This window comes from Salvelinus alpinus, chromosome 14 (genome assembly GCF_045679555.1).
Source record: "Salvelinus alpinus chromosome 14, SLU_Salpinus.1, whole genome shotgun sequence".
NCBI classification, from domain to species: Eukaryota; Metazoa; Chordata; class Actinopteri; order Salmoniformes; family Salmonidae; genus Salvelinus; species Salvelinus alpinus.
The window spans coordinates 53,241,490-53,294,961 of record NC_092099.1 but is presented as its reverse complement, the minus strand read 5'-3'; the positions used below and the strand labels follow the sequence as shown (position 1 = coordinate 53,294,961).

General features: G+C 40.0%; 7 protein-coding genes and 1 pseudogene across 8 annotated transcripts; 5 read left to right on the top strand and 3 right to left on the bottom strand.

The window, feature by feature from the left end:
- Positions 1 to 5,150: 5,150 nt before the first annotated feature.
- Positions 5,151 to 42,221, bottom strand: LOC139539075 (gamma-crystallin M3-like). 2 transcript variants are annotated; one of them, XM_071341796.1, is made up of 6 exons: positions 42,177 to 42,221; positions 41,701 to 41,952; positions 41,307 to 41,581; positions 19,394 to 19,421; positions 5,649 to 5,876; positions 5,151 to 5,517 (listed from the first exon to the last, which is right to left on the bottom strand). In XM_071341796.1, exons 1-6 carry the CDS (start codon positions 42,183 to 42,185, stop codon positions 5,212 to 5,214), a joined length of 1,098 nt encoding a protein of 365 aa, XP_071197897.1. In that variant the 5' UTR covers positions 42,186 to 42,221; the 3' UTR covers positions 5,151 to 5,211. The 2 variants fall into 2 exon arrangements, with proteins under 2 accessions (XP_071197897.1, XP_071197896.1); XM_071341795.1 differs by lacking the exons at positions 19,394 to 19,421; positions 41,307 to 41,581; positions 41,701 to 41,952; positions 42,177 to 42,221 and adding an exon at positions 6,112 to 6,215 and having other exon boundaries at positions 5,649 to 5,891.
- LOC139539071 (gamma-crystallin M3-like) lies at positions 9,380 to 10,360 on the top strand. Its single transcript, XM_071341793.1, has 3 exons — positions 9,380 to 9,455; positions 9,672 to 9,914; positions 10,043 to 10,360. Exons 1-3 carry the CDS (start codon positions 9,426 to 9,428, stop codon positions 10,316 to 10,318), a joined length of 549 nt encoding a protein of 182 aa, XP_071197894.1. The 5' UTR covers positions 9,380 to 9,425; the 3' UTR covers positions 10,319 to 10,360.
- Positions 16,739 to 17,666, top strand: LOC139539074 (gamma-crystallin M3-like). The gene is made up of 3 exons (XM_071341794.1): positions 16,739 to 16,826; positions 16,975 to 17,217; positions 17,346 to 17,666. Exons 1-3 carry the CDS (start codon positions 16,797 to 16,799, stop codon positions 17,619 to 17,621), a joined length of 549 nt encoding a protein of 182 aa, XP_071197895.1. The 5' UTR covers positions 16,739 to 16,796; the 3' UTR covers positions 17,622 to 17,666.
- LOC139538215 (gamma-crystallin M3-like) lies at positions 22,497 to 23,563 on the top strand. The gene is made up of 3 exons (XM_071340078.1): positions 22,497 to 22,536; positions 22,889 to 23,131; positions 23,219 to 23,563. Exons 1-3 carry the CDS (start codon positions 22,519 to 22,521, stop codon positions 23,495 to 23,497), a joined length of 540 nt encoding a protein of 179 aa, XP_071196179.1. The 5' UTR covers positions 22,497 to 22,518; the 3' UTR covers positions 23,498 to 23,563.
- On the top strand, positions 28,065 to 28,866 carry LOC139539204 (gamma-crystallin M3-like). Its single transcript, XM_071342105.1, has 3 exons — positions 28,065 to 28,079; positions 28,215 to 28,454; positions 28,576 to 28,866. Exons 1-3 carry the CDS (start codon positions 28,065 to 28,067, stop codon positions 28,864 to 28,866), a joined length of 546 nt encoding a protein of 181 aa, XP_071198206.1.
- LOC139538214 (gamma-crystallin S-1-like) lies at positions 31,158 to 33,049 on the top strand. The gene is made up of 3 exons (XM_071340076.1): positions 31,158 to 31,869; positions 32,329 to 32,571; positions 32,718 to 33,049. Exons 1-3 carry the CDS (start codon positions 31,861 to 31,863, stop codon positions 32,994 to 32,996), a joined length of 531 nt encoding a protein of 176 aa, XP_071196177.1. The 5' UTR covers positions 31,158 to 31,860; the 3' UTR covers positions 32,997 to 33,049.
- A 2,741-nt stretch (positions 42,222 to 44,962) lies between the features above and the next one.
- On the bottom strand, positions 44,963 to 45,936 carry LOC139538277 (gamma-crystallin M2-like). Its single transcript, XM_071340124.1, has 3 exons — positions 45,928 to 45,936; positions 45,530 to 45,850; positions 44,963 to 45,256 (listed from the first exon to the last, which is right to left on the bottom strand). Exons 1-3 carry the CDS (start codon positions 45,934 to 45,936, stop codon positions 44,984 to 44,986), a joined length of 603 nt encoding a protein of 200 aa, XP_071196225.1. The 3' UTR covers positions 44,963 to 44,983.
- Positions 45,937 to 49,906: 3,970 nt separating this feature from the next.
- Positions 49,907 to 52,233, bottom strand: LOC139539070 (gamma-crystallin M2-like; annotated as a pseudogene).
- Positions 52,234 to 53,472: the final 1,239 nt, after the last annotated feature.

The following is a 53,472-nucleotide window of genomic DNA, read 5'->3' as shown; positions in this document are numbered from 1 at the left end:
GCCTCCCTCGTGAAGAGCTGGAGGCAGCGAAAGCCGAGAGGAGGCGATATGAGGAGGCAGCACGGAGGCAAGGCTGGAAGCCCGCAAGTACAACCCAAAAATTTCTTGGGGGGGGCTTAGAGGTAGTGGGCCGAGGGCAGGTAGGAGACCTGCGCCCACTTCCCAGGCTAACCGTGGAGAGCGGGAGTACGGGCGGACACCGTGTTACGCAGTAGAGCGCACGGTGTCTCCTGTACGTGTTCATAGCCCGGTGCGGGTTATTCCACCTCCCCGCACTGGTAGGGCTAGATTGGGCATTGAGCCAGGTGCCATGAAGCCGGCTCAACGCGTCTGGTCTCCAGTGCGTCTCCTCGGGCCGGCTTACATGGCACCAGCCTTACGCATGGTGTCCCCGGTTCGCCTACATAGCCCGGTGCGGGTTATTCCACCTCCCCGCACTGGGCGGGCGACGGGGACCATTCAACCAGGTAAGGTTGGGCAGTCTCGGTGCTCAAGGGAGTCAGTACGCCTGCACGGTCCGGTATTTCCGGCGCCACCTCCCCGCCCCAGTCCAGTTCCACCAGTGACTACACCACGCACCAGGCTTCCAGTGTGTCTCCAGAGCCCTGTTCCTCCTCCACGCACTCGTCCAATGGTGCGTGTCTCCCGCCCATTACCACCTGTGCCTACGCCACGCACCAAGTCTCCTGTGCGTCTCCAGAGTCCTGTGCATCCTGTTGCTGCTCCCCGCACTAGCCTTGAAGGGCGTGTCCCCAGCCCGGTACCACCAGTGCCGGCACCACGCACTAGGCCTAATGTGCGTATCCAGGGTCCAGTATGCACTGTTCCTTCTCCCCGCACTAGCTTTGAGATGCGTGTCTCCAGCCCGGTACCACCAATTCCGGCACCACGCACCAGGCCTACAGTGCGCCTCATCCGGCCAGAGCCATCCGTCGCCCCAGTGCCATCTGAGCCATCCGTCTCCCCAGCGCCATCTGAGCCATCCGTCTCCCCAGCGCCATCTGAGCCATCCGTCTCCCCAGCGCCATCTGAGCCATCCGTCTCCCCAGCGCCATCTGAGCCATCCGTCTGCCCAGCGCCGTCTGAGCCATCCGTCTGCCCAGTGCCGTCTGAGCCATCCGTCTGTCCCGAGCCATTAGAGCCGCCCGTCTGTCCCGAGCCGTCAGAGCCGTTCGTCAGTCAGGAGCTGCTAGAGCCATTCGTCAGACAGGATCTGCCAGAGCCGCCAACCAGACAGGATCTGCCAGAGCCGCCAACCAGACAGGATCTGCCAGAGCCGCCAACCAGACAGGATCTGCCAGAGCCGCCAACCAGACAGGATCTGCCAGAGCCGCCAACCAGACAGGATCTGCCAGAGCCGCCAACCAGACAGGATCTGCCAGAGCCGCCAACCAGACAGGATCTGCCAGAGCCGCCAGCGAGCCATGAGCGTCCAGAGCCGTCAGCCTGCCAGGAGCGTCCAGAGCCGTCAGCCTGCCATGAGCGTCCAGAGCCGTCAGCCTGCCATGAGCGTCCAGAGCCGTCAGCCTGCCATGAGCGTCCAGAGCCGTCAGCCTGCCATGAGCGTCCAGAGCCGTCAGCCAGCCATGAGCGTCCAGAGCCGTCCGCCAGCCATGAGCGTCCAGAGTCGCCCGCCAGCCATGGGCAGCCAGAGTCGCCCGCCAGCCATGGGCAGCCAGAGTCGCCCGCCAGCCATGGGCAGCCAGAGTCGCCCGCCAGCCATGGGCAGCCAGAGTCGCCCGCCAGCCATGGGCAGCCAGAGTCGCCCGCCAGCCATGGGCAGCCAGAGTCGCCCGCCAGCCATGGGCAGCCAGAGTCGCCCGCCAGCCATGGGCAGCCAGAGTCGCCCGCCAGCCATGGGCAGCCAGAGTCGCCCGCCAGCCATGGGCAGCCAGAGTCGCCCGCCAGCCATGTCAGCCGGGATCGGCTGAATCCGCCAGTCAGCCAGGATCTACCAGAGACACCGAAGCGGATATTGACAATGCTGGAGTGGGGGCCACGTCCCGCACCCGAGCCGCCGCCATATTAGGGCCCACCCCGGACCCTCCCTTTATATGTCAGGTTTCGCGGCCGGAGTCCGCACCTTTTGGGGGGGGTACTGTCACGCCCTGGCCTTAGTATTATTTGTTTTCTTTATTATTTTAGTTAGGTCAGGGTGTGACATGGGGTATGTGTGTGTTTTGGGTGATTATATGGTATAGGGGGTGTTGGTTAGAGTGTATGGGTTTGTGTTGTGTGAATGTTTCTAGGGAAGTCTATGGTTGAGTGAATGTGTCTAGTTATGTCTATGGTTGCCTGAGTGGTTCTCAATCAGAGACAGATGTTTTTCATTTGTCTCTGATTGGGAGCCATATTTAAGGTGGCCATAGGCATCATGTATTTGTGGGTAATTGTCTATGTCTATGTTGAACGTTTGTAGCCTGTGTGTGTGCACTACGTTTATAGCTTTACGGTCGTTTGTTTGTTTTGTTAGTTTTTGTAAGTGTTTATTTTTGTGTTACGTCTTCGTCTTCAAAATAAAAGGAAGATGTATTCATATCCCGCTGCGCCTTGGTCCGTCTCTCCTCCACACGATCGTGACATTTAGGTACACATTTAGGTGCAGTACACATTTAGGTACACATTAAGGTACAGTACACATTTAGGTACACATTAAGGTACAGTACACATTTAGGTACAATGCACATTTAGGTACACATTTAGGTGCACATTTAGGTATAGTACACATTTAGGTACACATGTAGGTACAATACACATGTAGGTACACATTTAGGTACAATACACATTTACAGTAGGTACAGTACACATTTAGGTGCACATTTAGGTACAATACACATTTAGGTCTGCATTTAGGTACAATACACATTTACAGTAGGTACAGTACACATTAGGTACACATGTAGGTACAATACACAGTTAGGTACACAAAACGGATGGCACTGTGATAGACTGCATCCAATTTGCTGAGTAGAGTGTTGGAGGCTATTTTGTAAATGACATTGCCGAAGTCGAGGATCAGTAGGATGGTCAGTTTTACGAGGGTATGTTTGGCAGCATGAGTGAAGGATGCTTTGTTGTGAAATAGGAAGCCGATTCTAGATTTAATTTTGGATTGGAGATGCTTAATGTGAGTCTGGAAGGAGTTTACAGTCTAACCAGACAACTAGGTATTTGTAGTTGTCCACATATTCTAAGTCAGAACCGTCCAGAGTAGTGATGCTGGGCAGGCGGGCCGTTGTGGGCAGCGATCGGTTGAAAAGCATGCATTTAGTTTTACTTGCATTTAAGAGCAGTTGGAGGCCACGGAAGGAGAGTTGTATGGCATTGAAGCTCGTCTGGAGGTTAGTTAACACAGTGTCCAAAGAAGGGCCAGAGGTATACAGAATGGTGTCGACTGCGTAGAGGTGGATCAGAGAGTCACCAGCAGCAAGAGCGACATCATTGATGTATACAGAGAAAAGAGTCGGCCCGAGGATTGAACCCTGTGGCACCCCCTTAGAGACTGCCAGAGGTCCGGACAACAGGCCCTCCGATTTAACACACTGACCTCTGTCTGAGAAGTAGTTGGTGAACCAGGCGAGGCAGTCATTTGAGAAACCAAGGCTGTTGAGTCTGCCGATAAGAATGTGGTGATTGACAGAGTCGAAAGCCTTGGCCAGGTTGATGAATACAGCTGCACAGTATTGTTTCTTATCGATGGTGGTTATGATATAATTTAGGACCTTGAGCGTGGCTGAGGTGCACCCATGACAAGCTCGGAAACCAGATTGCATAGCGGAGAAGGTATGGTGGGATTCAAAATGGTCGGTGATCTGTTTGTTAACTTGGCTTTCGAAGACCTTAGAAAGGCAGGGTAGGATAAATATAGGTCTGTAGCAGTTTGGGTCTAGAGTGTCTCCCCTTTGAAGAGGGGGATGACCGCTGCAGTTTTCCAATCTTTGGGGATCTCAGACGATACAAAAGAGAGGTTGAACAGGCTAGTAATAGGGGTTGCAACAATTTTGGCGGTTAATTTTAGAAAGAGAGGGTCCAGCCCGGCTGTCTAGCCTGGCTGATTTGTAGGGTCCAGATTTTGCAGCTCTTTCAGAACATCAGCTATCTGAATTTGGGTGAAGGAGATATGGGGGAGGCTTGGGCAAGTTGCTGTGGGGGTGCAGGGCTGTTGACCGGGGTAGGGGTAGCTAGGTGGAAAGCTTGGCCAGCCGTAAAAAAATGCTAATTGAAATTCTCAATTATCGCTTCTTGAAATTCTCAATTTTTAACACATTTAGGTACAGTACACATTTAGGTACACATTTAGGTACCGTACACATTTAGGTACACATTTAGGTACACATTTAGGTGCACATTTAGGTACAGTACACATTTACAGTAGGTACAGTACACATTTAGGTACACATTTAGGTACAATACACATTTAGGTACACATTTAGGTACAGTACACATTTAGGTAAACATTTAGGTAAAGCACAAATGTAGGTACAGTACACTACACATTTAGGTACAGTACACATTAAGGTACATATGTAGGTACACATTTAGGTACACATTGTTACATAGTACTTATTTTCTTCTACTTTTATACTTACTTTTGTAGATATTAGATAAGGAAACAAATGCTAATTAATTGTGGCTCACCTTCCCCTCACCCTATATTTATTGTTTTAGATAACTGTTACCTTGATTTTGAAAGTTTGTTTATTTGAAAATTCTTAAAATTGTGCACTGCAAAATAGCATGTCAGGAAATTAAAGATCTGAGATATCACTGGATATTAGTTTACATCTAGCCTACAGTACATTAGGCTCCCAAGTGGCGCAGCGGTCTAAGGCACTGCATCTCAGTGCTGGAGGCGTCACTACAGACACCCTGGTTTGATTCCAGGCTGTATCACATCCAGCCGTGATTGGGAGTCCCATAGGGCGGCGTACAATTGGCCCAGCGTTGTCCGGGTTTGGCCGGTGTAGGCCATCATTGTAAATAAGAATTTGTTCTTAACTGACTTGCCTAATTAAATAAAGTGTTTTTAAATCTACTGTACAGAATCATACCTACACAGAAACGTTGAAATGTTAAAGATGTGGGGAGTGAAATAGTCAAATGCTCAAACATGAAGTGCTCTGACTAAAAGCATCACAAACAGAAGACAATTTAGCAGTTTTAAAATTTGAACAAATTTAATCAACAATGTTCATACAACATTTGAAGAATTTACATAGACATGTTGTCCATGATACGCCTCATGCTCATGAACCTCATGCCACTCATGCTGCCCATGCCACCCATTCCCATGCCCATCTCTCTGAAGTTCCTGTACTCTCCAGGCCTCATGTACATCTGCCTGCCTCTGAAATGTGGCTGCTCATACATCAGCCAGTGGCCCTCCATCACGTTGCAGGACTGGCAGTCTGACATACGGTAACGCTCCTGGATGGAGTCACAGTCGTCCATCATCTCGTGCATCTGACCTCCGAAGTTCTCCCTCTCGTAGATCCTCATCCTGAAGTTTCCACGGTGCTGTTAGGAGGAAAGAACAGGTTTCATTGATCAGATAAATTATTTATAAACTTGTGTGATATGAGAGATTTCTATTCAATGACAAGATTATTCTAGCTTTAGATGAAATATCTCAACTTATCTCAACCTACCATGGGGATCATGCGGCTGGACCTGAAACCATCGGTCATTCCCATCATACTCTGGTAGTCAGAGTACTCTCCCCTCTTCATGAAGTACTGGTTTCCCATGTAATTGGGGCGCTCGTACATCATGAAGCATCCACTCTGGACCCTGCAGGATTGGCACCTGCTCATGTAGGAGGAAATGTCGGGGCAGTCGGAGCTGCACTCATAAGAGCGACCCTGGAAGTTTCTGTCCTCGTAGAAGGTGGCCTGAAAATAAAAAATAATCATTTCTTGAAATTAAACAATTGTACAAAACAAACATTTTAGATACATTTGCGATGCTATTCAGTCACAATGGTAACCAGGTTACCATCGGAATAAGTACAACTATCATGTTGTAGTTTAGGGTGCTAGAGCATTACAACCCTTTTGTTGAACAATCTATGAAAATTAAAGCATACGTTTTTTTAAACCTCCCCATGCTTACCCTGCCCATGTTCATGCTGGTGTTGGACATGTTTGCTCACTGTACTGCTGGTTTCTGCTCCTGAACTGACTTCCTAACGGGTTTAACCCTTTCTTTTATACCTGACCAAACCTAAAGAATCCCTAGCTCCATTGTTCAAACCCCTGACCCAGCACCATGCTATAGAGGCGCCCTGAGGCCACGTTTCCAGGGACTGGATCCCTCACTGTCTTTAGAAAGCCTGCTTCTCAATTGGCTGTTTCTCAAACAAAGTAACATAAAGACTTTTGAGAGTAGCTAGTAACAGCATTGAAATGGAAGGTTCTCCATACATTGAGCAATACTTTAAAAAAAGATTGCACACGATTTAAGACATTTAGAAGAAATCACACATATTGACTTAAAGGGGAAATCTACAGTTGAAACAATAACAAAGCACACCCCACCTCTGTTTTGGTAAAAAGCTGAAAGATGTGCCTGGAGAAATGTAATCACTCTCAAATGCATAGACAGAGCTCTGGATGTAAGGACTGACCATCCAATATATGATAATTACTGTTTTAAACATGTTTGGAGGCTATACAGCATTTGTTCACATGTACAATATTTACAAACATTGGATTCAAACAAGCTCATATTTTGGGATCTGATGGGGTACAACAGTTAAACTAAGGTCATGATGCATTTATAAGTTATATTCTTCAAGAATCAATAGGTATATATATTTTGTTCAAAGTGGCTTAACGTAGACCAACATTCCTACTCATTGAAATGATGTGGAAACAACATTGATTCAACCAGTGTGTGCCTAGTGGGTAACCAGTGTGTGCCTAGTGGGTAACCAGTGTGTGCCTAGTGGGTAACTAGTATGTGCCTAGTGGGTAACCAGTGTGTGCCTAGTGGGTAACCAGTGTGTGCCTAGTGGGTAACTAGTATGTGCCTAGTGGGTAACCAGTGTGTCCCTAGTGGGTAACCAGTGAATACATCATTAAAAGTGAGTTGTTACTTAACTAACCTTTATAGTTGATAACTGTGATACTAAATACATTTGTACAAAACTTCTAATTGTATTATGTATTTCTAAATCAAATACATCAGTAATGTATTAATTTGTTAATTAAATAGATTGAATGGGATCTTAAAATACCCAATGCAGCCGTTTTATCTCAATATCAAATTATTTCTGGGTAACAATTAAGTACTTTACTGTGAAGCATGATGGTGGCAGCATCATGCTGTTGGGATGTTTTCCTGCGGCAGGGACTGGGAGACTAGTCAGTGTCGAGGCAAAGATGAATGGACCAAAGTACAGAGAGATCCTGAAAACCTGCTCCAGAGTGCTCAGGACCTCAAACTGTGGCAAAGGTTTACCTTCCAACAGGACAACGATCCTGAGCACAAAAAAAAGACAGTGCAGGAGTGGCTTCGCGACAAGTCTCTGAATGTCCTTGAGTGATCCACCCAAAGCCCTGACTTGAACCCGATCGAACATTTCTGGAGAGACCTGAAAACAGCTCTGCTGCAATGCTCCCCATCCAACCTGACAGAGCTTGAGAGGATCTTCAGAGAAGAATGGGAGAAACTCCCCAAATACAGGTGTGCCAAGAAGACTCGAGGCTGTAATCGCTGCCAAAGGTGCTTCAACAAAGTATGGAGTAAAAGGTCTGAATACTTATGTAAATGTGATATTTCTGTTTTTATTTTTTTAAATATGCAAAAAAATCTAAAAAAACGTTTTTTTGCATCATCATTATGGGGTATTGTGTGTAGATTGATGAGGGTATGTTTTTTTATTAAGGCTGTGAGGTAACAAAATGAGGAAAAAGTCAAGGGCTCTGAATACCTTCCCAATGCACTATACAAATAACAGAAAATTTGCAACAAAAAAAAATGCAGGATGTAACATATCATACTAAATATATTATGAAATGTAATATGTGAAGAGATATCTGATATTACACAACTATATTCAAATGTATGTTTTTTTTATTTTAAGAAACATACAACATAGTGTGCTAAAAGCCTTATATTTTATATCTGGGAACTTTTATTTGAAAACTTTTTCGAGATACCTTCAGAATTACAGACAATGCATCATTGACGTTATTAAGGTGACTTTGTGTTTGCTTGTTTGCTAGCAAGCTACTTAATTATGCTATTTTAAAGAGGAAGGAAGGATAAGCAAGCGTACACAATCTGCCAAGTCACTGAACAAATGTAGCTGATTTACTATACTTCCGAGGGACTCACTGCACAACCCCATAGTTAACATCACAACCCCGAGAAATGAGAAGCTGTGGGAGGAGCCAGAACCAATTTTTTTGCTAAGTCACAAGGTGTACCCAGAGCCACTTTATAGCATTAGATGGATTTTACATTTATGTCATTTAGCAGACATTCTTATTCAGAGCAGTTTACAGGAGCAATTGGGGTTAAGTGCATCGCTCAAGAGCACATTGACAGATTTTTCACCTAGTCATTGCAGGAATTTGAATTTCTGACCTTTCTGTTGCTGGCCCGACACTCTTAGCCACTAGGCTACCTGCCTCCCCACAGTTTACCCAGTGTCCTGGGCAGCAGCAAACACAGGAAATAAAGAGGCAAACAGTTTGTCCAACTGTTCTAATTTAAAGATGACCAAAATACACACCTTGTAGTTACATTTCCAGTGTTCAATGGGCTTCATAACAAGCCAGACAAAGTTGTTTTCTAGCTAGCTAGTCTGGTAACATTTTCTATCAGATAGCTACAGTATCTAATGTTAGCTATCATAGCAACATTCTTTATAGTTCAGGATTAGATTCAATCTTCATCCAGGAACCCTGTCTACAGTGAAACAGAGAGCTCTGTTGGTGTAGAGAGCTCTGTTTATTTACTTAGATATACACTGAGTGTACAAAACAAGAACACCTTCCTTATATTGAATATATGTATATAGAGCAGAGGCCGAAAAAGTCTTCAAAGATTCTGACAGCAAGCAGGACTAAAATGTTAACACTGACATCAGCTTTAGGGAGCAGTAATTTGGTGGTCAATAATGGTGGCAATTGAAATCAGCTGTGCAGGTGATTTTAGTACGTATTTATGGTTTAAGGAGAGATCAACTGGTGATAATCTAGTGGCCATCGATGGTTACAATAGGACCTGGGGGATCCAGTCCCTGGAAATGTGGACGTCACCTCAGTGGCCTCAATAGGCCTCTATAGCATGGTGCTGGGTCAGGGGTTTGAACAATGGAGCTAGGGATTCTTTAGGTTTGGTCAGGTATAAAAGAAAGGGTTAAACCTGGTAGGAAGTCAGTTCAGGAGCAGCAACCAGCAGTACAGTGAGCAAACATGTCCAACACCAGCATGAACATGGGCAGGGTAAGGTAGTTTTTTATTTTATTTATTCTTTAATTTTCATAGTTTGTTCAACAAAAGGGTTGTAATGCTCTAGCACCCTAAACTACAACATGATAGTTGTACTTATTCCGATGGTAACCTGGTTACCATTGTGACTGAATAGCATCGCAAATGTATCTAAAATGTTTGTTTTGTACAATTGTTTAATTTCAAGAAATGATTATTTTTTATTTTCAGGCCACCTTCTACGAGGACAGAAACTTCCAGGGCCGCTCTTATGAGTGCAGCTCCGACTGCCCCGACATGTCCTCCTACATGAGCAGGTGCCAATCCTGCAGGGTCCAGAGTGGATGCTTCATGGTGTACGAGCGCCCCAACTACATGGGAAACCAGTACTTCATGAAGAGGGGAGAGTACTCTGACTACCAGAGTATGATGGGAATGAGCGATGGTTTCAGGTCCTGTCGCATGATCCCCATGGTAGGTTGAACATAGATTAATCTTTGAAAAGAAAGTATGTTTTGATGGTGGTATTCTCAACAAAATGAGTTTGCATATAATTTCACTGATCAATAAAGTAACCCTATGATGTTCTTTCCTCTTAACAGCACCGTGGAAACTACAAGATGAGGATCTACGAGAGGGAGAACTTCGGAGGTCAGATGCACGAGATGATGGACGACTGTGACTCCATCCAGGAGCGTTACCGTATGTCCGACTGCCAGTCCTGCAACGTGATGGACGGCCACTGGCTGATGCACGAGCAGCCCCACTTCAGAGGCAGGCAGATGTACATGAGGCCTGGAGAGTACAGGAGCTTCAGAGATATGGGAATGAGTGGCATGAGGTTCATGAGCATGAGGCGTATCACTGATATGTGTTAGATATCTTATATTGACCAAATAAAAGTGATTAGTAATCCGTAACATTTGAGTGTGCTACATTATTTCAATATTTTGGTATTGGGGCACAGCATAAGCGATATTAGGTTCATGAGCATGATGTGTATCATTGACTCATGCTACTATATACAATAAACCATTACATATATTGTTTGCTACTATATATAAACCATTGAGTAAAATAATTCACAAACCTATTTTAAGTGATTTTAAGCCCTTTTTCTACTTACTCAGAGTCAGATGAACTCTGACTAATCTAGCATGCTAGCTGTTCCGGTAGACTTCCAGTCACAGCACTATCGCTAGTTCAACTACCATAGACATAAACATTTCATCTATCAGTTAATTTGACTCTGGGTAAGTAGAAAAGGTCTTAATTGCCAAAGTCTCACACTATCCCTTTAATGTATCCCTTTTTAAGTGTGACACCAATTGTACCTACTGATTAATGAATGTAATATAATTTACTGTACTGTATGTTGTATCATGTTAGCATAATTGGTCTCAGCTATATGACAATGGTTGCAGGTGTGTGAACAAGAAATCAAATCTAATAACATTTGATTTGATTTGATTTGATTTCTTGTTCACACACCTGCAATCATTGTCATATAGCTGAGACCAATTATGCTAACATGATACAATATACAGTACAGTATCTAGTGGATCATTGGCAATATGATTAGCTGAACAGCTTCATTGACTCACAAATAATTTTGGGTAACACTTTATTTGAAGAGTGCCTACATAAGGACTTCATAATATTACATTTATTAAGCGTACATAACAGACAATGTTTTGTATAGAAATATACATACTGGTATACAAGATTTTAACATCTAACCAGGATTTTCCCAGGGACATTAAAGGCCACGTGGCTGGCCCCTCTTTGGAAACCATTCCACACAGTTGCTCACTGAGCAACAACTAATCATTATTGTTTAGAAAAGTCATAGTCAATCGTTCAATAATATAATAATTATTTTAGAAAAAAATGTTTATCTATAATTTACAATCTGTAGAAGCTATGAGAATAGAAATGTTCAGTACTTTTGTGAAGCATCACAGCACAGTTGAAAAATACATGGCAAATAGAGATAGCTATTAAGAGATAGCTGGGAGGAGTTGAATGGAGCTGAAGGGTGGGACTAATAACAACAAGATAACAAATGTAAAACATACGGGGTCTGTAAAATGTATATAGGTTCAGAAATTTTGTGAAATAGCACAGTTACAAATACAAATCAAACTGGATGGACATCAGAAATTGAGGAAGGCCAGGACTAAAAACAAACAAAATATAACTATTGTAGCCTTGTGCAGGTCTACAATTGTAGCCCTGATGTCCTTACACAGCTCTCTGGTCTTGGCCATTGTGGAGAGGTTGGAGTCTGTTTGATTGAGTGTGTGGACAGGTGTCTTTTATACAGGTAATGAGTTCAAACAGGTGCAGTTAATACAGGTAATGAGTGGAGAACAGGAGGGCTTCTTAAAGAAAAACTAACAGGTCTGTGAGAGCCGGATTTCTTACTGGTTGGTAGGTGATCAAATACTTATGTCATGCAATAAAATGCTAATTAATTACTTAAAAATCATACAATGTCATTTTCTGGATTTTTGTTTCAGATTCTGTCTCTCACAGTTGAAGTGTACCTATGATAAAAAATTACAGACCTCTACATGCTTTGTAAGTAGGAAAACCTGCAATATCGGCAGTGTATCAAATACTTGTTCTCCCCACTGTATATGCAGTTGAAGTCGGAAGATTACATACACTTAGGTTGGAGTCATTAAAACTCATTTTTCTACCACTCCACAAATTCAGGAAATGATGTCATGGCTTTAGAGGTTTCTGAGAGGCTAATTGACATCATTTGAGCCAATTGGAGGCGTACCTGTGGATGTATTTCAAGGCCTACCTTCAAACTCAGCGCCTCTTTACTTGACATCATGGGAAAATCAAAAGAAATCAGCCAAGACCTCAGAAAAAAATTGTGGACCTCCACAAGTCTGGTTCATCCTTGGGAGCAATTTCCAAATGGCTGAAGGTACCACGTTCATCTGTACAAACAATAGTACACAAGTATAAACACCATGGGACCACGCAGTCGTCATACCGCTCAAGAAGGAGACACGCACTGTCTCCTAGAGATGAACGTACTTTGGTGCGAAAAGTGCAAATCAATCCCAGAACAACAGCAAAGGACCTTGTGAAGATGCTGGAGGAAACAGGTACAAAATGATCTATATCCACAGTAAAACGAGTCCTATATCGACATAACCTGAAAGGCCGCTCAGCAAGGAAGAAGCCACTGCTCCAAAACCACCATAAAAAAGCCAGACTACGGTTTGCAACTGCACGTGGGGACAAAGATCGTACTTTTTGGAGAAATGTCCTCTGGTATGATGAAACAAAAATAGAACTGTTTGGCCATAATGACCATCGTTATGTTTGGAGGAAAAAGGGGGAGGCTTGCAAGCCAAAGAACACCATCCCAACCGTGAAGTACAGGGGTGGCAGCATCATGTTGTGTGGGTGCTTTGCTGCAGGAGGGATTGGTGCACTTCACAAAACAGATAGCATCATGGGTAAGGAAAATTATGTGGATATATTGAAACAACATCTCAAGACATCAGTCAGGAAGTTCAAGCTTGGTCGCAAATGGGTCTTCCAAATGGACAATGACCCCAAGCATACTTCCAAAGTTGTGGCAAAATAGCTTAAGGACAACAAAGTCAAGGTATTGGAGTGGCCATCACAAAGCCCTGACCACAATCCTATAGAAACTTTGTGGGCAGAACTTAATAAGTGTGTGCGAGCAAGGAGGCCTACAAACCTGATTCAGTTACATCAGCTCTGTCAGGAGGAATGGACCAAAATTCACCCAACTTATTGTGGGAAGCTTGTGGAAGGATACCCGAAACATTTGACCCAAGTTAAACAATTTAAAGGCAATGCTACCAAATACTAATTGCGTGTATGTAAACTTCTGACCCACTGGGAGTGTGATGAAAGAAATAAAAGCTGAAAAAAATCGTTCTCTCTACTATTATTCTGACATTTCACATTCTTAAAATCAAGTGGTGATCCTAACTGACCTAAGACAGGGTTTTTTTAAACTCAGTGAAACTCAGTGAAAAACTGAGTTTAAATGTATTTGGCTAAGGTGTATGTAAACTTCCGACTTCAACTGTATGTGGGTATGTGTATGTATGTATGTATATGGATATATATATATTTACCCAAAAGATTAATGGGGGATTGGAAATGATGCAGACAATTACATTGATGGAAGCTACAATCTATCCGCAATATTATAGCTGATCCACCCCCTAATCGTTTTTTTTAAACATTTTCTTTTTTTTAATAATAAAATACAAATATTCATTATTGTTGAAAAAAATTAAAATGTGAATTAAACTAAAGATTTTTACAAATATGAACTATAGTTGAAAGGAAAAATATGAAATCATAGATTGTTTATTGTGATGTTACAAATCATAGATTTTAGTTGAATGGGAAAAATATTGAATCATAATTTCATTAAATTATAAATATTTAGTTTTGTTGTTTTATGGAAATATTTATATATTTTTTTACAAATCATTATCCTTGCTGTTTGAAAAATATACATTAAAGTACAAATGTTTGCACAAATAACTCATATTGCATTTTCTTCTTTAAAAATAATTTTTTTTGATGAATCTGTTTTTGATATTCCAGTTGGCCCTGTATTAGTTCTTGCTAAGTAAATAACACAATCTCCACATTCATCTCTAGGTATTTTTAATTACATCTTAGAAATGGAATGTCAAAACCAGCCTTATAATGTTAGCTAGCTAGTTCTAGAGTTAAAATATATATATATATTTCACCTTTATTTAACCAGGTAGGCTAGTTGAGAGCAAGTTCTCATTTACAACTGCGACCTGGCCAAGATAAGGCAAAGCAGTTCGACACAAACAACACAGAGTTACACATGGAATTAACAAACATACAGTCAATAAAACAGTAGAAAAGCCTATATACAGTGTGTGCAAATGAGGTAGGATAAGGCAATACGGCAATAAATAGGCCATGGTGGCGAGGTAATTACAATATAGCAATTAAACACTGGAATGGTAGATGTGCAGAAGATGAATGTGCAAGTAGAGATACTGGGGTGCAAAGTGAGTGAGGGAGATATGAGTCTCCAGCTTCAGTGAATTTTGCAGTTTGTTCCAGTCATTGGCAGCAGAGAACTGGAAGGAAAGCCTGCCAAAGGTGGAATTGGCTTTGGGGGTGACCAGAGATATACCTGCTGGAGCGCGTGCTACGAGTGGGTGCTGCTATGGTGACCAGTGAGCTGAGATAAGGCAGGGCTTTACCTAGCAGAGACTTGTAGATGACCTGGAGCCAGTGGGTTTGGCGACGAGTATGAAGCGAGGGCCAGCCAACGAGAGCATACAGGTCGCAGTGGTGGGAAGTATATGGTGCTCTGGTGACAAAACAGATGGCACTGTGATAGACTGCATCCAATTGTTGAGTAGAGTGTTGGAGGCTATTTTGTAAATGACATCGCTGAATTCGAGGATCAGTAGGATGGTCAGTTTTACGAGGGTATGTTTGGCAGCATGAGTGAAGGATGCTTTGTTGCGAAATAGGAAGCCGATTCTAGATTTAATTTTGGATTGGAGATGCTTAATGTGAGTCTGGAAGGAGAGTTTACAGTCTAACCAGACACCTAGGTAATTGTAGTTGTCCACATATTCTAAGTCAGAACCGTCCAGAGTAGTGATGCTGGACGTGCAGGCAGGTGCGGGCAGCGATCGGTTGAAGAACATGCATTTAGTTTTACTTGTATTTAAGAGCAGTTGGAGGCCACGGAAGGAGAGTTGTATGGCATTGAAGCTCGTCTGGAGGTTAGTTAACACAGTGTCTTAAGAAGGGCCAGAGGTATTCAGAATGGTGTCGTCTGCGTAGACGTGGATCAGAGAATACCAGCAGCAAGAGCAACATCATTGATGTATAAAGAGAAGAGTGTCGACCCGAGAGTTAAACCCTGTGACACCCCTATAGAGACTGCCAGAGGTCCGGACAACAGGCCCTCTGATTTGACACACTGAACTCTATCAGAGAAGTAGTTGGTGATCCAGGCGTGGCAATCATATGAGAAACCAAGGCTGTCGAGTCTGTTGACAAGAAGGTGGTGATTGACAGAGTCAAAAGCCTTGGCCAGGTCGATGAAGACGGCTGCACAGTAATGTCTCTTATCGATGGCGGTTATGATATCGTTTTGGACCTTGTGAAGACATTGGTTAGCTAAAGCAGCCAGCGGATGCTATGGCTAAAAACTGCTGCTTTGGTGAATACGCCACTGACATGGCAAACCCCTATCCTAACATTAGGGTTTTAATAAGGGTTTTTGATATTTTTAAAACTCATGTCTTTGACATCCAGCTCGCCAGCATCCCTCATGGCATATTCTCAGTCCCAAGTTGTCAAATTACATTTAACTTGTTGGCACGACTGCACTTTTTAAAATATATTTGTTTAATTGATATAGCTAGTTAGTTATGTGTGTTGTAATCTTCATTCTAATCAGGAAATATAATATATGGTGTATCTCCTCAATAAGTGAAACATAACTCTGAACATTTAAACGCATGCAGAATTAGAGCTACCATACACCCATGAAATGGACATGAATTATGGTTGTGATGTACTTAACAAATCCTCATTCCACACAATGTGCTGTTTTCTAACCCAGTTAGTCACAATCTAGATACACTAACTGAGTAGTAGTAATCAGGAACATTTTGAAACATTGTCGTCAAAAAATGTTTTTTATTCTCTGTTCATTTCATTCTCATTAAAATTCTCTTTAAATAAATGTTTTACTTTTCTGAACCATTATTTAACAGGGAGTTTCTCATAGAAAAGCTGATATTGACATGGGGGACACGGGATTCATATCTGATCCAGAAAAAATATACAGTATATTGACAGAAAATACATCTATGGAGTCAGGTGATTCAATTTTAGCATTGAGTTACATTTAACACAATAGTTATATTTAACTGACTTCACTGAATGAAAGAGATCACAAGGGAATATGAATCATATGTTGAAATATAATTACAATTGTGTAACTGACTTGTAGACTCCACACCACTCATATGCATATATGTATGCAATGGTTTTCACTGTCAGAGTCCATTGTTCCTTTGAATGGTTTTGTGTTACCTGTTTCACAGTGGAAATAGGCTTTTATGTCTTTTTTGGGACCCGGTCACGTGGAAATATGACTACAGTACTTCAGCGCTCTACAGGCCTCTATACCATGTTGCTGGGTCAGGGGTTTACACAATGGGTCTAACAGATTCTTTGGATTAGGTTAGGTATAAAAGTAAGGGTTACCACAGACAGGACATCAGTGCAGCAGTAGCAGCAGCAACAGCAGCAACTCAGTGACCAACAATGACCACCACCGGCATGAACATGGGAAGAGTAAGCATTTATTTTAATTTTATTCTAAAACAAATTTTTCTCTGTATTATATTTGTATCTTTACATAGAAAACTAAAAGCTTCTTATATTTGTTGCATTTATTGAATTATATATTTAGAAATTATAAATAAATACATTGTGTTTTCAGGCCACCTTCTATGAGGACAGAAACTTCCAGGGCCGCTCTTATGAGTGCAGCTCCGACTGCCCCGACATGTCCTCCTACATGAGCAGGTGCCAATCCTGCAGGGTCCAGAGTGGATGCTTCATGGTGTACGAGCGCCCCAACTACATGGGAAACCAGTACTTCATGAAGAGGGGAGAGTACTCTGACTACCAGAGTATGATGGGAATGACCGATGGTATCAGGTCCTGCCGCATGATCCCCATGGTAAAATATGATATTCAGGCTGCTGTAACAGCCCATAATTCCATAATTAATCACGCAAATCATATTTGAGCTATTCAACAGTCTGGTGCATTCAGTAAATAATTCAACATGTTCTTTCCTCCTAACAGCACCGTGGAAACTACAAGATGAGGATCTACGAGAGGGAGAACTTCGGAGGTCAGATGCACGAGATGATGGACGACTGTGACTCCATCCAGGAGCGTTACCGTATGTCAGACTGCCAGTCCTGCAACGTGATGGACGGCCACTGGCTGATGTACGAGCAGCCCCACTTCAGAGGCAGGCAGATGTACATGAGGCCTGGAGAGTACAGGAGCTTCAGAGAGATGGGCATGAGTGGCATGAAGTTTATGAGCATAAGGCGTATCACTGATATGTGCTAGACATCTCATATTGACCAAATAAAAGTGATTAGTAATCCGAAACAATTGAGTGTGCTACATTATTTCAATATTTTGGCGTTTTGTGTTTACATTATTACCAGAAAGATATGCGTAACATTTAAATTGTACTTTATACCATAAAACCTACTAAATGCTGTTATGGGCATGACTTATTGACTGCCATAAAGCATTCAAATGAATGTCCTCAAGATGATGAAGAGGGATTTTGATGTTAACACTAATGAATTGGTCAACTTGTAGAGTGAACAAACTTAACTAATAATACACATTGCGCTACTCCACAAACATCCCATCAACCCGCCTCCAATAAACCGTAACACGTACAGTTTACTTAAGCTTTTTTCTCTCATTATGCAACTGCAGCAGAATAAGTGGAATGGTATCAAATACATCAAACACATGGAAACCATGTGTTTGATGCCATTCCATTCGCTTCGTTCCAGCCGTTATTATGAGCCAATCATCCCCTCAGCAGTCTCCACTGTTGTGTATGGTAAAGGTACAGCTTTTTTACACAGACAATGAAACCAATCAGCAGGATTAAGACAATCAAGAAAATAAAAAATAAAAAACAATTAATATAGAGAGACCAATTTGATAAATTACCCTCTACAGCCACAATATTAAATACAAATAAAATGTTATGTCACATACAGCAAATAGAACAGGTGTAGACTTTACCGTGAAATACGTACTTACGAACCCTTTCCCAACAGTGCAGAGTTCAAAAGTAAGAAAGATTTGCTAAAAGGAAATAGTAACACAACAGAATAACAATAACGACTATATACAAGGAGTACTGGTACCGAGTCAATGTGCAGGGGTACGAGGTAGTTGAGGTAATTGAGGTAATACGTATAGGTGTGTGTGTATGCATGTGTTGGAGTTCCAGTGTAGTATGTGTGAGTGTGTGAGTAGAGTCCAATGAGTGTGTGGGTAGAGTCCAGTAAGTGTATGGGTAGAGTCCAATGAGTGTGTGGGTAGAGTCCAGTAAGTGTATGGGTAGAGTCCAATGAGTGTGTGGGTAGAGTCCAGTAAGTGTTTGAGCAGAGTCCAATGAGTGTTTGAGTAGAGTCCAGTAAGTGTTTGAGTAGAGACCAATGAGTGTTTGAGTAGAGTCCAGTAAGTGTTTGAGTAGAGTCCAATGAGTGTTTGAGTAGAGTCCAATGAGCATGCATAGAGCCGGGGCAAGAAACTCAGTGCAAATAAAAAGGGGGTCAATGCAAGTAGTCAGGGTAGTCATTGTTTATTAAAAATGAAATACAGAAATACCAAATGTACATAAGTATTCACCTCTGAGTCAATACTTTGTAGAAGCACCTTTGGCAGCGATTACAGCTTTGAGTGGTCTTGGGTATGTCTGTATCAGCTTTGCACATCTGGATTCTTCCATTCGTCCTTGCAGATTTTCTCAAGCTCTGTTAAGTTAGATGGGGAGCGGTGGTGAACAGCAATCTTCAAGTCTTTGCACAGATTCTGAAAGGGATTCAACTCTGGGCTTTGGCTGTGCCACTCAAGGACTTTCACATTCTTGTTCTGAAGCCATTCCAGTGTTGCTTTGGCTGTATGCTTAGGGTCATTGTCATGTTGGAACATAAATCTTCTCCACAGTCTAAAGTTGTTATCAGGTTCTCATCAAGGATTCGCCTGTTTTTCGCTCCATTCATTGATCTCTCTGTCCTTACCAGTCTCCCAGTCCCTGCCGCTAAAAATAATCCATATTGCATGATGATGCCAGCATCATGCTTCACGGTGGGGACGGTGTTAGATGGTGATGAGCTGTGCCAGTTTTTTTCCAGACATAGTGGTTGCTGAGTTTGGTCAGAGGGCCAGCTCTAGGCAGTCTGGGTAGTTCTATATTTTTTCAATTTCCCAATGATGGAGACCACTGTGCTCTTGGAAACTTTCAACACTCTAGAAATTGTTTCATACCCTTCCCCAGATATATGCCTCATCACAATTCTATCTCTGAGATTTCTTGGACTTCATGGTATAGTTTCTGCTCTGACATGCGTTGTCAGCTGTGAGACACACACACAAGTGTGTTTCTTTCTAAATAATGTCCAAACAATTGAATTGGCCACAGGTGGACTCCAATCAAGTTATAGTGACATCTCATGGATGATGAAAGGAAATTGATGCACTTGAGTTCAATTTGAAGTGTTACAGCAAAGTGATGCAAATACTTATGTAAATTATATATTTCTGTATTTAATTTTCAATAAATGTACAAACATTTCTAAAAACAGGTTTTCACTTTGTCATTATGGGGTATTGTGTGTAGATGGGTGAGATATATATTTTGAATTCAGGCTGTAACACAACAAAATGTGGACTAAGTCAAGGTGTATGAATACTTTCTCAAGGCACTTTAGGTCCTTAATGATACGGACACTGTTCCTTTTGTCCAGGTGGGAAATGGCAGTGTGGAGTGCAATAGAAATTGCGTCATCTGTGGATCTGTTGGGGCGGTATGCGAATTGGAGTGGGTCCAGGGTGTCTTGGATGATGATGTTAATGTGATCCATGACCAGCCTTTCAAAGCATTTCATGGCTACAGATGTGATTGCTACGGGGCGATAGTCATTTAGACAGGTTACCTTGGCATTCTTGAGCGCATGGACTATGGTGGTCTGCTTGAAACATGTAGGTATTACAGACTGGTCAGGGAGAGCTTGAAAATTTTAGTGAAGACACTTGCCAGCTGGTCAGTGCATTATCTGAGTATGCGTCCTGGTAATCCGTCTGGCCCTGCGGCCTTGTGAATGTTAACCTGTTTAAAAGTCTTACTCATATCGGCTACGGAGAGCAAGATCACACAGTCGTCCGGAACAGCTGAAGCTCTCATGCATGCTTCAGAGTTGCTAGTCTCGAAGCAAGCATAGAAATCAGTTAGCTCGTCTGGTAGGCTCGCGTTTCTGGGCAGTTCGCTGCTGGGTTTACCGTGGTAGTTTGCATGCCCTGCCATATCCGACGAGCGTCAGAGCCGGTGTAGTAGGATTTGATCTTAGTCCTGTATTGACGCTTTGCCTGTTTGATGGTTCGTCGTAGAGCATTTCGGGATTTCTTATAAGTATCCGGATTAGTGTCCTGCTCCTTGAACGTGGCAGCTCTAGCCTTTAGCTCAGTGGGGATGTTGCCTGTAATCCATGGCTTCTGGTTGGGATATGTACTGTACGTACGGTCACTGTGGGGACAACGTCGTCGATTTCTTTTTTTCTATTTCTTTTTTTATATATTTATTTTTATTAACCCAGCCCCCCCACTCTTCAGTGGATAAAAATAGCTCTTTTTGTTTTTACAGCTTTTTTGTTACATATACATGCAATTTACATTTTTACATTTTACATATAAGATGCACTTATTAATGAAGCCGATGATGGATGTGGTAAACTCCTCAATGACATCGGATGACTCTGGTGGTCAACCAAATACCAGGGGCGCAACTTTAACTGGGGACAGGGGTGACATGTGCCCCCCCCATATTAGGAAATTGCATTTTTGTGCCTCCCAGGTTTATCATTGGAATGTGACACAAAATGAGGCAACGGTGTGCTTAAGGACCATGTGGATGCCTCCGAGCGGTCGGGTAGGCTGTTTGGAGTGTTTATCCGACTAAAAAATATATATTATTATTATGTCCCCCCCACTTCTAAAACCAAAGTTGCGCCCCTGCCAAGTATGTGTAGCTCAAATATCTATGTAAATCATGCATTTATAGAAGTCAATGATAGAATTGTGTGAAAATGTTTGATCCATGTCATGAAGTTGTGATTCAGCCCTCAGTTGAGAACATGTACCCACAATGCTGGAAACCAGCAGCTCTGACGAGTCATAGATAGTGACCTCCCTTGTCTCTCCCCTCATCTCATGTTTGAAAAAATCTAGGTGGGCCCACAAGAGGATTGCTAAGATGATAGGTTGTACATGACTGGCAGACAGGTCAGGAGCCAACAGACGCATGCTTTGCTTGAAACAGGTGCTTCCCTCAGAACATGTGGAACGTAGACACTCCTCTTTACCGGCCCTTGGCATTAGGGACGTTTTGGCCATTTGTAGGCATGTGGGTACTTTTGTATAAGTAACTATGAAAATGTTGTAAATATCAAAATGTTGATGGTTGGTTTAACATACTGTGGAATTGATTGAAGACTCATAAATGCATTTTAAAACAGTGTTTTTTACACTGCTGCTACTCACTGTTAATTATCTATGCATAGTCACATTACCCCTACATACATGTACAACTTACCTCAATTACCTCAACTAACCTCTACCACGTACATTAACTTGGTACCGGTACCCCCTGTATATAGCCTCATTATTGTTATTTTATAGAGTTACTTTTTTTTTTACTTCAGTTTATTTAGTCAATATTTTCTTAACTCTATTTTCTTAAAACTGGGCTTGTAAGTCAGCATTCACGGTAAGATCTACACCTGTTGTAGTCGGCGCATGTGACAAATAAAAATGTATTTGATTTGAGATTCTGAAGTACAGTATAGCATTTGTACCCCACAAAAAATACAATAAAAAAAAATAGGACTGCTATTAAAACAGACATGACAGGGACTCATTTCAGAATGCCATTCCTGAAATCAAAGACCATTTGGCCTCAAATACATATAAAACTGCATGTGTGCATCTAAATTACCCTCAACATTGCTTTTAAGGCAGAAAATTCTCATTTGTCCCCCCTTTTCACTGTACATAATAATGCTTTCCCGTCTGTGGTGACAAACAGTGGGAGCAACCATTGCATAGCATACAGCTGACTCATGTGTTTCATACAATGGAACCAGAGATTCTTTGGATGTCACATCAGGTATAAAACAGGCTACAGACCGGCATAGCTATAGCATCGCTCAAAATAACCATGAACATGCAGGGAAAGGTGAGTTAATATTGTTCTTTGCGGTTTAGAGGTCATGTGATCTGATTATTACTGTATATACAGTAATGCAGTGGTTTTATATAATATATACATTAAATACAGTAATAACACTATACACAGATCAAAATTCAGTGCTTCTACATCTGCATTGCTTGCTGTTTGGGGTTTTAGGCTGGGTTTCTGTACAGCACTTTGTGACATCGGCTGATGTAAAAAGGGCTTCATAAATACATTTGATTGAATAATGCAAAGCATTGTATTATAACCACCAATTAAAGGAAAGTTCTACACAGTTCTGAACACATTCTGGTCACATATTCTTCTGGCTAATTGCAAGAGTATTTGTTTTCAGATCATCTTCTACGAGGACAAGAACTTTCAGGGTCGCTCCTATGAGACCAGCCAGGACTGCCCTGAGCTGACATCCCACCTTAGCAGGTGCAACTCCTGCAGGGTTGAGAGCGGCTGCTTCATGGCCTACGATCGCAACAACTACATGGGAAACCAGTACTTCATGCGAAGGGGCGAGTACCCTGACTACCAGCGTATGATGGGTTTCGATGACTGCATCAAGTCCTGCCGTAACATCCCCATGGTATGAACCACCATGATACATCACAGATTCCAACACAGTTTAACGTTTATAAAAAACTAATCCCATATACAAAATGTATGTTAACAGCACAGAGGAGACTACAAGATGAGGATCTACGAGAGGGAGAACTTCGGAGGTCAGATGCACGAGATGAGCGAGGACTGTGACTCCATCCAGGAGCGTTACCGTATGTCCGACTGCCAGTCCTGCAACGTGATGGACGGCCACTGGCTGATGTACGAGCAGCCCCACTTCAAAGGCAGGCAGATGTACATGAGACCTGGAGAGTACAGAAACCTCAGAGAGATGCAGGGATACAATGGAATGAAGTTCAGTTCCATCAGAAGGATCACCGACTCCTGTTAAATTATCAGGCCCACCTGTTCAATGGAACGGTTGACTTTTAAATAAAAAATAATAATTCTTATTTAATATCAAGTCTTTTGTCTTGTTCTGCAAAAATCCACAGAGGACCAACACAACACATTTTTACCAGTTCAGTTGAGTCCTGATTCAAACACTTTCCATAAGTGGTTGAAACTACATTGATCCTATACTCCTTTTGCTTTTGAATAAAATCATCACATTTTGCAAGGCACGCCAATGCATCACTCTACTACTGGAGCCCAATGTAAAACTAGAGACCCATGATTATATACAAAACAAAGAGTAGGAGAAAGTGTTGAAAGTTGTAATAGAACTATCAATGCATAGCTTTTACCTAATGGATGTAGCTAATAAAATGTATATTTTATAAAATTGTAATTGCATTTCCTTCCAATTTCCTATTTAAAAAGGTAAAATGAACCAGTCAGTGTCTGACCCAAAACATGAACCTGTACGGACAGACAACACTGAACACAGTATGATATATGACTTTAATCTGTCTTAGTGTTTCTGAGAAATGGCGCTGGGCCAGTAACCGAAAGGGCGTTGGTTTGAATCCCAGAGCCGACTAGGTGAAAAATCTGCCGACGTGCCCTTGAGCAAGGCACTTAACCCTAATTGCTCCTGTAGGTCGCTCTGGATAAGAGTTTCTTCACTGATTTAATAATAGGGTAACTATATAATTGTATTTAATGGTTAAATAGTAGTGTGTTTATGTGCCATCAAAGGTTACCATGCTTTAGAGTATGCCAAACCTACAAAAAGCATTTAGAAATGGAGGGTATACACTTTTTACCTTTCGTGCTTGTTTAATTTTAAGTTTATTATGTTAATGCTCAATATACCGCTTAATAAAGGCTTTTTATATTTAAAACACACCTGAATAGATGGACCTGGATTTTTCACACTTCACATCTGTCACACCCTAACCTTAGAGAGCCTTTTTATGTCTCTATTTGGTTGGTTAGGATGTGATTTGGGTGGGCATTCTATGTTCTTTATTTCTATGTTTTGTATTTCTATGTTTTGGCAGGGTATGGTTCTCAATCAGGGACAGCTGTCTATCGTTGTCTCTGATTGGGAATCATACTTAGGCAGCCTTTTTTCCTTTGGTGTTTGTGGGTAGTTATCTTTGTTAGTGGTACTAATGCACTGTTAATCTTCACGGTTGTTTCTTTGTTTTCTTGGCGACATTTACTAAAATAAAAGAATAAATGTACGCTTACCACTCTGCACCTTGGTCTCCTTCCGACGACGGCCGTGACAACACCTTTTTTCTGATTTGAACTTTTCCAGTGCTCCTGTATCTTGCACACACAACTTTGTGTTTGCAAAACTATTGTAAGATAGATATGGAAATGATCAGGCACAACAAATTACTCTGTTTTCTATGTGTGAACATTTACCAGTCACCATGATGAAATAGTGAAACAAAACATCAAACTCCCTACTCCCATGTCACAAAATACACATTCCCTCAAACAAGACCAAGCAAGAACTTCACTTGAGTTTTGGCTTTGAATGAACTCCAATTTGTCCACCTGGGGTCTGACCTCTCCCTTTCCCAGTTGGTTACCCAAGTACCTGGTCTCCTACCTTGCAGACTCTGTTAAGATGCTTGAGGTGGTCTTCCAAGGTATGTCTATAAATGGTAATGCTATCCAGATACAGTTGCAGTCGGAGGTTTACATACACCTTAGCCAAATACATTTGAACTCAGTTTTTCACAATTCCTGACATTTAATCCTAGTAAAAATTGCCCTGTCTTAGGTCAGTTAGGATCACCACTTTATTTTAAGAATGTGAAATGTCAGAATAATAGTAGAGAGAATTATTTATTTGACCTTTTATTTCTGTCATCACATTCCCAGTGGGTCAGAAGTTTACATACACTCAATTAGTATTCGGTAGCATTGCCTTTAAATTGTTTAACTTGGGTCAAACGTTTCGGGTAGCCTTCCACAAGCTTCCCACAATAAGTTGGGTGAATTTTGGCCCATTCCTCCTGACAGAGCTGGTGTAACTGAGTCAGGTTTGTAGGCCTCCTTGCTCGCACACACTTTTTCAGTTCTGCCAACAACTTTTATAGGATTGAGGTGAGGGCTTTGTGATGGCCACTCCAATACCTTGACTTTGTTGTCCTTAAGCCATTTTGCCACAACTTTTGAAGTATGCTTGGGGTCATTGTCCATTTGGAAGACCCATTTGCGACCAAGCTTTAACTTCCTGACTGATGTCTTGAGATGTTGCTTCAAGGTCTGTTAATATTGTCAGAAAAGGCCAAAGTCTATTAATAAAATCATTTATGGGCATGTGTTGAATTGGTACTGAATTATTCCCCTAAAAATTATTCCATGTAAACATCAGTGTAAAATGTTATATACAGTGCCTTCAGAAAGTATTCACACCCCTTGACCTCTTCCACATTTTACAGCCTGAATTTAAAATGTATTAAATTTAGATTTTTGTCACTGGCCTACACGCAATACCCCATAATGTCAAAGTGGAATTTTTTTTTTACATTTGTACAAATGAATTAAAAATTAATAGCTGAAATGACTCGAGTCAATAAGTATTTAACCCCTTTGTTATGGCAAGTCTAAATAAGGTCCGCAGGAAAAATTGCTTATTAACATGTCACATAATAAGTTGCATGGACTCACTCAGTGTGCAAAACTTGTGTTTAAATATATGTTTTAATGAATACCTCATCTCTGTACCCTACACATATAATTATCCGTAAGGTCCCTCAGTTGAGTAGCACATTTCAACCACAGATTCAACCACAAAGACCAGGGAGGTTTTCCAATTCCTCCCAAAGGGCACCTATTGGTAGATCGGTTAAAAAAAGCAGACATTAAATATCCCTTTGAGCATGGTGAAGTTATTAATTACACTTTGGATTGTGTATCAACACACCCAGTCACTACAACGATATGGGCGTCCTTCCTAACTCAGTTGCCGGAGAGGAAGGAAACTGGTGACTTTAAAACAGTTTGAGTTTAATGGCTAAGATAAAAGAAAACTGAGGATGGATCAACAACGTCGTAGTTACTCCACAATAATAACCTAATTAACAGAGGGAAAATGCATCCTGTTTGCAACAAGACGTTAAAGTAATTCTGCAAAAAAATGTGGCAAAGCAATACATTTTTTGTCCTGAATACAAAGTGTTATGTTTTCTGGAAAATCCAATACAACACATTACTGAGTACCACTCTCCATATTTTCAAGAATTGTAGTGGCTGCATCATGTTATGGGACTGGGGAGTTTTTCGGGGATAAAAAATAAACTGAATGGTGCTAAGCACAGGCGAAATCCTAGAGGAAAATCTGGTTCAGTCTGCTTTCCACCAGACACTGGGGGGTGAATTCACCTTTCAGTAGGACAATAACCTGAAACACAAGGCCAAATCTACACGTGAGTTCCTTACCAAGAAGGCGGTGAATATTCCTTCGTGGCAGAGTTACAGTTTTGACTTAAATCTCCTTAAAAATCTATGGCAAGAACTGAAAATGGTTGTCTAGCAATGATCAACAACCAATCTGACAGAGCTTGAAGAGTTATAAAAAGAATAATGGGCAAATGTTGCTCAATCCAGGTGTGGAATTCTCTTAGAGACTTACCCAGAAAGACTCACAGCTGTAGTCGCTGCCAAAGGTGCTTCTGCAAAGTATTCACTTGGTATGTGATATTAAATTAGATATTTCTGTATTTCATTTTTCTATAAATCTGCAAAGAAATCTAAAAACATGTTTTCTCTTTGTCGTTTTAGGGTATTGTGTTTAGATATGTGAGAGAGAAAAATCTATTTAATCCATTTTAAATTCAGGCTGTAGCACAACAAAATGTGGGAAAAGTCCAGGGGTATGAATACTGTCTGAAGGCACTTAGTAGTCATATAGTTGCTACCGCTCCACTTTACTAACCACTACTAGAATGTTCTTGGATTCCAGATATAAAATTTCATAATTTATGAATTGTATGCCTACAGTTTTGCTGGAGGAAAGAAAATCCCAGCAACCATCTAATTACATACATTACATCTAATTACATAATATATTCATTTTAATCCACATTGATTCACACTGGGCAAGACCAGCTAATATGAAATCATGTTTTTCAGTCATGTTTTATATGTTTCTAATAGACTGATGTTTGAATCATGATGCTACCATGTTTTGTGTTTTTCTTTAAATAAAAGATTGGAATCGTAATACCCATGAACAAATGTCAGTTAACTTAGTTGATATCTCTGAAAAGTCTCGATATGAAGAGTTCCCGCTCCTACTGTTATTCAACAGAAACAATAAAGGCATGGGCTCTCCTCACAAATGCACCCAGCCGGAAATAATGACCCTTTAATAATGACCCTTTAAAGGTCACTTTGTACTGTACATGGAGGGGGGCCTCTATGCCATGTTGCTCTGTCAGGGGTTTGAACAATGGAGCCACATATTCTTTATCGGTTGGCTCAGGTATAAAAGCGATAGGGGGACATACAGAAACGTGTGCAATCCTGAGACCAACACAGTAACCGCAACCATGTCTACGGGCAAGGTGTGTGGAGCGTTGATGAAACTGGACATTTAAGCAGCAGTTTTTCAAATTTGTTTAAAACCATCAATGAATTGTACTGTACTGTTAGAACTACATCTAATTTTAATAAATTATGGTTTTGTTGTGTGTTTTTAGATCATCTTCTACGAGGACAGGAACTTCCAGGGTCGTTCCTATGAGACCTCCAGCGACTGCCCTGAGCTGACCTCCTACCTGAGCAGGTGCAACTCCTGCAGAGTTGAGAGCGGCTGCTTCATGGTGTACGACCGCTCCAACTTCATGGGAAACCAGTACTTTGTGAGGAGGGGAGAGTATGGTGACTACCAGCGTATGGGCATGAGCGATTGCATCAGATCTTGCCGTAACATCCCCATGGTAAATATATTAAACCTGTTCATTTTGACTCCCATAGGCCACATGTACAACTCCAGCAAAAGCAATGTGATGGTATATTTGGAACGATTTGGTAAAACACTTTTCCCATATCCATTTACAGCACAGAGGAAACTTCCGGATGAGGATTTACGAGAAGGAGAACTTTGGAGGTCAGATGCACGAGCTGAGCGACGACTGTGAGTCCATGACCGATCGTTTCCGCATGAACGACATGCAGTCCTGCAACGTGATGGACGGCCACTGGCTGATGTACGAGCAGCCCCACTTCAGAGGCAGGCAGATATACATGAGACCTGGAGAGTACAGGAACATGAGAGAGTTGAGCATGCACATGGGCTCCAACCCTGTGAGGTTCAACAGCATGAAGCGTATTTTGGATTCTTGTTATTAAATTCAGCAATGACTAAAATTACGAGTATAAATAAAATCACCTAACTTTTAAATGAAAGTGTCTTTAATTTTTGAGTCCTTGGTTTTGAGTCCTTGGTTTGAGGTAAAGGGGCATTCAGAAGATACATTTTCATATGGTTAGTTTTCCCATACAAGTGCAATGGGAGCAGATGTCAGGATGCATTCTATTTCAACACTGATGTGGAATTAATTAATGGTATTAGAACATTTTCAAAAATCACAATCTGTTAAAACCACTGATCATTATATATGGTTAATGTTGAAGTAAATGTTAAAGCAATAATAGAAGCAACAACACGACACAACACGACACAGCTCCTATTATTCATACTGTAAAGGATAGAAAATGTGGATATTTGTTGGGAATACATCTTGTGTGGAAGTTTCAACTGCAATCTGCAGTTGCATACATTTTTGGACATTTAAATTAATGATATATACCCATTGATTCATGAAGAATATATATTAAAAATGGCCCATCAGAACCCAACATATAAGCTTGTTTTAACTCCTCTGTAAATGTAAACAAACACTGTATAGCCAAAACATGGTTAAAAATATACTGTTTATATCATATCATATCATGCATATCATATCATATCATCATGGGGCGGCAGGAAGCCTAGTGGTTTAGAGCGTTGGGCCAGTAACCGAAAGGTTGCTGGATTGAATCCCTGAGCTGACAAGGTAGAAAAAAACTGTCGTTCTGCCCCTGAACACGGCAGTTAACCCACTGTAGGCAGTCATTGTAAATAAGAATTTGTTCTTAACTGACTTGCCTCGTTAAATAAAAAATAAAAAATAAAATGTACTATTGATATCAGTGGATACATTTTTCAAGCCCATTCCCTCAGCTGTTTACCAAAACAGATTGCCCCTTTAAACAGCTATGAAACATTATTGATTTTTTATTGTAGTGAAGACTTATTGTAATAAACACCTCCAAAGCTGTACTATTTATGCTCCACAAATACTGCCATCCTTACACACATACTGCCATCCTTACACACATACTGCCATCCTTACACACATACTGCCATCCTTACACACATACTGCCATCCTTACACACATACTGCCATCCTTACACACATACTGCCATCCTTACACACATACTGCCATCCTTACACACATACTGCCACTTAGAAAAGTCACAGGAAACCCAGGAGAGGGCAGCACCTCCACAGTATATCAGCAGAGTGCTGGATTTTGGGGAGAGATGACGGGTCAATAAAAATTATTCAGTTGAATTATTGTATCTCAAACATGATGAGTTTATAGGTTTAACCATTAGATGCAATCCTTACAGATTTCAGACTCATCCAAAGACTGGGATGCTATTATGATTTCTAAATAATAAATTATATTTTATATACATATATTTTATTTTATATTTTATATCACATACAATTTGAATATCATAATGTATATGTAGATATGCATAATGCATCATGTAGATCTGCATAATGTAGATATGCATAATGTAGATAAGCATAATGTAGATATGTATACATTTCTAATAAACAAAGTGTTGACTAATACTAAATAACATGTAAAAATAGACCAATTAGATGTAATGAATAACAAACACATTGTTTATATACAGTACCATGTCATGATGCATTTTAATGGTGTGCATTAGGAAGCAGAGAGCTCATATATCAACCGCTACAGAAACATTTAAATAACGCTTATCTAGCTAGAATAAAGCTGTCAACCATCACAAGATCTGGCATTGACAAATAGCCTGGGGAATTTTGCCTAGGTTCTGCAGCTGTAGTCACTACATGTTTGTTTCCTTACCTTGAAAGCAAAATACTATTTTGGTTTCTTCTGTAGCCATAGACATTAATATTTGATTACCAAAAAAAAATGGAACCGCAATCTCTCTAAATTATATTTTTAACATCAAACTACCTTGATACCAATTTGTGATTGTCTATCAGCTCACAGAGTTGTTGCAGAGAGGAATCACAAGGTGTTGTGGAAGCAGTTTGCTATTAGAATACGTGAATAGTGACCATGATGGTACACAGTACAGTTGAACAGTTTGCCCTGTTCCAGTTCACAGTCATGCAGGTTTAATTACGCACTTCTGGAAATGACTGGAGAATCGGGAAGCAGCCATTCATTACAGTCAAAATGAGTCCCAATGTAAATATTCAAGGTCACTCTCCTGTTGGCCACTAGAGTCACTCTCCTGTTGCCTATAGTGTAAAATTCTATCAATACAGTCAATCACATGACCTGGGTTGTTGGCCACACAAGCAGCCCCTCACTTGGCTGTGGATCAACTGAGACCAGAGGTGGCACGAGCACAAGTTTGACTGGACATATTCCAAAACCTCACCCCTGAAACATTACGGAAACCACCAGACAAGGGGAGTCAAATCTGTCCTTTTCTTATAATCCATCATATTTTTATTATATTTTGCAGTGTGTTTGAAATGTTAATAGATTATATTTGTATGTAGCTAGAGATTCAGAAAGTAGTACATGTCAAACAATAATGGTGATATTTGTGCACATCTGATCATATTTTACATTCACTCCAGTGAAAGGTGAATCACGTAAATCAATTAACGTGTATCTGTGAGAGCCTACTTTTAAGGATCAAATAAATGCTTGATAAATCAGTTTTGCGTTGGCTATTCTGTCATCAGCTTTGGGTTGGGTATTCTGTCATTCGTTCTTTAAGTTACTAGATCTTGTTTTTCCACTGATAAACACGTGTCTATTACATGAGGGGTTAATTAGCACCATTGAAGCCTTTGTGTACCGAACAAAAAGGTCATTCACCCGGCTGACAAAGAAAAACAACTACCTTTTGTAGTTTGGCAGCCGTGCTGTCTTTTCAAAAAGGCTGACATCTAAAGTTAATTGATCAACATATCAATGTCTCTATTCCTAGAGGGTATAAAAATGGCCATGGTTCGCCTAGTCAGTGTTGCAGTGTGACCAAATTTAGCCAACACAATGGGAAAGGTAAGGATTGTTGTTTCGCTGCACATATTTTGTCCCGTCGCACGTTCTTGTTCACTGTTTGTCTGACAGAACACAGAACAATGAACACCTGCGAGAGATCCTTTGCCTTGAACAAAACTGAATAGGGTTGTTTTACCAGCCATACACACGTTCTTTCCATTGTTCATACAGATGTAGGATCTTAATTTGACCTACATTGTCACAGCAAAATAATCCTGCAGCAACAGGTTTTGAACATTTAGTCCATAATGTTGCTTAATTGGTGGTTAGGCTATTAGCTGGCAAAAAGTAGGCTACATGAAAAGTGCAATACTGTTAATATAACCATGTGTTGGTGTGGATTTGCTGAGAATTTATGTAAATCAGGAAGCTTGGTGCTTGAAAATTCTCAGCAACAAAAGAATGATAAAACTAAGAACCTACATCTGTACGCATGTTTACTTCCATTACTATTTTTAGATAATCTTCTACGAGGAAAAGAACTTCCAGGGTCGCTCCTATGAGTGCCCCGTCGACTGTGCCGACCTGCACACCCATTTCAGCCGCTGTAACTCCATCCAAGTGGAGAGCGGTAGCTGGATGGTCTATGAGCGCCCAAACTACATGGGCTACCAGTACTTCCTGAGAAGGGGAGAGTATCCCGACTACCAGCGCTGGATGGGCTTTAATGATTGTGTAAAGTCCTGCCGCATGATCCCTCAAGTGAGCCCATATTCCTCTTTCCTGGTATACAAGTTAACCCATCATTGATGTAGGTAGTATGGTAACATGGTAAATACATTTTTTACTTGAAACTTAATAGTAAAGAAACTGAATGAACGTAGCTGTCTTCTCTTCCTTGTCCTCAGAATCAGGGAGCTCACAAGATGAGAATCTACGAGCGCTCTGACTTTGGCGGTCAGATGTTGGAGTTTGCCGATGACCTCCCCTCCCTCTATGATCGATTCCAGTACAATGATATCCACTCCTGCAATGTTATGGAGGGGTATTGGCTCTTCTATGAGCATCCCAACTACAGAGGCAGGCAGTACCTCCTGAGACCTGGCGAGTACAGGAGATACAGTGACTGGGGAGCAATCAATTCAAGGATTGGTTCAATCAGACGTGCTGTTGCTCACCCAAACTGACAGGCAATACATCATCAACATGAAACTGAGCCTAACATTTAAATTAAATAAAGTTATTTCCACCTGCAATCCTATTGTCTTCTATAGTGTTCACACAATAAGTATGAAAACATGCTACATACTGTCCCTATAACCTAGTATACACCATGAAAAGTTTCAACACATTTGTTGAATCGAGGCATTTAATAGTTTTACGTCTTATACTGTCATTTTGAGAGAAAACCATTGGTCATATTCATCGTCCAAATACAAAATTATAGTCAATAAAATAATGGTTTCCATTTTCAAGCCATTTATCCAAAGACGTAAGAATGTTTACCTCACTCTCCTAAAATAAGTTTTCCTTCTAAAGTAAAACCATAAAACCATAATTTGAGATCAGAATTTTAACACCCCCTGTGTTAAATGTAACACTTTCTTAGTGTGTACTATACTATATGTGACCCACCGAAATAGTGTTAAACCAACACTTTTCAAAAGGTTGATGAACTAACCCACCAAGAGCGCTGTGTCCCTAACACCACGGGTGTTGCAAATTCTGACTTAAAATGAACACTATTAGAGCTGATGCTGTTACACTTTCTCAGTGTTGGGGAATTAACACCTGGGGTCTTGCAGTAACTTGGTGTTGTTTTTTTAACACTGTAGGGTTAAAGCGTTATTTTCACATTTATTTCCCAGGGTGCTTTTCGAGCAAATTTTTGAGATTCTAGTACCACCCATGACTGTATTTGCTAGTGACAGAGATATCATTGTTGCATTCGATGACTTTCAGTCCTGTAGTCTTCACCAAATGAGTGCCTAAGTGAATATATTTTGTCATAAGAATACATATATTTCTTAATAATACCATACTTTGACAACCAAGTTTTACCCCAACACAGTGGTCTGAAATGTTTATTTTATTTTATTTAACCTTAATTTAACCAGGAAGGACTCATTGAGATTTAAAATCTATTTTTCAAGAGCGTCCTGGCCAAGATAGGCATCACCAAGTCATTACAAAAATTACAGACAAACAACATGAAAAACTACAAGTAATCTAGTAAAAACCATAGAATTCACAAGAGTATCAAAAACAGCTAATTAAAAACATTGACAGGTCAGGGAATCAGTCTCAAGATCATTCATCAGTGATTTAAAAATACCAATCGGGACAAGTTCTTCCAGTTTAAAAGTATTTTGTAAGACGATGGCGCAGAGTACATAAAAGCCCTTTTACCAAATTCAGTTCGGACATTTGGAACAGTTAGCAGGATAAAGTCCAGCGAACGAAGAGAGTACCCACCACATTTCTGAACAATAAAAATGCCCAAATAAAAAGGTAGTAAACCCAAAATGGCTTTATAAATAAAAGTATACCAGTGACTGAGCCTACGAGTGACTAGAGAAGGCCAGCCAACCCTGGTATACAAAGTGCAGTGGTGCGTAAGGGTTTTGCAGTTTAAAATAAATCTCAAAGTGCCATGGTAAAGGGTGTCAATTGATCTCAAACACTGAGCAGAAGCATTCATATATAAAATATCCCCATAGTCTAGTAAAGGCATAAATGTAGCTGATACTAGCCTCCTTCTGGCTTCAAAAGAAAAACAGGCCTTATTCCTAAAATAAAATCCCAATTTCAGCTTAATTTTTTTTGTAAGTTGTTGAATATGCAATTCAAAAGAGAGGCCGTAATCAATTAAAATTTCAAGATATTTATATGAGGTTACAACCTCAATCTCCTTGCCTTGACAGGTAGTAATAGGTGAAAGGTTCAGAGGTCTATTTCTTGCTTTAGAAAACACCATTAGTTTAGTTTTGTCAGTATTGAGGATAAGCTTCAATTGACACAAGGTATGTTGAACAGTATAAAAAGCAGTTTGCAAGTTCTGAAATGCCAGGTTTGCAGGCCACATCAACAAGTCATACTATACTGTCCTGCAAATCGTTGTGTAGTCTAAGATCAATTAATCAATCATTGTGCATGGAGAAATATAGATATTAAAAGAAACTGTTCTAAAAAGCAACCTGCAACAAAGCATGCTGGGAAATATGATAATGAGGACCCTCCTATGTCTTTTTCACACTGAGAGAAAAATTACTCAACACAGTCGAGTAACAAATCAAAATAAATCAAATTTCATTTATCACATACTACAGGTGTAGACCTTACAGTGAAATGCTTACTTACAAGCCCTTAATTAACCAACAATGCAGTTTTAAGAAAACACCTCAAAAAAAGTAAGAGATAAGAATAACAAATAATTAAAGAGCAGCAGTAAAATAACAGTAGCGGGGATATGTACAGGGGGAAACAACAAGCCCATGTGGTGTTGATTCCACTGTGATTCCACTGTGATTCCACTGTGAACACTTCTTTTATTCTCTGCAGGTGGGGTCAATTTATATCCCACTGGTGTTAACCCCACTAGAATCAACACTCAAAAATAACACAGTTTTTACCTCAACACCAAGATTTGAACACCTGCACATTTGTTGCGCACAAACAACTCTCAATACCTCAATGTGAGTGACGGAGAGAACACAAAGACTCATTCAATAAAAATGTGTACATCAAGCACAATTCTGCACAACATAACAGTTAAAATAGTTTAGGAAACTGAATTTGTTTCTGGATACTGCATAAAAAAAACGTATATACACAACTGTATAACTACCTCTACACAATATTAGCTCTATTTAAAAAAAAAAAAATCTCTATTCAAATTTGGTTCTTCATCATGAACCACACTCTGTCAACTAGACTGGCTTGATAAGTAACCTTGCCAGAGACCTGAACACTTGCTTTAGCTCCCCAAGCTAATGCCAAGGCATTATCTCAGCAAGCTTAAACTGTGGAGAATGGTAACCAGTCGGTTGCAAACACACATAAAACTAGAACTGTTCTGAGCAGATTTTCCTTCTTGGTCTTCAACCTCCCTCTAAGCCCATTTTGAAATTAACATAAATACGCCGATATCTCAAATTCGTTTTTCAGACAATCCGCAACCCAACAGGTTTAAATATTCTAAATAGACTTGAAAACTTGGTTGGAATTTGAGGACATGTTCTCAACTGGTTTATTGTATTCATTTTTTAATTTATTTTATTGTATAGCCTACTAATCAGACCAATATCTATTTGTGCAGTTAGATGACAAATCAAAGTTTCATTTGGTGTTCCTGCTGTTCTCTTTGGCCAAAATCTTAACAGAATCTTAATTTGATCTCAATTCACAATTTACACAAGTCTGAGTTTAGCACATGGTCCCGAGGTTAGGATTTGGGCCTTTATGTATGCTGTCCCTTAGTAACATAAATATGGTATGCTATTTCTTTGATATGCAGATTAGCTACATCCACAGTTGTGGGCCCTGAGTTGAGACATAAAGGCATCATCTTCCCATGTGATGTGTGCAATAAGCACTCTGGGTAATTAGGTACTTGTATGGAACGTAACAGTGTCTGGTCTAGTGGTAGAGCTACCCATTCCAGACCAGGCATACCCGCTGGAAACGGGGTTACGAATCCCGACTTGGTCGTTCTCATCTGTCATGTATGTCTTCCACTGTCGATACACAATATATTAACCAAAATAAAAATATATATATTTAAAGAATTACATGGAATGTAATTAATTAAGGCATGTTCCAGTTTGCCGATGACCTCCCCTCCCTCTATGATCGATTCCAGTACAATGATATCCACTCCTGCAATGTTATGGAGGGGTATTGGCTCTTCTATGAGCATCCCAACTACAGAGGCAGGCAGTACCTCCTGAGACCTGGCGAGTACAGGAGATACAGTGACTGGGGAGCAATCAATTCAAGGATTGGTTCAATCAGACGTGCTGTTGCTCACCCAAACTGACAGGCAATACATCATCAACATGAAACTGAGCCTAACATTTAAATTAAATAAAGTTATTTCCACCTGCAATCCTATTGTCTTCTATAGTGTTCACACAATAAGTATGAAAACATGCTACATACTGTCCCTATAACCTAGTATACACCATGAAAAGTTTCAACACATTTGTTGAATCGAGGCATTTAATAGTTTTACGTCTTATACTGTCATTTTGAGAGAAAACCATTGGTCATATTCATCGTCCAAATACAAAATTATAGTCAATAAAATAATGGTTTCCATTTTCAAGCCATTTATCCAAAGACGTAAGAATGTTTACCTCACTCTCCTAAAATAAGTTTTCCTTCTAAAGTAAAACCATAAAACCATAATTTGAGATCAGAATTTTAACACCCCCTGTGTTAAATGTAACACTTTCTTAGTGTGTACTATACTATATGTGACCCACCGAAATAGTGTTAAACCAACACTTTTCAAAAGGTTGATGAACTAACCCACCAAGAGCGCTGTGTCCCTAACACCACGGGTGTTGCAAATTCTGACTTAAAATGAACACTATTAGAGCTGATGCTGTTACACTTTCTCAGTGTTGGGGAATTAACACCTGGGGTCTTGCAGTAACTTGGTGTTGTTTTTTTAACACTGTAGGGTTAAAGCGTTATTTTCACATTTATTTCCCAGGGTGCTTTTCGAGCAAATTTTTGAGATTCTAGTACCACCCATGACTGTATTTGCTAGTGACAGAGATATCATTGTTGCATTCGATGACTTTCAGTCCTGTAGTCTTCACCAAATGAGTGCCTAAGTGAATATATTTTGTCATAAGAATACATATATTTCTTAATAATACCATACTTTGACAACCAAGTTTTACCCCAACACAGTGGTCTGAAATGTTTATTTTATTTTATTTAACCTTAATTTAACCAGGAAGGACTCATTGAGATTTAAAATCTATTTTTCAAGAGCGTCCTGGCCAAGATAGGCATCACCAAGTCATTACAAAAATTACAGACAAACAACATGAAAAACTACAAGTAATCTAGTAAAAACCATAGAATTCACAAGAGTATCAAAAACAGCTAATTAAAAACATTGACAGGTCAGGGAATCAGTCTCAAGATCATTCATCAGTGATTTAAAAATACCAATCGGGACAAGTTCTTCCAGTTTAAAAGTATTTTGTAAGACGATGGCGCAGAGTACATAAAAGCCCTTTTACCAAATTCAGTTCGGACATTTGGAACAGTTAGCAGGATAAAGTCCAGCGAACGAAGAGAGTACCCACCACATTTCTGAACAATAAAAATGCCCAAATAAAAAGGTAGTAAACCCAAAATGGCTTTATAAATAAAAGTATACCAGTGACTGAGCCTACGAGTGACTAGAGAAGGCCAGCCAACCCTGGTATACAAAGTGCAGTGGTGCGTAAGGGTTTTGCAGTTTAAAATAAATCTCAAAGTGCCATGGTAAAGGGTGTCAATTGATCTCAAACACTGAGCAGAAGCATTCATATATAAAATATCCCCATAGTCTAGTAAAGGCATAAATGTAGCTGATACTAGCCTCCTTCTGGCTTCAAAAGAAAAACAGGCCTTATTCCTAAAATAAAATCCCAATTTCAGCTTAATTTTTTTTGTAAGTTGTTGAATATGCAATTCAAAAGAGAGGCCGTAATCAATTAAAATTTCAAGATATTTATATGAGGTTACAACCTCAATCTCCTTGCCTTGACAGGTAGTAATAGGTGAAAGGTTCAGAGGTCTATTTCTTGCTTTAGAAAACACCATTAGTTTAGTTTTGTCAGTATTGAGGATAAGCTTCAATTGACACAAGGTATGTTGAACAGTATAAAAAGCAGTTTGCAAGTTCTGAAATGCCAGGTTTGCAGGCCACATCAACAAGTCATACTATACTGTCCTGCAAATCGTTGTGTAGTCTAAGATCAATTAATCAATCATTGTGCATGGAGAAATATAGATATTAAAAGAAACTGTTCTAAAAAGCAACCTGCAACAAAGCATGCTGGGAAATATGATAATGAGGACCCTCCTATGTCTTTTTCACACTGAGAGAAAAATTACTCAACACAGTCGAGTAACAAATCAAAATAAATCAAATTTCATTTATCACATACTACAGGTGTAGACCTTACAGTGAAATGCTTACTTACAAGCCCTTAATTAACCAACAATGCAGTTTTAAGAAAACACCTCAAAAAAAGTAAGAGATAAGAATAACAAATAATTAAAGAGCAGCAGTAAAATAACAGTAGCGGGGATATGTACAGGGGGAAACAACAAGCCCATGTGGTGTTGATTCCACTGTGATTCCACTGTGATTCCACTGTGAACACTTCTTTTATTCTCTGCAGGTGGGGTCAATTTATATCCCACTGGTGTTAACCCCACTAGAATCAACACTCAAAAATAACACAGTTTTTACCTCAACACCAAGATTTGAACACCTGCACATTTGTTGCGCACAAACAACTCTCAATACCTCAATGTGAGTGACGGAGAGAACACAAAGACTCATTCAATAAAAATGTGTACATCAAGCACAATTCTGCACAACATAACAGTTAAAATAGTTTAGGAAACTGAATTTGTTTCTGGATACTGCATAAAAAAAACGTATATACACAACTGTATAACTACCTCTACACAATATTAGCTCTATTTAAAAAAAAAAAAATCTCTATTCAAATTTGGTTCTTCATCATGAACCACACTCTGTCAACTAGACTGGCTTGATAAGTAACCTTGCCAGAGACCTGAACACTTGCTTTAGCTCCCCAAGCTAATGCCAAGGCATTATCTCAGCAAGCTTAAACTGTGGAGAATGGTAACCAGTCGGTTGCAAACACACATAAAACTAGAACTGTTCTGAGCAGATTTTCCTTCTTGGTCTTCAACCTCCCTCTAAGCCCATTTTGAAATTAACATAAATACGCCGATATCTCAAATTCGTTTTTCAGACAATCCGCAACCCAACAGGTTTAAATATTCTAAATAGACTTGAAAACTTGGTTGGAATTTGAGGACATGTTCTCAACTGGTTTATTGTATTCATTTTTTAATTTATTTTATTGTATAGCCTACTAATCAGACCAATATCTATTTGTGCAGTTAGATGACAAATCAAAGTTTCATTTGGTGTTCCTGCTGTTCTCTTTGGCCAAAATCTTAACAGAATCTTAATTTGATCTCAATTCACAATTTACACAAGTCTGAGTTTAGCACATGGTCCCGAGGTTAGGATTTGGGCCTTTATGTATGCTGTCCCTTAGTAACATAAATATGGTATGCTATTTCTTTGATATGCAGATTAGCTACATCCACAGTTGTGGGCCCTGAGTTGAGACATAAAGGCATCATCTTCCCATGTGATGTGTGCAATAAGCACTCTGGGTAATTAGGTACTTGTATGGAACGTAACAGTGTCTGGTCTAGTGGTAGAGCTACCCATTCCAGACCAGGCATACCCGCTGGAAACGGGGTTACGAATCCCGACTTGGTCGTTCTCATCTGTCATGTATGTCTTCCACTGTCGATACACAATATATTAACCAAAATAAAAATATATATATTTAAAGAATTACATGGAATGTAATTAATTAAGGCATGTTCCAGTTGTCTCCATTAACATGTTCTTAAGGTGTACTTAAAGGGATTTAAAAAGGGGCAATAATTAGTTTATAAAATGTGAATTAATTGTTTATAGAGCAGATAAATAAACAGTTATAACACATATGTTTGAAATTGTGTGATTGTTATTTTGGCACGTGCGAAATAGTGATCTCATGTATGATTGCAATGTTATTGAGTACTACTGAAATGAATACCAGTGCAGCCATGCAAGCTCAGGCAACCAGCTAAAAGACAAGCACATTATTTCAACCATTCTACTATAATTATCTATGAACTAAATAACTAGCATTTTATAAACTACTTATAACCCCCATCTTTAAATATGTTTTAGTGTACCTTAAAGTCTTTAAAAAACTTCACAAAAGCATTCAGGTATGAACTGAAACTTGGAGTGCAGCTTGCACAATGTAAAAGAGTTGCTTCAAGACTTTGCACCATACTACTTACAGTATACTCTACATGTACGTTTTCATGTAATCACTGTGGTAATATTTACCAGACACTCTTATCCAGAGCGACTTACATGAGCAATTAGGGTTAAACGCCTTGCTCAAGGGCACATTGACAGATTTTTCACCTAGTCGGCTCGGGGATTCAAACCAGCGACCTTTCAGTTAATGGCTTAATGCTCTTAACCACTAGGCTACCTGCCACCCATTTACAAAGCTTCAGTGATGTTAAATATGGTGTGCAATTTGTTTTGACTGAAGCTGAATACCAATAGATGAAAATCAGACAGACAATTTAGTTATGAAAGATCTTCAATGATTTTATTACCTTGAACAATTAAATACATTTAATTGCACATATCATTGATACGTCTCATGCTCATGAACTTCATGCCTCCCATTCCCATGCCCATCTCTTTGAAGCTCCTGTACTCTCCAGGTCTCATGTACATCTGCCTGCCTCTGAAGTGGGGCTGCTCGTACATCAGCCAGTGACCGTCCATCACGTTGCAGGACTGGCAGTCTGACATACGGTAACGCTCCTGGATGGAGTCACAGTCGTCCATCATCTCGTGCATCTGACCTCCGAAGTTCTCCCTCTCGTAGATCCTCATCCTGAAGGATCCTCTGTGCTGTAATGCATTTATTTATTTTGTTACATTATTTTAGGATGTTTATGTTCTTTGAAAGTTGTTCATCCTAAAATAGGAAATTGCACAATAATGTATAAAGGTGAGATAAGGTGTCTTACCTGGGGGATCATTCTGCAGGACCGGATGTTGTCAAACATCATGCCCATGCTTATCATGCGCTGCATGTCAGGGTACTCTCCCCTCCTCATGAAGAACTGCTGGCCCATGAAGCTGGGGCGCTCGTACGCCATGAAGCAGCCGCTCTCCACCTTGCAGGACTGGCAGCGGGACATGTAGGAGGACATGTCGGGGCAGTCGCTCATGCACTCATAGGAGCGGCCCTGGAAGTTCCTGTCCTCGTAGAAGGTAATCTATAGGAAAAGGGGGGACATATTTGTTTTATTCTTGAAATGGAATAAAGCATGTACTGTACGGTAATTGTATTTTTAGACACTGGTAATGTTGGATTACTGATTCCTATAACACATAGCTAAATAATGTTTCTGTAATATCACATTTACAGAATATAGGATGTACATGTTACCATTGTAAAACTGTAGCCTATATGTAGCTACTGTGAGTCTGCTCAGATTACCTTGCCCATGTTGGTGGTTGGTAGTTGACAGTGGATCAGCTTGTACTTCTACCATCACTCTGTGGTAATTTTATACAGAAACCAGAGGGCCAAGGTGTGTTGTTATTCAAATGTCCAAAGCTGATGATTGAGCAGTATGACGGCTTTTGCTGAACAGGGCCTATGAAGTGTAACAAAGGTTTTCATCCATACATTTCTGGCAGGGATGACCTGTGTTGTCGGTTACATTATAAGCATAACTTTTGTGTACGCGTATCAGTAAGAATGTTCTTTGCATTCATTGTGGTCTGGTAATCGAGGATGTACAGTAGAGAACCTGAGATGAGGTTGATTTACAGTACACATCCCTGTTGAACAGATAGAGACCAATATTACAGCTACTTTTACAGTTATAGTGAAAAAATAAGTGATTTTATGATGTCCTCAAACTAGTACAGTATACTGGTCATGCTTGAACATCACTTTTATAATGATTTCATGTCCTTGAAATAATAATCTTATAACATGCAACTATAGATTCTTATTGATAACTGAGTAAAGGGTGGAAAGGTAGGGCAGCAGGTAGCCTAGCGGTTAGAGTGTTGGTCCAGTATACGAAAGGTAGTTGGTTTGAAAACCTGACCTGACAAGGTGAGAAATCTGTCGAAGTGCGCTTAAGCATCGGTGCTTTCTTACTATGGTTGACCCTATAAAACAACACATTCACTACACATATCTGATGTACGTGACAACGTTTTTCTGAAAGGAAATTATTGTTTCACCTGCCTGTAAATTGTTTTTGTCATTTATCCACTGGATAGTGTGCTGATAAATGTTTGTGAAATTAATTGAATAATTGTTGTTAATGAATTGAATATTATAATTGGTTTTGACGGGTGATTGATTTACAATGACAACCATCACACCTTCAAGACACAAGTGCATGTACTTCATTCAGTTCGAAAAGATGACGGGGACTGATAGGGGCTGGTGTATATGTGAGAATTGCATAGGAAGTATGCATGTGCTTTTACAATTGACTTCCTTATTTCTCTCATGTCACTTTCATTTTATACAATATACTGTATGTAGCTATGCACGTATGTAATTTGTATTAATCTCACAATTAATTCATTACTGATTACTAAAGTGATATAATGCTGATTTCTGATTTTGCTGAGACCAGAATGAATGTTTTTTTATCTTGCAATTACCTCATATAATTGTTTGAATATTTGCCAACCCCTTCTACAATGCATCAAACATTTCAGTCCACCAGGGTCGACATGGTTATTACCCTTTTCCCCTCGCACCACTGACAGGATCAATAATGGTTGAGAATTAATATCATATTATTTAGTTCTGATTGAAGTAATAAGTAAATTACCAAGTAGCATGAGCCTCGGCTAATGGGAGCCGGATCGGCTCATAGGAGCAGGAGCTAATCCTGTTTCTGTAGGGTGAGGCAGCTTGATGTACAAGTACACCTCCTGGACAGGACCCCAGTCTGTTGCAATCTATCTCTTTAATGCTGAGTGCCAAGCAGAGATGCATAGGGTCCAAGTTTGTCAGTCTTTGGTATTACTTGTCCAGTGATCACAAGTTGGTTGATTGAAGTGATAGCTCAACTCATGTTGATGGTAATTATGGTCTTTATTTTTTGTTTTGTCTTTTAATACATAACTGCGTATTGTTTAAGGTGATTTTCTATATTTTCCTAGATGTGTGGTTTTCTTTTTATGTGAAAAAAAAAAAAACTATACTGGAATGTCTGTATTTTTAGACAATCCCTTAGCACAAACCACTTTTGGTAACACTTTATAATAACTTTCATGAATCAGCCATTATAAATGTTTCTAAATATTTATATATGCTCATAAATGCATTACAAATTACTATAAATGTTTAGGAATTGTATTTATTTATTACTAGTTTATTAATGCTAGAGAACAGTGTTGAACTTTGAATTAAATATTTTCTCAGTTATACTTTCCACTAATATGCATTCCAGTAACATTAAGGCAGTTATATACAATTACAAATATTACATGACATTACATTCCTTCTATGCATGATGGTGTCATGCCTGACTCCTTAGACCAGGGCTTTTCTTAAACTATGTGTCGGGACCAAAAGTGGCCCCTGGGCATGTGAAAGGTGGGTCGTGAGTTATTTAACAGAATACACTTATAATCACACACCGTTTTTTATTAATTTGGGTCGTTGGGGGACGATTTGGGTCACAGGAGGACAGTGAATTTCTTATTTGGGTCTTGAGCTGGAAATGTTTAAGAAGCCATTCCTTAGACAGTCACTTATGGTAGCTAAGGCCATTTGATTTCAGCGTCCGAAAGTCTAGTAGCCGTAGTATTTTTTACAACTTTCTGGCACTGAAAGCTGAAAACAGTGACCTCCAGATGAGTGTTTTCAGGTTTGAATGCAGTATGTGCCATAGTAAGTACTCTTATTTCAGGTTTTACTGCAGTACGTGCCATAGTAAGTACTCTAATTTCAGGTTTTACTGCAGTACGTGCCATAGTAAGTACTCTTATTGGTCAATATATGAGATACTGGATGCTAGGCCATAACAAAGTGGTAGTTGATCATTGTTCGCACAAGTAATGACATGGCCTTTATTGAATCATTCTTGGTAGTGTCATTTTATACCAACTTAAAACCACATAAATACAGTGAACATTTAATGAATATTAGTTATTTCAATAATGAAAATGTAAACAAGTCAGAGATCATTCGTACACAAAGGGGTTAAAAATTCAACCATTTTAATAACTAAGCATGTATTTACAGCAAGTGCTTGAGTAGGATGGCTAAAAGTCAGTGACCCGTCTGAAAGAGCCTACAATGGCGCAGGTGGCGCACCATTCACGGTATCTCCTGTACTCTCCGGGTCTCAGGAAGTACTGTCGACCCCGGTAGTTGGGATACTCGTAGAAGATCCAGAAGCCATTCATGATATTACAGGAGTAGATGTGGCGGTGGTGGAAACGATCAGACACACAGGGACAGTCGTCCATAAATTCCATCATGTGACCACTGAAATCGGCCTTCTCGTAGATTCGCATCCTATTTGAACCCCGGTACTGTAGAGCAAAAGGAAGAGCAATCAAAATGGCATCCAGTTGATACCGTACAGAGAGTAGATGGATAATATAATGGCACGGTGGCATTAAATATCAAAATCCATTTCCTGGATAGTTCTAGGAAGCTCATGAATCTAAATCATAAAACAGAGATGATGTAATAAAGATAAATAAATGATGTTCTTATCCTTGCTCCAACTCTCTTGTCTTGATAATCATTTCCAGGTACCTTCCATTGCCTCAGTAAGACGTCCATACCCAGTCAGAACTTACCATTGGAATCATACGACAGGATCGGATACAGCTGCTGAAACCCATCCAACGCTGGTAATCAGCATACTCTCCCCTCCTCATGTAATACTGGTGACCCATGTAGTTGGGGCGCTCATAGATCATAAAACAGCCACTATCCACCCTGATGGAGTTACAGCGGCTGAAGTAGGAGTGCAGGTCTGTGCAGTCATTGCTGCACTCATAACTACGACCTTGGAAGTTCCTGTCCTCGTAAAATGTAATCTGCAAATCAAGAAATTCCAATGATAAGTTTAACTTTGGGCTGATATAGGTGGGGTGGGACCCACTATACAGCATATACTGAGCACAATATATAGCAGACAAGGGAGTAAAATGGTCAGAGTTTACAGTTCAAAAGCACAGGGAAAAAGTCCTACCTTGCCCATGGTCTCCGTTGGAGAGATTCCACATGTTTTCAGAGCTTTTTATACTACCTCTTGACAAACAAAGTATTGTTATTCAAATGCTCACATAGTTATAATTCAGGGTACTGGCACATGTTTTCCTTTTTGTTGGAGAACAACATTGGGTGAGAAATATGGATTTGTATTTGGAAAAACAGGATAAATAATTACTGGTTTGATGTTTTGACATGCATAGACAAAGGAAAAGACTAGTATGGTATCCACACGTCCAATAGACAATAGGTACAGAACAATATGGAACAGCCCTTTAGCATTAAATATGGTGCGTAACACTAGAGGTAGCCATTCAGGTCCTTGCTATCCTGGGTCCTTGGGACGTCCCAACTCTGACTTTACCCCACTGAAGTTGACATTTAAAATGGTTAAGGTAGGGGTTAAGGTCAGGGTTAGGTAAGGTTTATGGTTAAGGTTAGGGTTATGGCTAGGGTAAGGGTAGGGGTTAAGTTTAGGGTTAGGGTTCAGGGTAGGTACATCCCAAGGATTCTGTATTGCACTAGCCTAGCCATTCACTATGCAATCTCATTTGCATTCTCAACCCATTTTATGCAAATGAGTACAGTCTGAAAAATGACATCCTGCTTGTAACACATGGAGTATTTACAGTACATGATGTGTCAACATCCAATGTGTCATAGGCTACTTACTGAACATTAATCACAGCACCAACATGATTACGAACACATTTTACTACAACTACAACCATTACCAACCACCACCACCTTTACCATTACTAGTGCCCCTCTGCTCACTGTAGTTAGAAGAATTCGAGTGAGTTTTATTTTTTTTTGCCACATTCTAGCTTTTCTTCATTATCCATACCATAACTTACCATATCCACTGCCAAGGACAGTCCAAAACATCTTCCTTATTAGCCTGCTTAGCTAACGCTCTTCCCATGACCATCCTTGACTAATTACAGTTTGCTTTTACATGGTAAACAAACAATTTGTTTGTGTCATCCCTTTATCCCCAGAAATGCCAATCACCTCTGTGTTTACATGTTTTGCATAAAAGTAAACAATGGCATTGTGCTGGAAAGCAGAATGTAATGTCATGACCACTACATAACAGCAGAGAAATGAAGCAAAGGTTGATATAAAATCCTTTTTTTATAACAGGCCATTTGATCATAGAATATACTAATTATACATCGTTAAGTGTACATGATACTAGGCAATATAGAAACATTTGAGTTATTTTCGCAGGCTGATGGAAAGGTTACTGAAAATGTACCCTATAACACTTTTAGAAACATTTTAATCACAAATAGTACCTGTGAAGTCCCGATCAAAAACAACAAACGCCATTTAATTATCCCTAAATGCTCATTGTTGTTCCATAGAAGGACTGCGAGTTCTACGATGAAATCAGTATATGTTAGAACCTCGTAGTTCACAACTTTAAAAAAAATAACTGTCGTTTAATGGGAATGCGGAGGTGAGGATAGAATATCAAAAAATGTCTGACTTTAGTCTAAACCCAGCGGCCAAAGATGGGTGAAATGCCGTCATTGAACTAGTTGTAATTTAGTTAGGAAGGGTCCAGTTGTACCTCACCTCACAAGCCAAAGAAACTAGAAGAATGTCTAGTTATTGGCCATGCTTTGTTGTCGCCTGTAGTTAGTTAATCTGCCCATAACGAACTGCTGCTGTATCATTCATAGACTGGGTTCTTGCACTGAACAAAGAAGTAGGAAACCTTTCCATCTCACTTCCTGAAGGCTGCCAGGACATTACATTTTAGTCATCTTACAGACGCTCTTATCCAGAGCAACTTACAGGAGTAATTAAGAATAATAATTTATTACATTTGTAAAGCAGTTTTCATTATAAAGAATAATCTCAAAGTGCATAAAAGAAAAAAGAAAATCAAATAGATTTTTCTTTACACAATTAAACAAACTGACACAAAGAACCCAGCTGACGCTAGGACAACAAGGAGCACAGCTCTCAACACAAAGCCTTCCTAAAGAGAAAGGTCTTTAGGCCCGTTTTAAAGGAGCCCAGAGTCAGTGGTGCCCTCAGGTGGTCTGAGAGGGCATTCCAGAAGCTGGGCGGTCAAGCTGAATGCCCGATCCCTCAAGGAGCAGAGCTTGGTCCTGGGAGCGTGGAGGAGCAGGCTACCGCTTGACCTGAGGGTGGGGTTATGAAGGAAGAGCAGTTCTTTGAGATAAGGAGTGGCATTGCCATGAATACACTGGAAAGTCTGCAGGAGGGTTTTGAATTTAATCTGGAATGAGACGGGGAGCCTGTGCAGAGATGCCAGGAAGGTGGGGATGTGATGGTATTTCCGCACTCTCATCAGGATCCTGGCAACCAATTTGGGTTAAGTGCATTGCTCAAGGGTACATCGACAGATTTTTCACCTAGTCGGCTTAGGGATTCAAACCAGTGATCTTTCAGTTACTGGCCCAATGCTCTTAGCCACTAGGCTACCTGCAGCCCGGATGCCTGTACATAAATGATCGTGTGACCTATACAGTATTTATCTCATACGTTACTTTTGGAACTTCTTCATGAACATTGTTGAATGTTAGGATCTGTCATGTCTTAACCCACATCTTATTGATGTATTAATTGGCTGTTAAACAAGATTACTTTACTTTTGGAACTTCTACATGAACATTGTTGAATGTTAGGATCTGATCTGTCTTGTCCTACCCCACATCTTATTGATTTATTACTTGGCTTTATGTTAGGAGTAAAAGTGTGTCAATATGTGGTACCGCTACAAAGACTATAAGTGGAGCAGAGTCAGTTTGGTTTATTGGCATGCTAAGGAGTTCTCAAAACAACGCACATTATGTAGTCGCTAGATGAAGACAAAATGCAGGGTAAGAAATATTGTTCTTATAAATATTGAGATATTGCCTTACATAGCTCATTAAACTCAGCATCTAACCAGAGAATGATCTGGTTCCTTCATATTGTTTTCATTTCCTTGGTTATGTTACAGTATATCTTTATTATGAGTTTTGATATATCTTTATCTTATTAAGTGCATTCTTGAAAATAAGCTGCATTCATATATCATTAAATATGCCATGTAAGTAAGATCGTAAGATCAAAACTACTTTATAAAAATCTGATTCTCATCTTTCAGCAATAGCAGGTACAGAGAAAGCGAAGGTAGTGATTAACATATATCTACATTCTGGTCTGTACAATTAGCATTCATATTCATATTTATATTTAATATGTATATCAATTAATAATAATTGTATTCCAGTAGGCCAATGTGACTGCAACTATGAATGTGAATGTAGGATTTGCAGGTGCACTCACCGTTATTGATGTGATGCCTCAAATTCACTACGTTCTCCAGTCAGAACTACTGCATAGAGTTCTACTCTACTGCATAGAGTTCTACTCTACTGCATAGAGTTCTACTCTACTGCATAGAGTTCTACTCTACTGCATAGAGTTCTACTCTACTGCATAGAGTTCTACTCTACTGCATAGAGTTCTACTTCTTTTAGCATCATGGTATGGATATATTCAGCCACAATACATGTACAGCTGGCTAATCCCTTATGGGGCCCCAAACAGGGAGAGAGCATTCTTTTGCCAATAAATGCATTTTTCTCACGTATAATGTGGGGTTTAGTGATCAATCTGTACTTTTTGACATGAGTTATCAGAACAAACAAATATTCTAGTAATGATTAGGTGTTTTGATATCCAACATGGAACATAAATAGTTGTGGTGCTGTAATTATTTGTGTAGGATTTAGATATCTGGAGCCTACTGTAGAACAAGGTCAATTATGTATCTCAAATGCTCTACCAATAAACGTATTTAGACTGCGTAAAGAGATTTATTAAAATCAGCAAACTTTGTGTGAATTGTCACCAGTGAGGGTCTCAAGCAATGGGGTTGAGTTTTGAGAATATACCAATCTCAATGAAAAGATGAAAAGAATCAGAAAAGGTTTTTGATTACGAATCAAAGTTTATTGTGGACAGAGTGACAGTTGATAGTTTAAAATGGAGCTGTGGTTTAGTTGAAGTCGGTGATCCTTCTGAGGGAGCCGATCTTGGGGCTCTGGCCTCCCCAGTCGCTGAACCTCCTGTACTCACCGGGCCTCACATAGTACTGCCTTCCCTTGTAGTTGGGCTGGTCGTACATCAGCCAGTGGCCGTCCATCACGTTGCAGGAGTTGATGTCGGACATACGGAAACGGTCCTGGACATTGGGGCAGTCGTCGCTCAGCTCGTTCATCTGGCCGCCCATGTCAGGACGATCATACATTCTCATTCTGTAGTTGCCGCGGTGCTGTAACGGGATCAAACAGGTGTTACATAGTCATTACATAGGTATTACATAGTTTCATGGTTACTGCATAGTTATTACATAGTTACTACATGTTACTGCATAGGTATTACATAGTTACTACATAGTTATTACATAGTTACTACATGTTACTGCATAGTTATTACATTGTTACTACATAGTTATTGCATAGTTACTACATGGTTACTGCATAGTTACTACATAGTTACTACATGGTTACTGCATAAGTATTACATAGTTACTACATAGTTATTACATAGTTACTACATAGTTATTACATCGTTACTTAGTTATTACATAGATATATGGTTTCTGTATACTCAATTTGTATATTTCTTACATTTAATTAAATATAATGGTACATTTAGAGGTCAATGTTGCTGAGGCTTTAGTTGCAATTTAGATGTATGTTATATTCAACAAATTTGTGACTGATTTTATCTCATGGCACCTACATGTTATATGCAGGTAGCTCATTTATGCACATCCTAGTCTCTCATAATTAATCAATAAAATAAATGTTCAATATAATTGCAGTATTCAAATGTATCTGGTTATGACTTTGGCTTTACTATAAAGAATAGAAAATGTATGCCAGATATTATAATCATTCAGTGACAAACTATGACTTTCCTTCAATTTAGTGTGTTGTGAAAAGTGTTATGAAATGTAATGTTTTGTAATATTTTAAATTGTATATAACTGCCGGAACCCAGGAAGAGTAGCTGCTGCCTTGGCAACTGTACAACATGTAGTCACTAGATGCATTTCAAACCTTGTTTACTCACCAGGGGGATCATACGGCAGGACCTGATGCAGTCGTTGATGCCAATCATTCGCTGGTTATCGGGGTACTCTCCCCTCCTCACGAAGTACTGGTTTCCCATGTAGTTAGGGCGCTCATAGACCATGAAGCAGCCGCTCTCAACCCTGAGGGAGTTGCAGCGGTTGAAGTAGGAGTGCAGGTCGGCACAGTCGCTGTTACACTCATGAGAGCGACCCTGGAAGTTCCTGTCCTCGTAGAAGATTATCTGCAAACAATCACAACATCATAGAATATCATTATCTCTAAAATTACAGGACTACTAAACTGCATGAGATCTGTCTGCTAAATGGGTTGTATTATCTGATCTATTTGTAGAAACTGTGCTTGTAAAACTAAGGGGAAATTAATGAAATACTGTAAAATATAATTGTAAAATTGTTTAGATTTCATCTGAAAAGTTGCAAAACCATGGACTTCCTTCTTACCTTTCCCATAGTCATGTTGGCGGTGGATGGGGTGACTGCTCAGTGCTCAATGTCCCTCAGTTCAGCACTGTCTTTTATTTTAAAAAATAACACACACAGGGCAGCTGTGTGATTGCACAGCATAAAGTATTGTCATTCAAATATATCCCACAGTCATAGTGATGATGTTTCAATGGTGGGGGTGAGTGAAAAAAATCTGTTTATGTATGAATGGCCGTGTGTAACCAGTTATTGTTCTATCCCCCATGTTCATCAGAATTCTCCGAAAACACTACTGTATACCAGTCTGATACACTCACTGCACTGCATCAGCAAAACCTATCAACGCCATATTCATTATACAGTCGTCGTCAGCTACAGTACATGTTAGAGAGCCAATACACAGGCCATGAAATTAACAAATAATAGTATTTGTTTGAACTTAGCCTAGTTTATACATCTTTGTAGAATAAACACATGGTAATTATCAATTTACAGTAGCATGAAGGGTTCTCCTGTGGGGACAGTACTTTATTTCTAAGAGTGTATCATTGGTCAAGAATAGGCCCAGAGACTTGCTACCATCATGTGATCAAATGATATAGTCATCATTGATAAGTATTGGTCTATTCAATAGGTTTGTCAATATTACTTTATTACGTTTTTCAAGAATCTAATCAAATGAACATGCCACAACAATGAAAGGTATTTTAACATTGTGAACATTGTTTTTGTCTGAAGATATTCCAATTTGAAAGTATCATTTTTGACTGTAGGCTTTGTAATAAGTTTCCTCTTCTAGGTACTTGTTAAATCCCATCATGTTGTTGAGGTTTGTTTCAACATCTTCTCTAATTTAATTTTTACTTTCTCAATCCTTTTATGTTTGTGTTTTATACCAAGAACAGGAAATTAGATGATCCATTCATGTGCAATGAGGGTGGGGTATACAATCGCTTAACTTGAGTGATTGTATCACTCAAATGATAGCAAGATGGCTTTATGATTCTGTATATTCTATCACTGAGCTTGATGTCCGGGGTGAATATTCAAAGAGTTATTGTCCCACCATGAGTCCTGGCTAGCCGCAGAGGAGCTAGCCACAACGTTCAATTCATTGAGAGCAGGGTATGTTCAGTAGTACATGACTGATTGAATGGAACCCACTCTAGCACTCTTTCTGCCCCATTTGCTGAATCTCCTGCACTCAAAGAAAAAAAGGTGCAATCTAGAACCTAAAAGGATTCTTCGGCTATCCCCGTAGGAGAACCCTTTGAAGAACCCTTTTGGTTCCAGGTAGAACCCTTTTGGGTTCAATGTAAAACCCTTTCCACGGATGTTTCTACATGGAACCGAAAAGGGTTTAACCTGGAACTAAAAAGGGTTCTCTTATGGGGATAGCTGAAGAACCATTTGGAATCCTTTTTTCTAAGAGTGTGTAATCCGCAGGTATTATAGGGTACCCTCTTCCCCGGTAGTTTGAGTGGTTGTAGAACAGCAAGTTTCCTCCTTTCACATTGCAAGAGAAAAAGCTGTTGATGTGGAAACGATCCTTTATGCTGGGACAGTCGTTCACCAGATCCACCATCTGCCCACAATACACTAGTCTCTCATAGAGTCAGTCGCATGTTGTAGGATCCAGGCACCTGCTATTGATTAGAGGTGAAAAAAGCTGTTATAATCGTACAATCTTAGAACTTCTATCTTTATCTGTTAATCAGAGGACCATTACAAATCTTTACGCCCCCACTCCTGCTCACACACACCGGCACCAAGGTATAAAAAATGTACTTTTTAAAAATGTTAACTTTATTTAACTAGGTAAGTCACTTAAGAACAAATTCTTATTTACAATGTCGGCCTAGGAACAGTCTGTTAACTGCCTTGTTCAGGGGCAGAACGACAGATTTTTACCTTGTCAGCTCAGGGATTCGATCTAGCAACCTTTCAGTTACTGGCCCAACACTCTAACCA

What these genes read in the sequence shown, in the direction of transcription:
- LOC139539071 (XM_071341793.1), top strand. Translation starts at nt 9,426, where the DNA reads ATGTCCAACACCAGCATGAACATGGGCAGG. An exon ending in CCAGCATGAACATGGGCAGG is followed by an intron (nt 9,456 to 9,671) that starts GTAAGGTAGTTT and finishes TTTTATTTTCAG; the next exon opens with GCCACCTTCTACGAGGACAG. An exon ending in CCTGTCGCATGATCCCCATG is followed by an intron (nt 9,915 to 10,042) that starts GTAGGTTGAACA and finishes TCCTCTTAACAG; the next exon opens with CACCGTGGAAACTACAAGAT.
- LOC139539074 (XM_071341794.1), top strand. Translation starts at nt 16,797, where the DNA reads ATGACCACCACCGGCATGAACATGGGAAGA. An exon ending in CCGGCATGAACATGGGAAGA is followed by an intron (nt 16,827 to 16,974) that starts GTAAGCATTTAT and finishes TTGTGTTTTCAG; the next exon opens with GCCACCTTCTATGAGGACAG. An exon ending in CCTGCCGCATGATCCCCATG is followed by an intron (nt 17,218 to 17,345) that starts GTAAAATATGAT and finishes TCCTCCTAACAG; the next exon opens with CACCGTGGAAACTACAAGAT.
- LOC139538215 (XM_071340078.1), top strand. An exon ending in CCTGCCGTAACATCCCCATG is followed by an intron (nt 23,132 to 23,218) that starts GTATGAACCACC and finishes GTATGTTAACAG; the next exon opens with CACAGAGGAGACTACAAGAT.
- LOC139539204 (XM_071342105.1), top strand. An exon ending in CTTGCCGTAACATCCCCATG is followed by an intron (nt 28,455 to 28,575) that starts GTAAATATATTA and finishes ATCCATTTACAG; the next exon opens with CACAGAGGAAACTTCCGGAT.
- LOC139538214 (XM_071340076.1), top strand. An exon ending in CCTGCCGCATGATCCCTCAA is followed by an intron (nt 32,572 to 32,717) that starts GTGAGCCCATAT and finishes CCTTGTCCTCAG; the next exon opens with AATCAGGGAGCTCACAAGAT.
- LOC139539075 (XM_071341796.1), bottom strand. An exon ending in CCTGCAGAATGATCCCCCAG is followed by an intron (nt 41,582 to 41,700) that starts GTAAGACACCTT and finishes AATGCATTACAG; the next exon opens with CACAGAGGATCCTTCAGGAT. An exon ending in ATGAGACGTATCAATGATAT is followed by an intron (nt 19,422 to 41,306) that starts GTGCAATTAAAT and finishes AAACTGGCACAG; the next exon opens with CTCATCACCATCTAACACCG.
- LOC139538277 (XM_071340124.1), bottom strand. An exon ending in CCTGTCGTATGATTCCAATG is followed by an intron (nt 45,257 to 45,529) that starts GTAAGTTCTGAC and finishes TTTGCTCTACAG; the next exon opens with TACCGGGGTTCAAATAGGAT.